Raw genomic sequence first — 72,089 nt, forward strand, 5'->3', positions numbered from 1 at the left:
AAAATTTGCAAAAAGAATCTATCAGCGCAATTATTTAGTGGAAATAAATTTAAGCAATTTCAATTATCTGTTATATATATTTTATACAATCACACGCATTAATATAATAGAAAGAATTCGGAAAAGGAAAGGACAAGATCCTTGTAATTTTCTCTCACACTTACATAATTGTTTCGTTATTGAAATGTTCTCTTTAAATAAAATACATCCTGGTTGTGCAGTCGCGAAGCGACTGTTTCCACTGTGAAGGTATTAACTTTCCGAATTATGTTGCCGCGTTTAAAGCTTTCTTTCGCCCAGCAAACGAGCCCTCACTTCACATAAATAATCGAGCCGCTGCCACCGTGGCTGCTACAGGAGCCACGTAGTTACAACTTACGAAGTTTACAACTACCGACGCCGTTTGGTACCTCGCGTACGCTTTTATCGTGTCGGATAAACAGGCTTGACGTTTTCGCTCACAGGCTCATTCGAGTTCATGAATGTGCTTTCAGGTATCCAAGTCGCGCGCATGTATACATATTCCAGGAATATATTGTACATATATGCAGCACACTATCGCATGATAAGACACTCGACGCGTTTTCTTACTACCGAGTAGACATCTCAAGGAAACGAGAAATTGGTCGGCAACGACGCGAAACTCCGCACGCCGAGAGAAGAAAGACAAAAAAACTTGAGTTCTCTCCCTCAAACCGACAACGACAATTCACCAAGTTAACAAAGCGAGCACTAGGTCAAAGCACTGGTTAATTAAACGTTCTTCTAACATTGCATTCAATCTCTGACTATCTCAAGAAACGTAAGCTCTCTGAGTTTCTCTCAGAAAGTTGCAATCATATCTTCTTAATTCAGAGAATTAATTTTCAAATGCTGAATTTAAAAATTTGAAATTTTTTAAAATCTTTAGAAGGTAAATGTTTCTTCTCCTATTTTAAACGATACGCCATGTATATATCTTCAAGAAACTAAATTATTCTGAACAGAATTTACTTGATAGATGAAACTCGAGTTTCGTAAGTTCCATATAGATTCGTTTCTGCCCCGTATTTTCATCGCTCATGCTCTTCACGGTCCTTGCGGAGGACCATTGTATGAGAGCCTCTCGGAATAACGCTAATAACGCAAAACGGAGACTGCCATGTCATGATGTTTTTTGTGAATGGAAAGGATACGCCATTGTTCGACAAGTGGAGGACGTATTCTATCTACGACTCCTTGTTCGTTTCTCGATGTCGATCGCGGTCTACTTCTCGACAATTCGGTCGTTTCTTGAAAATAGAGATAATTTTATTTCTTAACGTCATTCTTTTATGATATATAATATTAATATGTATATATTAATCGTTAAAGTCGCATAAAATATTCCATACATTTTAATTTATTATGTGCTTTTTTTACATTACTACTTCCTTTTCTTCGTGCGACTTTCATAATTTTTAAGGTATCATTTATCACCGAATTACGATCAAACAAAATTACGCGAGACGGTAAAGAAATAGCTTTGGCAAGTGTCGCTTCGTTAATGGGCGTAAAGACGCGCGGACGCCGTCACCCACAAGGGTGCACAGGAAATCAGTGTCCGGCCGCAATTAATGTCTTAATTGCCATCGAGAAGATCAAAGGAGTAATTAACACGACATGTGCAACCCTAATGATAGTAAAAATATATACTGCGAATAGGTTTTATCTAAAAGTAACTCAATATACGCTGTTTTTCAATTCTGACTCCTCTCGCGAGTATTAAATTATGCAATCGACCTTGTTACGTTTGCAATATTTAAAGTTATTTTAACATACGTTTCTCTCATCTCAGTATTTCTACAAAATTAATTTCATTAACTTTTCCAGCTGTTATTTGTCGTACATATTTTTCATGTTTTTATGATCACAGAGAATTTCAAGAGAGTTTGTTTCGTGAATATTTACGCATTGTTATAGGAATTTACAAATTTCTCTGATTGTCTTAACACGTAAACGTCGCTGAATAGTAAGTATCTTTGCTTAAAATTTACTATAAAGAATATAGAAAAAAATTCTATAGTTTTGTAATGAAAAAAGATCTATAGTTTTGAATCGGTAAATTCTCATCCGTAATAGTTTTCTATGTGAAGTAAATGTAAAGTGTATAGTTTCCAATAGGGATTCTACTTGCCGATTAACACCTAGATATCAAAATGCAAATATAATGTAAATATAAGAAATAAAAAATCAAATACTTTTTTCCTCATATTTACATCATATATTCATTATGTTTGCGATACGCCGAACATTTATACGCATGTATTTATATTATATATCTTTGAAAACATATGGAGTTTCGGTGGGATTCAAACCAAAGTGGGATGATAACTTTTTTTAAGTTTTAACAGTTTTAAAAACTATTGAAAAACTATCAGAAATTGACTTTTCGCACATAGCAAGAACAGAGCAGTCTTTCGTTTTGAATGAAAAAAACGCATCGAATGAGCCTAATTTCATTAAAATCCGAAGTGAGATAACGATTTTAAATAAATACCGATTAAAATGCGTATACATAGCGCTGCATTAAATCGATGTGATAGATTTTCTAACCTTAGTAGACGTCAACTTTAACGCTTAATATCTCGGTTCGCGGGACTAGGCACATTTTACTACCAGATTCTTTTGTTTCATGCAAAAACGCGTCAAATGAGCATAATTTCATTAAAATTGAATTGTAAAGGGCGTCTTCTAAATAATTACCTACATAATTTTATTTCCAAGAAATTAAAAAATTATTAAAAACTATAAGCATTACAATGGGATATTTCTTATTATTACCGATAGACCAGTCGATACATTCGATGCATACAATTTCACATAGAATATTGACGGCCTCTAATAAATTCACCATAAAAATTTATAAGAAAAAAATCAATTGAAATACATTGCCGATGCAATGTTAAGTTATTTCCCATAAAGAACATTTCGACTTTTATAGTTTGAAAACCATAGACACCTAGGTTGGTACTGTACATGAAATCACCATTAAAATTGATAAGATTATTAATAGGTAAAAAAAAACACTATAAAAAATTATACTCATAGAATCTTATTGATAACTGTAGAGTTTCTATAGTCGTTCTCGTGCGCTACTATAAAAACTGTTGAAAACTATAAATACCTACATATAAATTTTATATGTTCCTATAGATTTTTATAAAAAATTTTAAGTAGGGGTGATTTCGCAACAGACAGGAATTCGATTTTAAAATACTTACTTATCGGGACTCGTAAATTCACTGTTGTCTAACGTGAAATGAAACGAGGATGTTAAAAAAGATTTTTGGATTTTCTACGGAACCTTAGTTAACCACAAGAAGTTATTGTTTAGGACCTACATGAAACAGTAAAAATAGTTTTACTTTCCAAAAATGAGGAGAAAGTAGATTTTTTTCGCAAAGCGAATGGATCACTCGAGCAATGCAAATAAAATTTAAAAAATTAGAATCAGTCTTGGCAATTGTCACAAAATAGCTACTAAATCCTCTATATGTAGTACTTCATGGGCCCATTTGATGAAATGACTGTACTGGATCAATCATAAACAAATCATCATACTGCATTGTGGCAAAAAATAAACAAAAATGAGATGTAAACAGACACGTGCCTTTCATACACTTGAAAGATCGTCTGTTCCTTCGTATTCTCAGTATTTTTATTGTAATCATATATCGAGTAAAGAGGATGGATCATTCGCTTTGCTCTCACTCGCTTTGCCCAAAAAACCTATCTGGCGCGAATTTGGAAAGGTTAGAATAAGTTGAAGCACCAAGTGAAAAATTTTAACCTTGAATACACGTTTGAAGACACAGAATTCTTATAAAAAATCATTCACACTGATTAAGAAACAATTACAGATAATAATTAAGCTACGTACTTAAGGAAAAATCGCAAGAAAACTCAATTTTCTATATGTCTCTATTAAACACAAACGAACGCAATCATATGTCGTTTTGTACTTTCATAACGTCGGTCATTCCTTCAACTGCTAGAAACTCATAACGCAATCTCAGATAAATAAGCAAAAATAAAAGGTATTTGCTTTACCCAGGGCGTCCATTTTGCCCGAGCTTTTTCTATATGTATATTTTATTGTAGATTTTTTAAATGTTATTATACTATTAACAGGCTTTTTCACAAAGCTTTTTCAATGCCAAATTAAATTCTCATGCGAATTTATTATGATATGATATAAATGATCGATTGTAGGAACGGCATAACATTTCTTGAATCGTACAGGAATCAATTTCGGATTTTCTTGGTTTTCCCTATCATTGGATAATAGTTTCTAAAGTTTCTTTTTTGGATAATATGAGGATCAAACACTCAGTTGTGTTGCATTAATTTTAGTTATCATGAAAAACTTTTGCAATACATCTGTGATTCGTGATAAGTGTAAGTTCTGCCACGTTCTTAGCGTGGTATACAAAAATTCGATTTACAAAAGGAGACAAATGTAACATCAAATAAATCTATTTCCATCGCATTTTTAGGATGTAAAACTATTGTTATTATTTTATGTAGATCCAAACAATAACTTTTTATGATTAATAAAGATTTTGTAGGGGATCTAAAAATCCGATTTTTTTAATATCCTTTTATATAGTACACATATTCATTTTTCGATGTATTGAAAGTGCGCAATACATGTTGATTCCTCAGAGCTCGCAGATGAGGCTTAGAAAAGAGCATTGCTTTGATTAAAATGAAATAAAATTGTATAGCTCATAGTTCATAGACACTGAATGTGTATCGAGAATATAGTTACCGGAACTAACACCTTCAAGTTTCCTTCCGGAATTAAACCAAATATCATATTTCATGATCGCTCCAGAACATCAACTATAAAAATGATGCGTTGCTTAAATTATTTGAACTCCGATACCTGACTCAAAATATCTCCGGTCTAAAAATATATTTCTTGTTACTTCTTGTATCTTGTACGTTTCTTTGTATTTCGCACGCAACAATTTCCAAATATTTTAAAGAGATTCCAAGAGATTTGAAAGAACTTTTAAAAAATCATCTCCCATATGTATAACAAGATAAAAATCTCGTACATATAAAAATCCATTTGCTTTAGTTTTTGAAACTCACCCATTTGTTTATCATGCGCGATGTTAATACGATCGAAAAATTCCAGTATAATATGAAGGAGAAATTTTGCTTTTCTACAGCGCGGCACAGCGCGGCGTACGGAACACGGTGAATTAACGTGCGCTGTATTATTCCAAAGTTGGGACTCGTTACCGGGACGAGAACAGTGAGGCTTGTTATTTTACGCAAACGGCACAGTGGCTTAACAATAGCAGGAACGTTACGCCAACGTTTCCGCGTAACAAACATTACTCCGCGCGAGCGGCGTGCGGCGAAACGGGGCTGTGGTTGGCAGTACAGAGACGTAATCTTGAGATCCCATATGGTCTCGTGTTGAGGATGTAATTGCCGTTCTGAGGACAATCACGAGATTATCACGACAACCCGTGTCCGTAGGCTCCAGGATCGCTCTAGCGCGCCATTGCCTTGCGGTAGAAACAAAGGTATCAAGCAACATAGGCTTTATTAAGCCTGACCGGGATCCGCCGACAAAGCGCTGATAGTTTCGGCTAAATGAAATACGGGTCGGCTATAAATACCGACCTATCGATAGATAGGGCCCTGACATCGCTCGTGGCGCTACGACTTCGAACAAAGGATAACTGTATTCGCTTTAGTTGACTTGGGAAGCAATCAAAGCTGCATCGCATTGCCATGCCGCGGTTTATTCGTGCAGCAGGACTTGCGAACGAAACTGGATAATTTGAATATCTTTCACAATTAGTAAACTTCATTAGTGTCGTTCGCTCCAGACGTTTTTATTATGAATCTCTATGCGATGTTTTGAATGATAAACTTTTAGGAACGACTATATTAATCTTCAATTACAATATATATATATATATATATATATATATATATATATATATATATATATATACTCTTTTTGAATCTGGGAGTCAATCATGTAATTTCACGTAAAACTTTTTTTTTAGCGATTATATATCATAACTTAGACTTCTTCTGCGCAGACTTCTTTTTTTAAATAGAAAATGCCATTTAGTCATAGTCCGTTCATATTTCTCTCAACATAATAATCTTCCTTACGAGATAAGAATTTATTGGAGAACAACATATATGCCCTCGGACAAGCTACATATATGCCCGTTTTCCTCTTTGTATAATATAATAGTTTAATCTTGGTTCTCTTTATTTTTTTAGTTTTTAGAATTAAAACAGAATAAAGAATAAATCGAATCGAAATTAAAATTAATCTATATTGATAGAAACGGACATTATTCTAATTTCAAAATATTTTTTAACTCCTTAGATTTTCGTTTTTCCATCACCACGATTCATAGCGAAAAAATTTACGTGAATAACTTTCACTTTTTTAGGAGAATTGCACGATCTTGCAAAATCGCAAACTTTTTACTTTTCATGTTTCTGCCCTAGAGAAAAAGTTACGTGTAATCATTCCCCAAAAAATTTTAAACAATTAATACATCTCTACGATTAACTATAAAGTTGTAAATTGTATAGGTAAAAAAGATTTCCTCTATCAATCGATAGTGAAGGTTCAGTTGCATTCTATATTTCAAATAGGTTTTAAACTTAGATAACTTTAAAAATTAATGTAATTAAGAGTTCAAATGATGTAAATTTTACTCTTATTAATATCCATTTTATTTATTAATATCATTTATACACACATTATCAAATCGTTTAAATAAATTTCTTCGAAGCGGAACAAAACGTGGACGAAATTGAGAGCAAGAATCGTTCTTGAATCTAATGTAATGTTGAACAAAGTTAAATGACTTGGTACAGTCTCCTTATTCGCAAATGCGATTTGTCGTTCCTCATAATAAAGCGGCATCGACAGAGAGATGACAAAAGTGACTAGCGCTACTGAAGAGTGTTCACAACGATTTCAAAGGGCCGCAGCGTTTCTTCCATTACAAAGCATATCTTTGGACATAGTCATGAAATAACGGTCGTGCAATTTCACTTTGATATAATTTCAAAGTGCATTATGGACTTTTAAGGTTTAAAGAAGCGACACAGTATGCAGTTATTTATTGTCCAGTACATTGGCACAAGCGAATAAGAGACGCTTTTCGCAAATCTAAACTAGTTTTATATCCGCTTTAAGTTTAAATCGCGTGTAATGTGAAACTAAAATTATTTCAATTAAAATACGTATAGACATCTTAAATTATTTATATTGTCTGTTTTTTATTCGATTTTGCAATCTGCATGTTTGCAGAAACTTCAATGTATAATTTCGATCGCAATTTAATTTTTAATCTATAGTTCTCTACTATCTGCATTGTAACCATATTTAGCCACTTTAGTGTTGAAACATGTTCGTTGTATTCGACATATCAGACTTTCGGTTAAACTATAAATACCAAACTATAAGTAACCAAAGTAAAACTTTTAATAGTTCTGTAGCTATGAAGATCCTAATAACGCGATGTTGTTTAAACGATTGTATTGCATTGCGTGCTTATTTGGAAAATAAACATATGTAATTCAATTGGGTAGCAGATATCTCAATGATTTTACAGAGTAAGGCGAAGAAAATAATGAAAATATCGCAAAATGTACAATACATACATAAATTATTCTCTCAACGTTGCCGTCTTTATGCATACGCGACGTTAGTCAAAGCGAATTTCCGACGTACCGGACCCTCGCGATTCACTTTGCCAATACCCGCCTCAGTCGCCATGACGACAGTCAGCAAACTACTAACGCTTTCTCGTTGAAAGCCCCGAGAGCAAACGCGTTAGAAAGCTGTCCGGTGTAGTCGCCACGTCTAATAGCGTTCTCGTGATAATCGTCGTAAAGCGCAGAGAGGCGACGACGAGTGCTTCCGGACTCAAAGTTTCCCGGACAAGACTCCACGCGTGACTGTTGCATCCTTAAAGCAGCTCGCATATAATTTCACTCTTGTAATACATGAACCAGGGAATGACGTTCGGGAGAGCTTCCCTTTTTCGGCATCCAGGTCGACGGCTTTCGAAACGCGAAAGTCAAACAGCGACCGTCGGTCCTCGGTTCTAAGAAAAGCTCGTGGCTTTCGATCGACGTGACTCTCAAAGCATCAAGTTTCTCGCTCGAATGAGAAAAAAAGAAAGAAAAAAACGTCTCCACCATCGTTTCCTCGGCGACATTTTCGAGAAAACGGCGGCGAATAACTCGGGATCCATTTAACTTGAATAGCATTCGTCGACTCTTGCTCGCGCGCGCGCAGCTCGCAAAAGTCACAGAAACAGTCGAATAAGAAGAAATATTATATTAGGTGTACAAATAAGTTTCCGCCGTTTTTTATCAAAAATTAAGCATTTATTGTGAAAGAACGATACATAATGTTTTATTGATGTAAGTCAAAATATAAGTGCAAGTTCTTTTTGCGTTTGGCACGAATCTTCATTCAATAATGCTTCCAATTCCGCATCTTACACTTTCGGCCTTCCGCTACGTTCTTTGTCTTCGACGTCAAATTCACCGTTTTGAAACCATTCACGACAACTTCTCTCACTTAAGGCAGTCTCACCATATGCTTCTACAAGCAATCGATGAGCCTCAGCTGCAAATTTCTTCAAATTAAAGAAGTAAATCAAAAGTTCCCGCAAATGACGCTTATTCGGCTTAAAACTCGGCATTTTCGCACAAAAAAAATATATGATGCTGATACAAAATCGCTAGTATTTCAAGATTATGTTGTTGACAGATATCCAACCTTACGATATAATGTTTTACATCAGACAATTTTAACCATAGCTTGCTAATGGCGCTGTCTTTTGTCAAACGGCGGAAACTTATTTGTACACTTAATATTATATACAATATATCGCGTTTCATCTACTATGATCACGTTCTCTGTTTATTCCTGTTGTAGATGATACTGATATTTTCGTAACATGATGTGCGTTACATTATCAGAGTTTGCGTGTACTAGCACGTAAATGTGAATATTTCTATCATATTCCTATCTTTTTTTCTTTAACATAGTAGAAGTTTACGTGATGCAGCTCATGGTATACACAAAAACACAGTAAGACGTAAGCAGTAAGCGAATAGGCCAATCATAGAGACCGTAAAGTTAGTAGCAAATTCAATATTAACAATTTTCTTACTGCTTATGTTTTACTGCATTTATATGTGTCATGTAATTTAATTCACATCGGTTCTGAGCTCCAGTTCACGTTTTTAGAATCATTTTATCATGTTTTTTAAAGTTAAACAATACCATTAAATTCGTAATTTTTAATTACAATATATTCAATTTGAGTTATTCTTAATCATTTGTACATGTCGTCACTGCTCCAATATAAAGTAGGATAAGATATTATGAACTTAAGGAAACATTTCGATAGGTATGTTTAAGATGTTCATATTAGCTATAGTGCCCAATCCTATTCTCTTATTGCCGTTAATTTGATTAAAATAAAGGAAATTAACAATTTAATTAAAAAAAATGTATTAAATTTGACTCTTAGTTTAGTATGTACTAAAATAATAATATGAACGATATTTACTTTGAAAGTAATCACAGAAATGGATTGATTTACATTTCGATATACATAGAAATTATATAAAAATAACAAAATGTTATTTAACTCAATATAAACCGCAGCCAACCAATATGAATCGCAGCCCTGCATGGAAAGAACAATTTTGCTGTATTTAAAAATTTAGCTAGATACAAATCTGAAAATAATTTTATTAGAATTATTTTTCTGATCAGATTTTGATTATTTCCTTATTTGAAAATAATTTTGTTTTATCAACTCTTAAAATAATTATGTAGAATGTTTACATTAATAATAATACTGCAAAAAGGTTTTAAAACTTTGTAATAATTAGTTTATGGCGATGCTGGAGTAATCAAATTGTCGGGACTTTGCAAATCGATATAAATCTCCGAATTTACTGAACAAAACAAAAAATCCTTTAATCCCACAGGATTAAAGTAGACGCAAAATTTTTTGTTGCAATAAACTTTATATTAAAATCGAAAAAAAGTTAACAAAAACTTACATTTTTTTCAAGTCATAGAGTTGTAAAGGATACGGGCAGTAGGAGTCAAGCAAATAATATATTTATGAAGTTTGAAACTTCTTTATTCACTAAAACGCGCTTACATGTTTCGACTCACTTTTGAGCCCTCCACAGAGACAACACAAACTAACATAAATAAATTGTAAATAAAAATTATCCTGTCATAGTGAACTCAACTACCTCGAGAATTTAACCCAAAACGAATAAAAGAAAAAGAAAAAAAAAATAAACGAAAATAAGAAAATGATGGAAATATCGGAATAGAGAATATGAAAAACTAATTTATCAAAAAACTTTAAGATTATAATCAATTATTCCGAAAATAAGGACACTCATCTTGATCATAAATCATAAACTATATTGCAAACATTACTATAAATTATTCGAAAACCGATTCTTGATATTTTGGCCAGTCAGTATCAGACACAGTGAGTCACTTTTAGTTTTAGTTAGTATTATTCAAGGTTACAAATGAAAAAATTTATTAGGTGTTGGAATTAATTCGTAGCGTTTTACAAGTGATGGGAAGTACTTTCATTAATGTATTTTTTAATGCTCATGTGAAATAAATAACATTCTTTCATTAAAAAACGCTACGAATTAATTCCAACACCTAATAACATTAAAACCCTAATCAATTCCATGAAAATGAAAGTTGGAAAGTAATAAAAAATCGTGCCAGAAAGACTCATTACTGTGTACGAACGACACTGACTGACTAGATATGATAACAACTCTAGCCTTTATAGCTTGTCTATGGTCGGGAAAGTAGAGGCCTTGGGAAGCCTCTCCATATCCGTCTGCAAGTTGAGTCTGTGCGTCTGTCTCCTGATGAATATCATCTTCGAAATCAATCTCTTCCTGTAGTGAGGCTTCTCGTTCAATATTGTAACGTTGTTCCAATCATGACTCTCTTGTGACCGATGCTCCGTTATGACATTACGAGTAGAGGTGTTCCATCGGATGCGGTTTTTATGCTCCGTGATTCTTGACCTCAGCTGTCTATATGTCTGTCCCACATCACAATTCTTACATTTATTCTCTATTTACAATTTATTTATGTTAGTTTGTGTTGTCTCTAAGGAGGTTGTCTCAAAGTGAGCCGAAACATGTAAGCGCGTTTCAGTGAATAAAGAAGTTTCACACTTCGTAGATATATTATTTGCGCGACGTCTTCTGCGCTTAACTTCTACTGCCCGTATCGTTTCCAGTTCTTTGATTTATAAGGAGTCTTAGTTAGATTGATTTGTTATACGAATTCATAGAGATCATCTGACGTAGATGTTTCCTTAAATACAAAAGTTTTATAGCTCATATGGAACAATCGTGCAAACAACAGTGTAACACAAGCGTATTATGTGCATAAATAATACTGAGTTTATGGAACTAAAATTAAAAGTTTCAAAAGAAAGATTTATATCAATTTATAAATGACATGTATACGAATGCTAAATTTTTAGAAGCTTTAGTAAAATCCTTCTTTTTTATGATAATTAAAGAAACAATTACGAAGATAAAATAAAAATATATTATAAGATAACTGTATATTCAATGGATGTGTACTCAAAATACCTACTCGTTTTTTTGTAAATAATTACACTGTGAATTCAACAGATAGCACTAATAAGTTGTGCAGGCATCTAACTCGATTGCATCAATTTATTGTTCAGTTTGTTTATTCTGTTAATAAAGCAAAACGCGAAATGTCGTGGTAATGTAATATATCATAAGCAAATAATTGCTTTTTATAACTACTATGAATGATTTTTAATTTTCATAGTTTATTTTATAATCTTGTATTTGTACTTTACTGTATTTAGTTTATAATTTCGTCACAAAATATTGTTTATAACCGAAGAGAAAATACTCTTTATAAAATAGAAATAAATGTAAAAAATGAATGTGGTTATAATTTCAAAAATATATGAAAAAAAAGAGCATAAAGAACCACAGCACAAGATATAGTTAGTGATATTTAATTATTCTTGCATTACGAATTACAAAAAAACATTAAACGTTTGCCACAATCTGGCCATCTTCAGTAAAATTAATAATATTCTTAAGACGCGGAGTTACATCAAGTTGGAATCAAATTCAACCCTCGTGTGTTATAATTGTAAAGATCGTGTTTGCATCAAACCGACGCTGCTTCATATAATAATGTTAGTAGGTCAGAAGTCATGTAGTAAAAAGTGTAGAACGAGAATTTCCAGATTCTAATTTACAATAATTTATTTAATTATTAATATCTTTTAAAACGGAGTATAAAATAAAGGAAACATTACCTGTTTTACAGCAAAATAATCGATGAATTAAAAGTATATTCATTTCACAGATAGAAATTTGTCGTGACACTATGTGTTGTTATTGGTCGTATCACATATTTTTCGGCTATTTATATCCATGAGTCAAATAGTTTAGAAAGTTCTAGAATTGTTTATTAAGTGCGAGGGAGATCTTTCTTTAGAAGAGGAAGATAAACATCAGGCAAACCTTCAGTATCACTTTGTTTATTGATCCCACTTATTTGGTTTTTAATGTGTATCATTTCTGAAATTCTTCGTTTCATCAATGATTGTTCTGTATCTAAAATTTTAATGTTATCCCAATCAAAATCATGCATTTCATTCACACAGTGACGTGAAACAACTGATATCTCAGAAGTAGATTTCTTAATATCAGTCTTGTGTTCTTTAATACGAGTTTTTAATTTTCTCTTAGTTTGGCCCACATATAACGATTCGCAATTCAAACAATTAATCTTATAAACCACCCCACAATGGTCATCCTTAAGCAAGGGATCCTTTCCTGTTTTAATAATTGTATTTAATTTATTCATCGGTTTATAGGCTACTATAAACCCATGAATATATGCGAGTTTTTTTAATTTCTCAGAAACCTTACTTAAGTATGGTATCGTAAAAAATTTTTTCTTATTGGAATCATAATCATTATTATTTACTTCACGATTTTTTTCCGGATTAATTCTATTTTTCAAAGTTTTTATTCTATTGTTAATCGTCGAAAATAAGAGTCTATTAATAACTGTGATACCGAATCAGCTGAAAACAGAGTTGTGAAAGAGGGTGTAAGAGAGGTTAAACGATTCATCTCAGAGAATCCTGAGATATTAATCACGAAAGCGGACAAAGGAAACACCACAGTAATCATGAATCGTGAAAATTATCGGAAAAAAATGTTTGAAATTCTTAAAGATCAGACGACATATAATGTAATAGATAAAGATCCTACAAACAAGATAAATTTAGAAATTAGGAATTTATTAAAAAATTGGAAAAATAAGGAGTACATTGACCCAAGTATATACAAAAAATTCTGTCAAGCTGCCCAATGATTACTCCCTTTTTATGTGCTAATGGATGATTCGAAAAATAATTTAAATATCTCCCCGAATTTGTGGGTTTTTTATACATATCAAAGATGATGTTTCCTTCTTGAATCATTATTTTAACATCTAAAAAATTGATACCGTTTTCATCGCCAAAATCAACGTAAATTTCAGTCTGTCGTTGTATGAATTAAACAAATCTAGAACCTCCTCAACCTTTTCCTCATGTACAGCTAATACAATGTCATCGACATATCGCAAATAAAACAGAGAGATAATATTATTAGTAATGAAAATTTCTTTTTCTAAGTCTTGTAAGACTATATTCGCTAGTATAGGCAATAGAGGAGAGCCCATCGGCATGCCAAAAATTTGCTTAAATATTTTTTTGTCAAATCTAAAAAACGTGGAGTTAATTATGATCATCACAGCTTTAACAAACTCATGCAAAGGAATCGAAGTCTTATTTTCAATCAAGTTCCATCTACATTCAATGCTTTTTAATACTAAGTTCGTAGGTATGTTAGTGTACATGGAGACCACGTCGAATGATATGATATTAAAATTTTTTCCGATAACCTTTCCATTGCTTGTCAACCAAATCATAACTATCCTTAACATAACTAAAATTATTATTATTGCTCTTGTCAATGATTTCTTTTAAGAAGATCGCAAGTGAATAAAAGGCGCTATTAATGCAACTAACAATTAATCTCAGTGGATGACCTTTTTTATGAATTTTTGGCAGACCGTAAGATCTCGGAAGTTCGCAATCAGAAACATATAATTTTTTGAATATGCTTGGGTCAATGTACTTCTTATTTTTCCAATTTTTTAATAAATTCCTAATTTCTAAATTTATCTGTTTGTAGGATCTTTATCTATTACATTATATGTCGTCTGATCTTTAAGAATTTCATACATTTTTTTCCGATAATTTTCACGATTCATGATTACTGTGGTGTTTCCTTTATTCGCTTTCGTGATTAATATCTCAGGATTCTCTGAGATGAATCGTTTAACCTCTCTTACACCCTCTTTCACAACTCTGTTTTCAGCTGATTCGGTATCACAGTTATTAATAGACTCTTATTTTCGACGATTAACAATAGAATAAAAACTTTGAAAAATAGAATTAATCCGGAAAAAAATCGTGAAGTAAATAATAATGATTATGATTCTAACAAGAAAAAATTTTTTACGATACCATACTTAAGTAAGGTTTCTGAGAAATTAAAAAAACTCGCATATATTCATGGGTTTAATATAGCCTATAAACCGATGAATAAATTAAATACAATTATTAAAACAGGAAAGGATCCCTTGCTTAAGGATGACCATTGTGGGGTGGTTTATAAGATTAATTGTTTGAATTGCGAATCGTCATATGTGGGCCAAATTAAGAGAAAATTAAAAACTCGTATTAAAGAACACAAGACTGATATTAAGAAATCTACTTCTGAGATATCAGTTGTTTCACGTCACCGTGTGAATGAATGCATGATTTTGATTGGGATAACATTAAAATTTTAGATACAGAACAATCATTGATGAAACGAAGAATTTCAGAAATGATACACATTAAAAACCAAATAAGTGGGATCAATAAACAAAGTGATACTGAAGGTTTGCCTGATGTTTATCTTCCTCTTCTAAAGAAAGATCTCCCTCGCATTTAATAAACAATTCTAGAACTTTCTAAACTATTTGACTCATGGATATAAATAGCCGAAAAATATGTGATACGACCAATAACAACACATAGTGTCACGACAAATTTCTATCTGTGAAATGAATATACTTTTAATTCATCGATTATTTTGCTGTAAAACAGGTAATGTTTCCTTTATTTTATACTCCGTTTTAAAAGATATTAATAATTAAATAAATTATTGTAAATTAGAATCTGGAAATTCTCGTTCTACACTTTTTACTACATGACTTCTGACGTACTAACATTATTATATGAAGCAGCGTCTTTGATGCAAACACGATCTTTACAATTATAACACACGAGGGTTGAATTTGATTCCAACTTGATGTAACTCTGCGTCTTAAGAATATTATTAATTTTACTGAAGATGGCCAGATTGTAGCCGAAACGTTTAATGTTTTTATTGTAATTCGTAATGCAAGAATAATTAAATATCACTAACTATATCTGCTGTGGTTCTTTATGCTCTTTCTTTTCATATATTTTTGAAAATAGAAATAATATGATCAACTAAGGAACCGAAGATACACACATCGACTGTAACGTTTCTTTAATATTTTTGTTACTTAGGATGGATTCTAAATAATCTATTAAAAACGTATACAAAGAAGAGAAACGCTTAAAAACCACCGCATAAGTTAGTGTTAGTTATAATTTATTGTTACTTTGTGATATTTAATTATCATTACATTAATTAAAACATTAGACGTTTCGGCCACAATTTAGTCATCCTCAGTAAATTCACAATATTCTGAAGGGGGGAAACCACAGTAAAAGTTTAAAAAAATCGAAAAAATTTTTTTTCGCTTATAAGGTGCTTTAGGGTCTTAAGAATAACATACCAAAAGATGGAATATCCAAATTTTCCATTCTGAAGCATTGCATAATGTGCAGTATGTAAGTTATGTAGGCGATGAAGACTCGAAAACCTTCAAAGGTGTCACTAAACCGTACGAAAACGTGACGATAACTAAAAAGGAATGCGTAGATCACGTACAAAAACGCATGGGCACCCACCTCCGTAATTTGAAGAAACGCACAAAAGGCTTGGAAGGAAAAGGGAAATTGACAGGCAAACTGATCGACGAACTGTCAATATATTTCAGGTTAGCTATTCGTAGAAATTGCGAATCAGTCGAAAAAATGAAGACACCTATATGGGCCACATTACTTCACAAAATATCTACGGATAACCATCCCCAATACGACAATTGTCCGACTGGAGAAAATTCATGGTGCTCGTGGCAAAGGCCGAAATCTTCTAACACTTTGGCTACCTATACGCACAAATCACCAATGTCTGATATAGTTTATGAAGCAATTAAGCCAGTTTACGAACAACTCACTACGGATGATCTTCTCACTCGCTGCATCGGGGGTTTCACTCAAAACAGCAATGAGAGCTTCAACTCGACAATGTGGGCGATGGCTCCGAAAACTATGAATTCCGGCAAAATAATCATCGACATTGCTACGAACATCGCTTCGTGTGTTTTTAATGACGGATTAATATCAATTTTACATATAATCCAGGTCATGGGCATGAAAATTGGTCCAAAAAGTCACGAACTATGCATGGACTTGGATGAGAAACGCATACAGAAAGCGGAACGATCTTTGAGTGAGGGAGCAAAACAGGCCCGCATCGATCTGAAAACAATTCGAAAGGCCAAACAAGAGCAGGAGATAGATGAAGAAGGCCAATTGTATGGCGCAGGCATCGCAGATTAGAGGTATATAAAAATATTATATGATTTTACAGTACTTAAAACTTTAAACGCGTTTTTCTCGAAACCACTTTTTTTAAACTGGGCGGACACATAACTCGAATAAATCTTACCGATCGGTTTCAAATGTTGACAGTATATTCAGAATACCTTTCTCTATGGAAGTGCGTAGGGTTTTTTTTTATATTACATGGTTTTTTTTTATCAACAATTTTGTGGCGTTTTTTTTTTGTTAAATTTGCAAGTTTTCCTTAAAACGTGCACCATTTTGCGAAAAATTAATATATCGAAAAAATCCTACGTACTTCCATAGCTATTGATATATAGAACCTAAAAAACTGTCATTTTTTGTTCCAGGTCAAAAATTAAGGACTCTAGATGTCCGCCCATGGTCCCTCCTTCAAAAATAGGCGCCATCGGACAAGTGCGGCACAGCCGCCATTTTGTACCAAAAATGTATGAAAAAATTCTTATTTGTACTTCATTCATAATATTATAATGCTTATTTTATAAATTTTTGATTGATCATTTCATTGAGCCAAAAAAAATTCCTGAAAATATACTTACTTTTTCGTGCTCTAGTGTGGTTTCCCCCCTTAAAACACAAAGTTATATATAGCTGACATTAAATTTGACCGTCGTGTAATATAACTATGTATAAACGTGTTCTTTCATCATGTGAAGGTGCATCGTACAATAATGTTGCACCGCCAATTGTCATATTATGAATTATGTAGAACAAGAATTTCCAGATTCTAATTTAAAAAATTAACCTCTCATTAATATCTTCTAGTCGAAATGTATGAGAATAAAATCGTTACATGTTTTACAGCAAAAAATGATGAATCTCAAGTACATCCTTTGCACAGATGGAAATTTGTCATGACAATGTGTGTTGTTATTTGTCATATCATATATTTTACCACTATTTATATATATGAGTCAAAAGTTAAGAAAGTTCTAGAATTATTTATTAAGTGTGAGAGAGATCTTTCTTAAACAGAGGCAGATAAACATCAAGCAAACCTTCAGTGTCACTTTGCTTATTGGTACCACTTATTTGGCCTTTTATGTATATCATTTCAGAAATTCTTCTTTTCATTAATGATTGTTCTGTGTTTAAAATTCTTATGTTATCCCAATCCAATTCATGCATCTCATTCAACTGGTGACGTGAAACCACTGACGTCTCGGAAGTGGATTTTCTTATGTCAGCCTTATATTCTTTTATAGTTTAGAGTTTTTAGTTTCCTTTTTGTTTGGCCAACATAAGAAGATTCACAATTTAAACAATTAATTTTGTAGACTACTCCACGATGATTTAAATATCTCCCAGAATTAATAGGTTTTTTATAAATATCGAAGATAATTCTTCCTTCTTGTCTCATTAATTTTACGTCTAAAAAATTTATGCCGTTTTCATCGCCAAAGTCAACATTAAATCTAAGCCTTTCATGATATGAGTTAAACAATTCCAGAACTCCTTCAATCTTGTCTTTATGCACCTTTAACAATGTCATTCACATAACAAAAAAAATAAAAAGAAATAAAAAGACGAGATAATATTATTAGCAGTAATAATTTCTTGTTCTAAATCTTGTAGAACTATGTTCGCTAAAAATAGAGGACAAAGGAGAACCCATTGGCATGCCAAAAATCTGTCTAAATATATTTTTTAATAGAATAAAAACCTTGGAAAGTAGAACTAATTTAAATCAAAATCGTGAGGAAAATAATAATGAATGTGATTCTAATGCTAATGATGAATATGATTCTAATTCAAAGAAAAAGTTTTTCACGATATCATACTTAAGCAAAGTATCTGAAAAATTCAAAAAACACATATTCATGGCTTTAATATAATTTATAAACCTGAATAAAATAAATACATTTATAAAAACTGGAAAAGATCCTTTGCTTAAGGATGACCATCGTGAAGTAGTCTACAAAATTAATTGTTTAAATTGTGAATCTTCTTATGTTGGCCAAACAAAAAGGAAACTAAAAACTCTAAACTATAAAAGAACATAAGGCTGACATAAGAAAATCCACTTCCGAGATGTCAGTGGTTTCACGTCACCAGTTGAATGAGATGCATGAATTGGATTGGGATAACATAAGAATTTTAGACACAGAACAATCATTAATGAAAAGAAGAATTTCTGAAATGATATACATAAAAGGCCAAATAAGTGGTATCAATAAGCAAAGTGACACTGAAGGTTTGCCTGATGTTTATCTGTCTCTTCTTAAGAAAGATCTCTCTCACACTTAATAAATAATTCTAGAACTTTCTTAACTTTTGACTCATATATATAAATAGTGATAAAATATATGATATGACAAATAACAACACACATTGTCACGACAAATTTCCATCTGTGCAAAGGATGTACTTGAGATTCATCAATTTTTGCTGTAAAACAGGTAACGATTTTATTCTCATACATTTTTAGAAGATATTAATGAGAGGTTAATTTTTTAAATTAGAATCTGGAAATTCTTGTTCTACATAATTCATAATATGATAATTGGCGGTGCAACATTATTGTACGATGCACCTTCACATGATGAAAGAACACGTTTATATATAGTTATATTACACGACGGTTGAATTTAATGGCAGCTATATGTAACTCTGTGTTTTAACAATATTGTGAATTTACTGAGGATGGCCAAATTGTGGCCAAATTGTCGAAACGTCTAATGTTTTAATTAATGTAATGATAATTAAGTATCACAAACTATAACTTCTGCAGTAGTTTTTATGCTCTTCTTTTTATACGTTTTGAATTATAACCATGTTCGTTTTTATGATGTATTTTAATTTATTAAACATCATGGAAATAAGTGGATAAGTAGATAAATAAATAAGTAGATTAGTCTGTTGTTTGGAAAATAGCGTTTCATGCATTTTGACGTGTCACTAAATGTCAATATGTTAATGAACTTATAATTAAAAAAAAATAACATTACATTTTTATTTTCCACTTTTCTAACTTTTTTTTACGAAAAAGGGGGAAACATATACTTATTGTAAATCATATTAGATAGGTATGCGCGAAATACTTTTTTTAAATCATTACTGCCTATTACTTACCTATTTAAATATATAAAAATGTCTTATATTTTTTTATTAACATTCAGAAATGTTAATAAAACTCTTTTGAATATGACTATTAATTTTCAATTTTGGACTTGACAAAAACATTAGAAAAAATCGCAAAGCTTAGTAGGGGCATCCGATTACCTTGTATTGGAATTCTTGAGTGTTTCTAGACATTACAGGAATGGTACAAATATTATTTCGTTGTCTGTATGTACACCCTTTAAATACGACACGCGGAAATGTCGTCAGACACAACAGACGCGCCTGCTGATACCTAGTCACTGCGAGGAAACCGACTCATTTCCGGTATATTTCCAGCGTCAAAGGCAGTTCGCGCGGTGGTTTTCTCCGTCTCATGTCGCGAAAAGAGAAAATCGACTCTTAGCATTATGACAAGGTAATATGATGCGACGTACCAAAGGGCGTTCTTGAAGACGATAGATCTCATCGATCTGCTCTAGCAGTCGATCGAGAGCGCCATTACCAGAATCAGGCTCGGGAAAGGGACGAGAAGAGACTCGATGAAAAGAGCAGAAATTGCGATTTTCAGGTTGGCTATTTCCAACCTACCTTCGTCTTTTTCTCTGCATCCTCTTTCTTTATTCCCTCACACTACTCTCCTCCGGAAATCTCAGAGAGATTCAACACTCCGGCTGTATTTTATGTTTGGCAAACGCGGGAGGAAGAAGAGAGTATAAAAAGAATTGACACAATCGCTGATGATCGCGCAAACATGCTTATTGAATTCTTAGTTCCTTACTCGAGCATAATTTGATTACCGAACGTCGTCGGCATTTCACATTATTTCCAATCGTAAGCTTGTAGCGATTTCCGTGATTTGAATCAGAATGAATTGCCTGTTGTATTGTAAAATATTATAGTACCCGCATGCCACCGGATTCTCCATGTCGATCTACTTTTCATCTCGTTTATAATTCATTGCATCTCTCCTGTATCTTGTCGGGCGTAAGCAACCTGATAACGGATCTCTTCCCTTCTACTACCATTGTTTTATCGAGTATGCATCTCGCCTCGCATTTAGTTGAAAGTATGCGAAAGAAAGAACACTCCGTTTGTACAAAAGAGAGAAATGGCGAGAGAAATGGCGCAGATCTCTTGAAAAATAAAAGCAATATTGTTCCTCGGAGAGAATGCTTCTTGCGAAACAATTTTATTGTTTTATTTAACCTCTCGCATTCGCACGCGCGCGCGCGCACTTTCAGGTGCTTTCATTAAACGCGTGCTTTGGATATTTCATTCAGCAATTTTCACGAAATTCTTTTACAAGCGAAATTGATTGTTATTCACCTAAAAATTGCGACTTGTGTAGCAATCGGCCTTCGCTTTCCTTTTTCTTATTTCGCTTAATTGTAATTTGTATTATCATTTTTCACTGTTAGATATCAAAGAAGCAATGGCAATTTTTGAATTAAATAACATTTTTTTATTTTTAATTTCCATGTTTATGTCAAAATACAAATCAATCCATTTTTGTTAGTTGCAAAGTAAACTTTGTAACATTAACGTACTTTAATAAATAATACATTAAATATGAGTCAATTTTCATATATTTTCTTAAGTTTAATTATTTAATTCCATTTTTAACGATATATTAAATAGAAACAGTGGCGACTTATAGAAATGATTAAAAATAATTCAAATTGAGTATAATTTGACATTATGAATTTAATGATATTGATGTGTGATTAGTACTAATCTTGTTTTTTACTTTATTTTTGCTCTTCAATTAAAACATTTCTTTGCACTAACAGCGCAATCGATGGGACGCGAAGAAATTGACCGGATATAACGAAAAATGTATAGCCAACACACTAGCGATGAACTATCGTCGATCATCATCAGAAAAAAAGAGGGCCATCATGTTTTTACAAGAATGAAGGAGTCACAGAAACATAAAAGCGGTTTTTCATTGTAGCGGTTTGTGATGCTTCAAGTCGACACTCGTCAACGTTGTGATGTCGTCGTTTCGACATGATATCGATTCGAGGATTACTGCTGAATCTGATCTGTTTGGACAGAGAGATAACTGCAGCGTGGTACGTAAAATGATGATTACATCATTCTTAACGCAAATGACTTGTACCCTCACAAGCATTGTGACAACTAATTGCGCAGTAAATATAATTATTATAATATTTTTACAGTTTATTGCATTTTAATTAATTTATTTTCACGTTATGTTATGATAATATCGCTTGGTAATTAATTAGGTCATTAATTGTTTTAATGTTATTAATTCCGTTTACGTTCTCGATAATGATAATAATAAAAAGAATAGCACTGAGATATAATAGAATGCAATTTTACGGATAACACTATATTCTGGCTTATCATCCGTCATTCAGCTGATTTCACAAATTGTATTTAACCGCATTTAGAATATCTAATGCGTTGTTCCATCCACTGTCGAATTAGCCATATGTCGATGTCTATGCGGTTCAGTCATACGCTTCCCAAATCACTTTACGTCTTTTATCCTTTCAAACGCCGTGAGGAGTGCGGATGAACGTACGGAGAATCGGCGCATCCATAACTAGGTCATGCCGCATAATGTTGGTGGGTCAGGATCAGGTCTAACAAATATCAAAACACGTCCTTATTTAGTTAACCATTGACTATAGAAAAGTTGTTCGTACTGCTAATACGTATATACAGGAGGTTAAGAATTACTATCCGTTCCTTTTAACTCCACTTAATTTAGAAATAACTTAAAGCGTTTTTATATTTTAACGACGAAAAAATGAATAATTGCATATTAAGGGATACCGCGCCAATGACGTATGTTGTCAAAATCATGTTTCTGAATAATTTTACCTTAACAACTAGATGCGATGATGGTTTTTTATATAATAGTTTTTAATATTTAGACTTAAAATTAAAAAAATGGTGTCTCTTTTCTACTATATGAAAAAATATTTTCTGCTTTAAAATATATTTTATGACTTTTTACACAAAGAAACCCCCTCCCCCCCACCCCCTACTTCGCTTCAAGGACGCTATTTTTCAAACTTTTTTTGTTAATAACTTTTTAATGACTGCCACCTAAAACCTATTGGAGATCACTCAGAGTCATGACCTTGACAATATATCAAGGTCAAGATCAATGGCACAGTGTCCCTTAATTAGGATCTTAAGTCGTGACGTCATACGTCCAACATGGTTGCCTCAATAAGGATAACACTGACAGGTTAATCTGAACGAATTCGGACATGCGGCGTTAATAATCTTGAAAAAAAGGATTGCGTACTGCAATAGATATTTATTAGTAGAGAACTTTCAAATGTGTTTTGTGTGTATCGTTTTCAAGCTAATTGTTATTGTGGTTCTACCGTTTTGCTTAAATAACCCTTCAAAAAATAATATCAATTTGATTAGCTGGTGATTGTTGTTGACAAAAAGTTGCATATTTGAGGAAATAAAACTCTTTCATCGGAAGCTCGATCTCGCAGTTGATATTTTATATTTGTAAAATGAATGAGTTAGGAGCGAGATTTTCGCCGAAAGCAACGAAAAGTAAAACGTATTCCAGCGTATATGGTTGCAATAGCTTTGCTTTAAATGATCCAACTGTTCGCTTCCACTATTTTCCTAAACCAGGACAAACAATTACAATAGAAAATGCATTTAGCAATTTGGAAAAAAAGAGATATTCGAAAAGAATGGTAAAGGATGTTAAAAATGAAAACAGTTGCGAAGTTGGTTATTGTATGCATTTTAAAGAAAGCGATTACAGGTTTCCTGGTAAGTAGATATAATTTGAAAAAAATTGTCACTATTAAATAAAAATATGATGTTATCTAATCTGCTATTTATGATAAAGTAATAATAAATGCATTTTATTGACGTACAACTCAAAAACGAATTCTAAAATCAGAGGCTATGCTATCATATATAACCTTCTTACGGTTAAAAGCACTAATTTAAAGCAGAAATTGATAATAAATGAAGAAAGACAAAAAAGAGGATACAGAAGAGGATGAAAAAGAAAAAAACTGGAAGGTTAAAAAGAAAATAAAATAGTGGAGAACCTCATTGCAAAGAAATACCAAGATTATCATGAACAAATGGGAATTATGTAGAAAAGCAAAAAATACTTCTGTGATGTTGCTCCAAATAGATTGTCTAACAGAAACATTGTGTTATTTTATATGAACGGAGAAAAATTTGAGTACAATGTGCAGTATTGAAAGTTTTTTTATTATTAGAATTATTGTTGAAATTTTGAACAAAGCATATCCACATTTTTGCTCAACGATTATCGTACTAAAGTTATATTAACTTTTTTTAAATTGAAGATGAATTTATCTTATGCAGTTTTATCTGTCTTATTCAAAGGCATATCCACTGTACAAATACAACATATATTTTTGCATATATTAACAGTTTTAAGTAGTGTTTTTACATATGTTATGCATTTTCCTTCTAAAGAAGAAATTCAGAAAAACATTCCAATTTGCTTTGTAGATTTCCTTGATGTTAAAATAATTTTAAATTGCACTGCAAAAATTCCAATTCAGAAAAAGAAAAATATTTGTTGTCAAATAATAACATATTCAAATTATAAATCGACATATACAGTAAAATTTATGACAGAAGTAACTCCAGCTGGTCTGATTAGTTTTATTAGTCGTGCTTATGATGATAAAGCATCTGATAAAGTGATTTTTGAACAAAGTAATCTTATTAATCTTTCACAAAGAGACGATATTATAATAGACAAAGGCTTCCTTATAGATAATATAAAGAATATTGTTTACAAAATGGTATAAAACTAATCAGACCAGCATTTTTGAGGAACAAAAAACAATTTTCAAAGAAAGAGGCTCTTTTAAACGCTAAAATAGCGAAAACTCGTATACACATAGAAAGAACAAATCAAAGATTAAGATATTGAGTGATAAAATGTCTCAAAGTCTTATTTCTAAAATTGAACAAATATTTTTAATTATTTTAGCGATAGTAAATCTAAGTTCTCCAATCTTTAAAGATGACTTATTTGTATCTTAATTTGTTATTTATGTATGCGATATTAAGATAATTATTAATATATTTAATCACTAATGTTATATGTATATAGGTTTTATAATAAAAGAACTATTTTACATTCTAAGGATATTTGGTATTTAATTAAATGTTATGTCCAACAGATGCCACGATTCTTTTCTTCGGCTCCACGTCGCGACTATGGTTGGCGTTTGCGAGACTCGAGCGGAGCCTTCTGATAACGGTCTGACAGAATTGAAAAGAGCGATCGGACAGGCTCCGCGAAAACTCGTAAATGCCAATCAATCCGGAAGGAATAACAACCTTAATGCAGATCCGAAAAGAGACAAGATTGCAAAAGACATTATAAATGCACCGAAATCACGCAATAGTAAAAATCTAGGCTTTATCATCCGAGACTGACTAACAATTTTATCTTAGAAAAACAGGCGCCACGTCGCGCCTAAAAAATCATAAAACGCATGGAATAACTTCCCACGGGAGTGTTATCTAAGATCAGATTCGCGACTGATAATGGTAGCCCTGCACGCAAACCTAGTTGTGCACGGTAACCATTTGTTTACCTAGCCGTATTTTCCACGAGAATAACAGAATTCGTTATCCATCTGGAGCAATCTTGGCTCTTTAAGGAAAACCGTAAATCACTTCTTTTCTTCTCGAAACTACTCTAACGATGTACTCTAGATTAACAACGATAGGACGCTATAAAAATCGTAAATCTCGCGTGACATTGCAAGTAACTTTTGCATTCTAGACAAAGGGCATAACGCCTTTTTTTCGGGATATAAATAGAGGTCCCGTGAAAGCACAGAGCGTCAGTACGAAATTTCAAACCACTCGGTCCACGTCAGTGAAGTTCGCGATCAGTTACCATTGTCACGGGCAATGCGGAAATTATTGAATATTTCGCTAATCACACCAGTTCGCGATTCCATCCGAGTGCGAACTTGTGAGCAAATCGCAACTGGAATTACCAGCTATACGCCATTGCGACTGCCCCCCGGACGCTCTCCGCGGACGACGGACATCTTTGGCTACTCGCCTAGAACCTATTCGATATTGGGCCAGCTAATAGTAAGTCGTATTTATTTCCAGTCCACCTCTGCGTTTGTTCACATGGAAAAACTCATTGTACTTAAATACATTTTCACACGTTTCCAACGAATACGTCAATTTTAATTCTTCGGTTCATAGTGCGTACCATCAAGACGAACCCCCTACATCCGGAGGAGTAGGCGGATCCGTTCCGCAGGGCCACCCACAATGGCGCCGCCACAACAGACTGGCGAACAATTCGTCGAGATCTCCTTCACCAACATAACCATTAGATCTCATCTCTCCTCCTATTAATCCTGCTATTCAGGAAATCCTCGGTTATTTCCTCCTCCTCTCGAGGAACGATTCCCTCCCCCTTCTTTTCACTCCCTCCTCTTTTGAATCAGCTCCCGCCTCTCCCGTTTCAATCGAATCCCGAGCCGATCGACTGGAATCGGATATTCCGGTTATTTTCGTCCCCCTTCAACGAAAGGGACAGATTAGTCACAGTATACATCCACGGAAACCCTACACCTTTCATCATTCTCTACAAGCACCTCATCCTGATGTGCTCCTACAACACTTTCCTCGCCTCCCATGCCCGTTAACCCTTTCCTCTCCACACACACTCACACTCCCACAACTCAATCATTTTACCATAAACAAATCGATTGTAACTAAATTAATATGTTTTTTTATATATATATAAATATGTATGTTCTGTATAAATCTATAATATTTTCTTTAAATAAATGTAAGTTTAGATTGTAAATGAAGATTGCCAGCTTCCATTTATTTGTTAAATCATCACTCGCATTCCTTTCCCTCTAATACCTGAGATCGCACGAGGTCCAATCCCGGGTCAAAAGGATTAAGTTCCTTGACTCAAAAGTAGGACCGTTCGCACTGTCCAGCGGAACAGCCTCCTTTCGGACCCATATTGCGGGACTACAGAAGTGCGTACGACTCACAGGTGTTCGCCTCCGCGCGTATATCTGTGAGATTGAGTCTAACCGTCCTTCCATACCCTCTTCATTCTCCCTCATTGGCTTCTTGACCAAATTTCCAAGGGTTTGGACGTAACATAAATATAACATACATAAGTTTATGAATATATTAAATTTATATTTTAAAACATATTATATAATATATAATAATATATAATATATTATATAATATATAATAATTAACTTTTCTCACAAATATAACATAACATATTATTAAAATAAGTAATCTTTAGAGTTGAAAGTAACTATTTAGCATATTTTACATCCAAAACTATTGGCAGAACAATCATGCTTTGATCGTAAGAGGAATATAAAATAAAATCTGTTTGTTTCAAATTTAATATAGTCATTCCAAATTGTATTTGAATATAATAAGCATGTTTAGTTTTTAAGGATATATTATTTGATAAATCTACTGTAATATATTTTTCTTGTCGTATTATATCATAAATATTTGAGGTTTTTTTTGCATAAAGGCACTTTATCTCTAATAACTTTACAGATTTGTTCTTCGAAAACAATATCCTCAAGCGAGTAACCGATCCAAGGATTTTCGATAGAGATTATCAATCCACATTCGATTATAGTAGACTTTGTCATTTCTCTATATTTTTGTCGAGCAAATAGTTCATTTTCTAGCTCGTGTCTCACATATTTATTTGTAAATTCTTCAGAATAGAAAAACTTTAATGATTTTATTGCCAATCTGGATTTTTATTTTTTTGAATAAGTTAGCAATTGATAGCATCTTGATCCTGTGATTCTAAATTGACGTTCTTTTTTTCACAAAACAAGGGAACATTTAGTTACTATGCATAATTGAACTATATCCTTTGAAAAGTTATTTAGTCGAGCGATACAACATTCTTTCGGTGATAAAGACATGTTAGATAATTCTAACTTAGATAATTCTAATTTGTGCTGATAGTAAATTGTTCACAATAGCATTTATTTCAGGTAAGATATCCGACAAAGAAATATTTGTTTGCTTCAAGATCTTTCCTTTAGGACTGTCTTCCACACTTAATTATTAAAAAAACTAATTTAACAAATAAAAAATAAAATGCATAAAATTTATTGGTAAAATATAGTACAAAAATTTAAAAAATACACACATTTTATGAAGTTATCAACTATAAGAAATAAGATACATAAGTTTTCCTATTAAGTATATAGAATCATAAATTGAAAATACTAAAATATTGGGTATGGGAAAAAGTTCGTGGCGATTTTTTAGTAAAATTCAAATGTTTTTCTTAGAGTATTAAAGTCAATTTATTTAAATATGCTCCATTATTTTCAATAATATTTGGCCATTCTTGGGGCATAGCCATAATCCCATCGCGATAGAACTTCGGTAGTTTCTGGTCGAAAAACTGCTTCAAGTGATTTTCGTAGGCTTCTTTTGAAGCCAGCTTTGCATCATTAAGAAAGTTCTGCAGAGACCTAAACAAATGATAGTCTGAGGGTGCTATGTCAGGACTATACTGTGGATGCATTAAGACTTCTCAGCCAAGCTCTAGCAATTTTTGCCGAGTTATCAAAGATGTGCGTGGTCGAGCACATGTGATGGAAGACGACAACCCTCCTATTAATTCTGGCCGCTCCCTCTCAATTGCTTGTTGTAATCTCTCCAGTTGTTCACAGTAGAGTTCGGAATTAATTGTTTGATTAGGCGATAACAACTCATAGTCAACGATTTCCTTCCAATCCCACCACACACACAACATCACCTTCTTCGTCGTCAATTCAGATTTTGCGATTGCTTGTGCCTTCTTTCCTTTCTTTATCCACGATCTTTTGCGAGTTCGATTGTCGTACGTGATCCATTTTTCACCACCAGTTATCATTCTCTTCAGAAATGACTCAATTTTATTCCGTTTCAGTAACGTATCGCAAATGTTAAATCGATCCATCATGTTCTCACACTCAACTCGTGAGGAATGCCTAGTTCCCCACAATCTCCACAGTGCTCACATGCTTATCACGCTCGACTTTTTCCATGATTTCATTGGATTTTTCAGTGATTGGTCGACCGGAGCGAAATTCATCTTTTACATCGAAATTTCCAGTACGAAAACGAGCGTACCATTTCCATGCTGCTGATTTTGATAGAGTATCTTTACCATAAATTTTTTTCACAAGCCTATGCAGCATTCTTGCCTTTATCGTAGTAATACTGCAAAATGTAGCGAATTTTTTCCTTATTTATTTCTATTTTCAAAATAAAATAACTTTTCCACTTCACCGATTTCAATCTTTTTCGGCTCAAAACAAAGGTTGAAATGTCTTTTTAAACGTACATCTAGTGTTGTCGATGCGATTAGTAGTTACTGAGTGCTGAGCATCTAGTGGGAAAAACGCCACGAACTTTTTCCCACACCCAATATAAGAGAGACGGCGCACAGTCACATCTGAGATAATTAAAATTTAAAAATTAAGAATATATATTCATAACATCTAACTTTGACATGTCGTATATTAATAGTAATTTAGATGGTCTGATCTTATTTCTTATTTTTTAAAAAAGATTTAATTATTTATAATCAATCATTAGTTATATCCCAAAAAGATATCTTACAAATGCGTCACATATGACAATGGAATGGTGGATAATTTCGATTTAATAAATGAGCTTTTCTTACTCGCTTTCGATTTTTCAATGTTAAAACATTTATGTTCTGCCAGTGGAACTATCTTATAAATGTGCAATGCCGCCGTATGGGAAAAATTCCACACGCATTTTTTATCAGTATCAAGATATTTGATCTAATTTTTCGATGTCTCTCCTGAAGTAAAAAAATACTTTGTTTATAAACATAAATGCCAGACTATATATTTAAAAAATAAATAAATGCAAAAGAAACAACATTAAAATTTGTATACATTTGATTATTTAAGCTTAATAAATTATATACATAATATTATGTTCATAATATACATAATACTTAATATATATAATTAATATATATAATTAATTAATTAGTAATATACATATATGTATATTGCTTACCAATTGCAAAACAATAACATACCAACTATGTATTTGCACTTGGCATTTAAACCAGCTTTACGTATACGGCTGAATTTATCATTCCGTTTGCATTTATATTGATTTTTACTTGATGGGGTGGATCTCTTATGTTAGAGATTTGTAAGCAGAAACCAAGCAAATTATAGATGTCTTCGGTTTGTTCTGCTATGCTACATGCCAATAAATGACTATAGTTCAACAAATTTTCACCTTCGCATAAAGTTACGCGTCGAAAGTGAACATTCCGCGAAGTCACAAATATCTTTTATGCTTAAATGTATCTTCAAAATATTTTATACTTACAAACTACACTCCATACGAATATAAAATATCAACTATACTACGAGATCAAGCTTTTCTGATGAAAGAGTTTTATTTCTTCAGATATGCAGCATTTTGTCAACAACGATCGCCAGCCGATCAAATTGGTATCATTTTTTGAAGGCTACTTAAGCAAAACGGCAAAGCCACAATAACAATTAGCTTGAGAACGATACACACAAAACACATTTAAAAGTTCTCCGTGCGTATAATAAATATCTTTTGCAGTGTGCAATCCTTATTTTCAAGATTATCAACACCGCGTGTTGATAATTCGTACAGGTTAACCTGTCAGTGTTATCTTTATTGAGGCGACCATGTTGGACGTATGATGTCACGACTTACGATCTCAATATAAACAATTATTACACAAATTAGACATTTAGGCTGTGATCAAAGTCTCGCTACAAAAGCTTTGAAGCGTTTAATGGACCAATTAGAAGAAAGAATTTTGCAAACTGATCAATTAAAAAACGCTTCAAAGCGTTTGTAGCATCGCGTTGACCCTTAGTTTCAGAAACTGTAAGAGACCGCCACCTAATAGTTACTTAGAATCATAATCTTGACAACATATTGTATTTCATTCATCGGCGCGGTGTCTCTTAATATGCATAATTACAAAAAAATGTTATAAAATATTGTTTCGTATATTATTTGACATATTTTCTTTCTTTTTTATATAATTATTCTTTACAAATCTTTAAATAAGCAATTTCATAAAAAATCTGTAAAAGTGGTTACATTAATTAAATCTTTTATTTTTTAGAAATACCGTCATAATAAACTATTTAGACTGTGTTCCACTTGAGGCTCGTAACGCTCTTGAAATTATTTCATCTTTGTTGTTTATCAAGTATTAAACAAAGACAAATAATATTCGCGAGTGTTGTGAGCGCTAAGTGGAATGTATCTTTAATGTGCTTATTTCATTTAATATTTGATTTTTACTTTCTCTTATTAAAAAAATGTAATTACATTCATATTTATGTATAATACTTTCAAATCAAAGTCATCGGCAGGGCTAATAAATTCGAAAAAAATCAATAATATATAAATGATATTAATAATAATGGTTTAAATTGGGTTGTAAAAATGATCTATATGATTGTTTATGTAAAAAAAATCAGATAACTACTGCGAGTTAAACATTACGAACAAACGAATTATTTTCCATTCCTTTTACGAAGTTTATTCAATAGAATATGCCGTCAATTTCTTATTATTTAAATTATTAAAAAAAAATACGTACTTCTTTAATTTTGAAAAAGTGAAAAGAATTCAAATATTATATTTAAAATATAACTAATTTATTTTGTATTGCTTTTTATGATTCTAAAAATAACCAAATTCTATTTTATATTTCGTTGAAAATAATTGTACGTGAAAACTTGTGCAAAAACGTTACTTTTATTCGTTTTACTCATACTATCCAACCTTTATGCATCATTTATCTTCTATATTGCGTGCAGAAGTTACATGAATAAATGGTGAATCATCCGATATACGCCTATGCGTGTAACTGCATAAACGTACGTATACATGACATACGTATGTTTAGCCCGCGTCGTGTGTACATTCGCTCAAAGTCCGGCCAGCCGCGGCAGTCCTACTAGTCGTGTTCGACGAGACACGAGCACGGCTTACATCAAATCGGCCACTGATACACGAACGAATGCATCATGATCGAGTAACTAGCGTGATTTTTAAATGAAAAATCTCGCCTGCCGCGTGCGACGCTTTTCCCAGCACGTTCGCCGCTTTGTTCTAGCCCGTTTAAATACCCGTTGATAATCCGAGCGTTGCGATTCGATTCATCGTTCCCTAGAACGTTTGACATTCGTCAAGTTTTTTTAATTCTTTTTAAATTCTAATTAATCTGTAAATAACATGGCTTCGTAACACATGTGTATTTTATGTATTCGTTCACGAACCAACGCCTTTTTTAATGAATGAGAAAGAAAATCTTAAAAACATATTTCTAACAAACTAGTCTGGTGAAGTATTTGTAGTAAGTGACAAACTCAAAATCAACAAAATCAAAGAATACAATCCATAATTGCGTTACCTTGTCCATTCAAGTGTTACCTAAAAAATTTAAAGAAGTAAACATTTGGCGCTGCTAGATCGAATAATAAAAATTATAAAAACAATTTAAAAGTTATATTAATAGTTAAAAAAATAAATAATAAAAGATAATAAAAGATAATAATAAAAGATAATTACAATTTTAATGTAATAATGAATTTAATCTGAATGGTTTTTTTACACTGAATAAAAATAAAGTTTACTGTTTATTTCTTTTTTCTTTTTTATAACACAAGTCCTAAATCTAAATTTATTTATCTCAAATTTGAACCTAAGTTTACTTAATTAAATCTTAGTTTGCATAATTTTCGTAACTTATACGACTGTTTAATCCAATCGAAAATATACCTATACATATATATATAATATAAATTAGATACTCTCATGGAAATGTCATCACTTTTACTCTCATGGAAATGTTTCATTTTCTTATTTTTCTTATTTTACATTCATGTTTTATTACTATGTTATATCATAATCTAGCAGCGCCAAGTGTTTACTTTTTTAATTTTTTGTAGTAATACTTGAATGGACAAGGTAACGCAATTACGGATTGTATGCTTTAGGTACTTAATTGAGATTTAATTTGGCGTCAGTTCTTGATATCAAATCTTTTTCGTGAATGATAAAATTTTGAGGAATTTAACTTGGCGTCAATTTTATTGATATCAAATCTTTTATACAAATGATACATATCATTAGAGTTTTGCCCTTCTTGTATACTACCTTTTGAATAACAAAAGATAGTACCATTTGCGTTGTACTTTTTAATTCAATAGAATTTAACTCGATTAGTTAAAATTGTAGCATCTAGGTTTTAATTTTTCATTTAATACATTAGTTTTTTTCGAGCAGTAATCATTTTTGACAAAGAGTTAAAGTTGCTTAGGTTGGAATAAAAAGATCTTCAATAAGAATATCCTTGAAGAAAAAATAAAACTATTATTAATTGGATTGAATATTTAGATCTTATTCGAGAAGGACGTTTTCTTAGCACCTTTTTCCACCTTTTTTTTTATTTACCTAAAAACGTAATTTTGTATTAATATCACGCATTTTGTAATAACAAACGTCTTCCTATAAATTTACCTTATAATTAACTTCAAAAAATAGATTTTCATTTGTTGAAACAAAATTTGGAGAGGGCTGAAATTGATCCCTATTGACTCTTTTTTCTTTGTAAAAATAATGTCTATAATATAATAAGTTTTAAAGGAGAATTAAAGATATAATTATTTGAGTCGGTAAAAACGTCAAGACAACGATCATATTTTCCGAAGAATAATAATTACCGAATATCAATGTATAATTCTATTCTGTATACATATTAAATTTTATGTAACTTTGTTTCTATCGGATTTTAAATATCACTTGTTATATCCGTTATTTTATATAAAACAAGATTAAGTTTTAAACAAATGGAAATCAATGACGAATAAATCGCATTTTTATTATTATTTTTTAGCTTAATTAGCAAATACGGTGTAAAATTTCGTTTTCGCTTGTTTTTCTTTGTAATGTATTAATTTATAAACAAATAGAGATCGATGACGAATAAATCACTTTTTTATTTATTATATTTGCTAGCTTACAAGGAAAGTTCCATAACTGTCCGAAACCGATTTGATTCTCCATGAAATATGTTATAAAACACGAAAATCTAAGAGACATGTATTTTTTTTATATGTGTGCTAACTCATATTTAAGGGATGAAATACCCCTTTGAAAAAAAACAGTATTTTTCTTTCAAGGCGAATATTGTCGGAAGTATAAAAGATAGAAAAAAATTTTTTAAACAAAAAAAAGTACGTTTCAAGAGTATTTTAAAAATATAAAAAAAAATTTCTTGTTTTTCTGTTTAACAAAATATCCATCACGCATAATTTTTTAAATTTTAAATTTTATTTTTTACCAAATTAAAGATTATTTTTTTACGAATTCAACCATGTTATGTGTGTGTCGTTATGTAATAAAGTTACATTACGACATATCATTTTCGAGAATTAATTATTAACGCTTCCGTATATACGCTATGTTTATATGCGTAATTGTTGTCGGAACAATAATATATATAAATCAACGAATAAGGAAATTGACATGATTGATTTTTGTAATACTACAAATTACAAATAAAAGTTATAACAATTAAAATAAAAGTTATAATAGTTAAAAGTTATAACAATTTATATTATTTCTCCTTAAAATGAAAACTTTTTTATTCATCTCTATACATTATTTCCTTATTTTAAGATTACTCTTAAAAATATTTTCAGTTTTACACTTTAATATCTTATTTAGTTGTCGCTTACGTAATAATTTCTAAACGTACTTAATAATGAAATAATTTCTAAATATTTACACAATAAATTTATATTTTGCATCGTTTACTCATTATACTCATTACGATAATGATATTCGATGAAAAATGTTTTAAATATAACTTCTTGCACCATAAACATTTTACTACAGCTATATTATTGCAAACTTCCATTCACATGTTGTTAAAATTTTGTCAAAATTAAATTCTATTAGATTTTCAAATTCTTCTGATCTTTTGTTTGTATAACCACTTTTAAACAACGAATATTTAAACAAGCAGTGATATCGAGGGGATAATAATTGATTATGTATCAGAGATTGTAATTTTATTATATCATTTCGTTCATGTAAATTTATATTACTTTTCAATAATAAAACAATATCTGAAAACCTTTTAGTAAAATTTTTCCAAATTTTAAATCCGTAAATATCTAATGGTTGTATTTTCCCTGTAGTGTATAATGTAGTGTCCTGTAGTGCCTTTCGGTATAATCATAGTAATAATATGTTTTCCTGCAGATGTTAAATCTGAAATAATATTGAGACAATGTCCAGTCTATAAATTGAAGAATTATGCTATTTAAGAAGAATGCTATTAGAATCAATGTTTAGACAATATACTTCTCCTAATTACATTTTAAAATAATCTGTAAGAAATATAAATGTTAAATTACTATTTTATGACCATTATATATGAGATTCTTAAATAAAATATAAAATATTATATATCATACAAATGAGATTTATAATTTCATTATATTATTTCGTTTAAGCAAATTTATATTCACTTTTTAATAATAAAACATTATCGGAAAATGTATTGCAAAAGAAAATTTATTTAACTGTCTGAAGTCCTTTTACCAGATTTCGATGTTTTTATAATAACATTTATTGGTGTAAATAAGATTTCTTGTATTCTGAAGTCATTATGTTTAAAACATTTTTTCATCGAGTATCATTATTGTAATGAATAGGGGAGACCGGGGTCAGTTGAATATAATTAGAATAATCAAGTCTACATTAAAAACAAAACACGCGCGACATGCGTAAACGTGTCTGAGCACGCAGCAGCGACTGTCGTTAAATCTGCTGTCGCTAACATCTTGTTGCGAACATATCTATAATAGAAGTTATGCCACAATTTTAAAAAATCGTACATCTAAGTAAATATTTTTATTTTTAAAGTTTTTGTTTTACTATCGTATACGATTGTCTGAGATATTTGATTTTTACTTAGATAGTAAGTGTAGTTTTTACTTAATAAACTAACAGATTTTTTTTGTTTATGTGTCTCTGTTATCGTATATTATTAATTTTTTAAAAAATGAACGGATGAAGATAGTAGACTAACAGCATGGAATTGTATAATTCATTTAGTGACGACTATTATAATACTCAAAATTTTATTTCTTTAAAGAGATTTTCCTCAATGGTAAATGTTATAAGTTTAGTTCCCTCATGTCCAATCTCGAAAACTAGGCTTATTCGACATGTTTTTGCACGAAATGAACAAATTTAGCAAAAAGAAGTATTGTTTTGCCCTGCGAAGCGATTGTTTGTGTTTAAAATATATTTTTATAAAATTTTTATTAATATATATAGCTTAAAATACATTAATCTTTATTTTAATAATCTTAGTCGAATTACTCCAATCCCGGGTTAATTGAATCAGATGGAATGCATTAGAAAAATACATTTTTTTCATATTAGTTATCAGTTTCCCCTTATTATTAAAATATTATTAGGTAGTCAAATGTATGTAGTAACTAGTGTAGAATTCATTTTTTCGATAAGTCTCTTAATTTTGTCTGTAAAAATTCGAAATTGAAAAATGAGTCTATTAGCCTCGATCTCCCCTATAATGAATAAATGATACAATATATAAATTTATTGTATATAAACATTTAAAAATTATTTCATTATTAAGTACGTTTAGAAATTATTACGTAAACGACAACTAAATAAGATTTAATAAGATATTAAAGCGTAAAACTGAAAATAAATTTAAGAGAATAATCTTAAGCTATTATAAAGAAATAATGTATACAGATGAATAAAAAAGTTTTATTCACTTTAAGGAGAAATAATACAAATTATTATAATTCTTAACATTATTTATAATTTCTAATGTTACAAATATCAATCATGTCAATTTCCTTATTTCATTGATTTATGTATTTTGTTATTCCGACGACAATTACTTACGCACATAAGCATGGATAGCGTATGTACGGAAGCGTTAATAATTAATATTCTCGAAAATGATATGTTGTAATGTAACTTTATTACACATGGTTGAATTCGTAAAAAAATAATCTTTAATTTGGAAAAAATATTGAAAATTTAAGAAAATTATGGATGATTGGGGTATTTTGTTAAACAAGAAAATAAAAAGAATTTTTTCTTTATAACTTTAAAGAACTCTTGATATAGTACAACTTTTGTTTAAAAAATCTATCTTTTATATTTTCGACTATATTCGCCTCAAAAGAAAAATATCGTTTTTTTTTACAAAGGGATGTTTTACCCTTTAAACATGAATTAGTGCACGTATAAAAAAATACGTGTCTCTTAGATTTTCGTGTTTTACAACATATTTCATAAAGAAATCGGTTCTGGACAGTTATGAAACTTTCCTTATTAGTTAACAATTACCAGCGTACAGTTTCGTTTCCGATCTCCTTTTCAATATTAAGTTATAAACAAATGAAGATCCAGATCGAATAACTGGTTTTATCATTATCATCTTCTAACTTAGTTAATAAATATTAGTTTATAATTTCGTTTCCTTCCAATTTCTTTTTATCAAATATTAATTACAAACAAATAGAGATAAATAGCTTTTTCATTATTATTTCTTAGCTTAGTTAACAAATACTAGCGTATAATTTTATTTTCATCTGATTATCTTTTGTTAAATATTTAAGTTATAAAGAAATAAAAAAAAAAGGTTAATTATTTAGTAGGAAACTAACGACTTTAACTTTGACTTATGTTATCAAGGTTATGATTCCGAGTGATCTTGGACAAATTTTATCGGTCATTGTTATTAAAAAGTTATTAATAAAAAAGTTTATATAAAACCTACTAACTTTTGAACTGCGCTACGATAAAAAAATTCCTTACTCTAACAGTGTAAAATATTTTCTAATATAATTTCTTATATAATTATCTTATATATTAGGTGTTGGAATTAATTCGTAGCGTTTTACAAGTGATGGGAAGTACTTTCATTAATGTATTTTTTAATGCTCATGTGAAATAAATAACATTCTTTCATTAAAAACGCTACGAATTAATTCCAACACCTAATAATTTTGCCTCATTGATTTCGACAATAATTCATTTTCCGTCAATTTAATTTTGGTTGTTTGTTAACTAGTGATTTATGAGAAAAGCCAGATTGTTGTTAAATATTTATTAAAGTAATGAATTTTTAAATAAGAGAGTATACAAGTTTTCTATTTCAAAGATACAAATATTTTATTTCAAAAATACGAATTTCTTGCTTTACAAACAAAGTTGACATTATCTTCCATTTATAGTTTTATCAAATTATTAAATTACATGAATTACTCCTCTCTGCAAAAATTAGTCCAGTCAATTGCCGTGTGTGATGATATATTTGATTTTTTTTCTAGGAATGTCTGCTTTACAAATAAATTCTTTGCTTTAAAACCACATTTTTTTAATGAAATATTTTTGTTAACAATTTTTTAACGAACAATGAGCGAAGGCTAAAATTTCTTCAAGATCACTCGGAGGCATAACCTTGACAACATATATCAGGTCAAGGTCATTGGAGAGTAGTCCCTTATATTAAATAATTACTACAAACAGAGATCAATATTGAATAAATTGTGTGCTTTGTCATTATCATTTCCTAGCTTATTTAATAAATACCAGAGTATAATTTCGTTTTCATCCGATCTCCTTTTGTTAAGTATTAAATCATAAACAAATAGAGATCGATATCGAATGCTTTATCATTTCTCAAATTAGTTAACAAATACCAGTGCATAATTTCATTATTTGATCTCCTTTTGTTATGTATTGTATTAATTTATAAACAAATAGAGATCGATGATGAATAAATAACTTTTTCATTATCATTTCCTAATTTAGCGAACAAATGCCAGTGTATAATTTTGTTTCCCTCCAATCTCCTTTTGTTAAATATTAAGTTATAAATAAATGAAGATCGAAATCAAATAAATCGCATTTTCATTATCAGTTCCTTCCTAGTTTAGTTAACAAATACCAGGGTATAATTTCATTTCCATTCGTTCTCCTCTTGTTAAATATTAATTATGAACATAGAAATAAATCGCTTTTTCATTATCATTTCTTAGCTTAGTTAACAAATACCAGTGTATAATTTCATTTCCGTTTGATTTTCCTTTGTTTAATATTAAGGGGGGAAACCACAGTAAAAGTTCGAAAATATCGAAAAAATTTTTTTTCGCTTATAAGGTGCTTTAGGGTCTTAAGAATAACATACCAAAAGATGGAGTGCCGCAAAAATTTCGGAATATCCAAATTTTCCATTCTGAAGCATTGCATGATGTGCAGTATGTAAGTTATGTAGGCGATGGAGACTCGAAAACCTTCAAAGGTGTCACTAAACCGTACGAAAACGTGACGATAACTAAAAAGGAATGCGTAGATCACGTACAAAAACGCATGGGCACCCACCTCCGTAATTTGAAGAAACGCACAAAAGGCTTGGGAGGAAAAGGGAAATTGACAGGCAAACTGATCGACGAACTGTCAATATATTTCGGGTTAGCTATTCGTAGAAATTGCGAATCAGTCGAAAAAATGAAGACAGCTATATGGGCATTACTTCACAAAATATCTACGGATAACCATCCCCAACACGACGATTGTCCGACTGGAGAAAATTCATGGTGCTCGTGGCAAAGGACGAAATCTTCTAACACTTTGGTTACCTATACGCACAAATCACCAATGTCTGATATAGTTTATGAAGCAATTAAGCCAGTTTACGAACAACTCACTACGGATGATCTTCTCACTCGCTGCATCGGGGGTTTCACTCAAAACAGCAATGAGAGCTTCAACTCGACAGTGTGGACGATGGCTCCGAAAACTATGAATTCCGACAAAATAATCATCGACATTGCTACGAACATCGCTTCGTGTGTTTTTAATGACGGATTAATATCAATTTTACATATAATCCAGGTCATGGGCATGAAAATTGGTCCAAAAAGTCACGAACTATGCATGGACTTGGATGAGAAACGCATACAGAAAGCGGAACGATCTTTGAGTGAGGGCGCAAAACAGGCCCGCATCGATCTGAAAACAATTCGAAAGACCAAACAAGAGCAGGAGATAGATGAAGAAGGCCAATTGTACGGCGCAGGCATCGCAGATTAGAGGTATATAAAAATATTACATGATTTTACAGTACTTAAAACTTTAAACGCGTTTTTCTCGAAACCACTTTTTTTAAACTGGGCGGACACATAACTCAAATAAATCTTTACCGATCGGTTTCAAATGTTGACAGTATATTCAGAATACCTTTCTCTATGGAAGTGCGTAGGGTTTTTTTTATATTACATGGTTTTTTTTTATCAACAATTTTATGGCGTTTTTTTTGTTAAATTTGCAAGTTTTCCTTAAAACGTGCACCATTTTGCGAAAAATTAATATATCGAAAAAATCCTACGTACTTCCATAGCTATTGATATATAGAATCTAAAAAACTATCATTTTTTGTTCCAGGTCAAAAATTAAGGACTCTAGATGTCCGCCCATGGTCCCTTCTTCAAAAATAGGCGCCATCGGACAAGTGCGGCACAGCCGCCATTTTGTACCAAAAATGTATGAAAAAATTCTTATTTGTACTTCATTCATAATATTATAATGCTTATTTTATAAATTTTTGATTGATCATTTCATTGAGCCAAAAAAAATTCTCGAAAATATACTTACTTTTTCGTGCTCTACTGTGGTTTCCCCCCTTAATCGAATAAAGATAAATCGCTAAATAAGCGATATAATTTCGTTTTATCTGATCTTCTTCTGTTAAATATTAACTTATAAAGAAATGGAGAGCGATATTGAATAAATTGTTTTGTCATTATCATTTCCCAGCTTAGTCAACAAATACCAGTTCATAATTTCATTTCCGTTCTCCTTTTGTTAAATATTAATTATAAACGAATAGAGATAAATCAGTTTTTCATTTTCATTTCCTAGCTTAGTTAACAATTACCAGCGTAATTTCGTTTTTATCCGATCTCCTTTTGTTAAATATTTAGTTATAAATAAATAAAGTTCAATAACGAACAAATCGCTATATTATCATTTCCTAGTATAGTTCTCGAAAAATTTTCGATTATGTCCTAATTTTCGTAATCAAAATATTAATTTTAAAGCACTGAATATTCGCCACTGATAGTTTTGTGCGCAGGGAGTGAAAACTGTCTGGCAAGCACACCGTGATCCGCACACCGCTGCGAACCCCCAAACATCATAACTGAAATGTGCAAGCATCCGATCAGCGCCTCTAGTGCCGTCTAGTGCCAGATGGTACAACTGTACATTCTGAAAGAGACGACATATCTATATCTGAAAAGTGGCACTTCCGGATTTTGCGTCGCAATATTTCTGGTTGTAGGGCACATAGAAAAAAAATAAAAGAATATAATATAATCTATCAGAGTGTAATCTATTGATTAAGTTATATTTAAAACTCAATCGGTTCAGCCCTTATTGAGATCTAATAATTTCGAACTTCCATAACTCACCGGCTCGCGTAAAGGATAGTGTCGCTGCGCTTGGCTTAGCGCTGAAACACTGTATCTCCAGGAATGCATTCCGAGTCACGCATGAAGCGCGTAGACTGCAATGTAGACTACTGATGATATCTTCCATATTTGTTGAGATATTTACCTGGTTCGATAAAATGATTCACTCTGTATATAATATATTACTATTAATTACTATAATATATTACATTATATTACTATATTGTTATTAAATATATTATATTACTTTATAACACATTTTTAATTATTAGTTAAAAGTACTCAATATAATAACGTAACATGCCGGGAAAAAATATTTTATATATCATTATATAAAATTATATAAAAATATATATAATTTTATATAATTGTATATAAATGGATATATTTTATATATTGTTACACCCTTGCCATGTCGATACCGTGGTTCGCTCATGTAGTACCGAAGGTCGCGTTGCTTGGCAACGAGTCACTCAGCTGATTAACAAGATCGACAGACTTTGCGGTGGAGCTGTCGACGAGCTCAGACGTGTTTTCCGCTTGGTTATCTTATGTCCGTTCACTGTGTTTCCGTGTTCCTGTATTTGCTGTTGCTTGTGTAAATAAAGAGTTCCTTTCTTATTTCATATCTGTCTCTATTCATTTCCGAGCCGGAAGTGTCGACGCGCACTCGAACCACAATATCGGCATGGCAAAGGCGTAACATTGCCCCCCCCCCCTTCTCTTAAAATGTCATCCCGACAATTATGATTCTTCCAAGAACGTTGGCCTCTGAAAGGAATTCGGAGCTCCCTTCTGATCAATTTCCTGCTTCCTGTGCTGTTGCAACAGTTTTCCTGAGCTTTGGTCCCCTTGAGGTCCGATTTTTCTCTTAGGTTTATTCTTGAGGCCTTCTTCCCTTCCAGGTAGGATCCCTTTTTAGTTTCTCCCCGGAGGATAGCTACTCCTCCGTAGGACAAAATCTGCTCGAGCATCCCCTTGTCTTCATGAAGAGAACGCCAGGATCTTGCCTCTTCTCTTGAGGCCTTGCGTTCTTGGTTCTTCTCTTTTCGGAAAGGGGAGATAGACATAAAAAAATTATGACTGTACCATAATATCTCTGCCCCCAATCCCCGCCACAGCATTCGCCCTCCTTTCCCACGGAAAAACCACGGTTCAAAAACCGCCGGCGAGGCGGTCTTTTAAAAAAAAAAAAAAAATATCGCTGAACGAAGCCGCTTGAAGTGTGTTCAAATTCCAGATGATAAATCCGGAAGATAAACGTCGAAGCACCAGAACGCGAGATCTCATCATCGAAATCTTCATCCAGAACCGGCCCCCTCATGCCGTAAGAATAACTAGTAAACTCTGAAATTAAAAAGGAAAAATAACGCACAGTTTTTATCAAGAGATAAAAAAATATATTATACTCAACCTGCGTCAGGGCTCCGATTTGTTTATTTTTATTTATTGGTTCACTTTCCCCTAATCGTCTTTCTACAGGGTGGGCCATCTATTGGTACGTTTTTGAATTTCGTCGTATGGCAACACCGAACGAGCTACAGACCCGAAATTTTGACAGTTTATTAGTCATACCGTCCGCGGCACGAAACAACATGTTTTCTCTTGAAGAGCGTTTTGAAATTTTAAAAACTTATTTTCAAAGTCAGTGCTGTGTCGCCGAAACTGTACGAATTTTGAAAAGAAATATGGGTCGTGATAGAGCACCCACCGAAGGAGCTATACGCAAATTGGTGAGGAAAGTTCGTGAGAAAGGGATGTTAGTGGATGACATTATATTACGACTGTTTTGAGTGAAATTGGCGCCGAGGTAGTCCAAAATGTCATTAATAATTGGGGTGACCGAATGGCATACTGTAAGGCCAGTAGAGGGAGCCACATGAACGAAATCGTTTTTCATTCTTGACGCGGATACTTTTAGCTTCACAACAAAAAAAAATTAATAAAAAATATCAATGTATGCTCATTTGATCGCATTTTTAAAAACGTACCAATAGATGGCCCACCCTGTAAATAAGGTGCTAACCTATCTGAATGAACAACTTTATTTTTATGCTTGCTCGACTTGCAGATATAGTATACAACATCACTAAGTTTCTTAAATACAAAATATGGTCCTTCCCCTCTGCAACTTGGGAGTTCTCCCCATCTTTCTTTGGGGATTATATAATCATACTTTCTGCCCCTCTTCAAAATAGGTTTGTCTGGCTTTAAGATTGTACCAGAATTTTGTTTGTGACGATTCGATATCTATTCGTTTCCTTACTCCTTCATGAATTTCTTCCAACTTCCTTTTCACTTTTCTCAAGTAATCTTCCGGAGAACCAACCTCTTCGGTTTTTGGTAAATTACCGCGTAACAAATCAGTCGGTAGACGGGAATCTTGGGCAAAATAAACCTTCGCTGGAATCATTCCAGTGGTTCCGTGTTTGGATGATGTACGCTAGCAGATATAATGGAATCCAACAATCCCAGTCTTTTTGATTTTCGGAGATAAATTTTACCAAATAGTTCAAGATGGTTTGATGCTGACGTTCTGTCCGACTGTGGGTGCAAAGTGGTTGTCCTCGTTTTCTTCATCCCTAGTAAGCATGAAAAATTCTCGATTCGAAGTTCCTCCTCTGATCAATATGGACTTCTAGAGGTACTCCGTATCTAGAAATAATTTAAAAAGGTTTCTGCTATAGTTTTAAACCTGACATTCTTTAGCGGGAAAGCTTCTACTTAGTAAAACAACCAATAGCAACGAGCAAATACAAATTTTCAACAGAAATTATTGGTAGAGGGCCGAGAACATCCAATTGAACTCTTTCGAATGGGATTCCCACGAATGGGATTATATGTCTGTAAAGGAGATTTTCCTTTACCGGCAAGATCTTTTTTAGCTAAACAGACCTTACACGTTTTGCACCATTCTTCTACATCCTGTTTACATATCGCTCAATAAAATCGCCTCCTTATCAAGCGTTTTATTGGTGCCAAAGTACCTACCTGCAGCAGAATTATGTAGCTCTTCCAAAATTTGAGCTTTCTGGGCACAATTAATTAGAAGAATCGTTTTCTTCAGATTAGGGGCCTCCCATTTCTTATAGAGTATACTATCTTAACTTCGAGAAAATCCCAATAGTACCAATACACTTTGGTAGAAACATCACTCGCCACTTCTTGTCATGAAGGACGTCCCACGCCCGCTTCTTTTTTAATAAAAATAAGCAAATGTAGGGATCTTCCATTTGTTCCTTATGCCAATTTTTAGGTGTTTTCTACAAAAACCATTCTTCTAATATAACTTTCCTGTTTTGCGGCTTCTTTTAGTTCCACGTTAGCATAATAGCGACACTGATCACTCGCGCACGGCCGCCTCAACAATCCTTTCGCGTTTTTAAGATCTTTACGATAATCAACTTCGAAATCGTATTATTGTAGTCTTTCCATTCAACGCGCCAACTGTTCCTCTAGGTCTTTAAACGATAGCAGCCATTTAAACGAAATGTGATCCGAATTAGAAACTTACATCCATACAAATAATGATGGAAAAATTTCACTGATCGAACTACGGCTAAAAGTTCACTCCGCAATAATTTCTTTCGGCTTTACTTAATGTTTGATTATGATTAATGTATGAAATATGCAATCATTTTTTTTGTATACCGTCTTGCTTCTGTGATAGGATCGCGCCAATTCTCTCATTTGACGCGTCTGTATCTAGAATAAATTTCTCTTCTGTTTCAGGGAATGCTAATATCGGCGGAGAAGTTAAAGCTCGTTTTAAATCATTAAAAGAACTTTGGTGTTTCCTTTCCCAAATGAAATTAGTTTTTGATTTTCTGTAAGTACATAAAGCGATTTTGCCAACGAAGAGAAGCCTTTTACGAATTTGCGATAATATGAGCAAAATTCAAGGAAACTCTTTAAATGTTTTTTTATTTTGAGGAATTGACCGGTCCTTCACTTATTTTCTTTGAATCTGTAGCAATGCCCTCTGCTGATATGATGTGACCTAAAATATTTAATTTTTTAATTAAAGAAAACATATTTTTTTGGATTAATTTTCGAGTTTGTTTCCCTCAAATAATGGAAAATCTTTTCTAGGTTAAACAACATTTTTTAAAACTTTTACCAAAAATAATCACATCATCAAGATAAACTAAGCAAATTTTAAAAAGGTAACCTTTCAAAATCTGCTCTATTGTACGTTCAAATGTAACGGAGGCATTACAAAGAAGGGCATAATAATAAAAGGGCATAACTTTAAATTGTCACAATCCATTACCAATTGAAAAAGCCGTCTTTTCTTTATCTTCTGAACGAATTTTAATTTGTCAGTATCCACTTTTCAAATACAAAGTAGAAAATTGTTACCTGATAGTTAGTCGAGAATATCATCTATTCTTGATAAGGGATAAGAGTCTTTTATCGTAATTGCGTTAATTTTGTGATAATCAACACAGAATCTTATTGTACCGTCCTTCTTTTTAACTAGTATCACTGGCGAGGTCCATGATGAATTACCCCTTGTCTTTCCATTTCCACAATAATTTTATCCTCTTTTCTCATTTGCAAAGGGATACGACAAGGTATCTGCTTGATAGGAGAAGAATCTTTTACATTAATAATTACATGTTCCCCAAATTTACATTCCCCGCAGAAACATCATGAGAAAATACATCATAAAATTCGTTCAGAACACTAGCAAATTTTTTTTTTCGAGGTTCCCCAAACAGCGCGAGTTCTCCTCAAAAAGCATCACCAAATTCGACGGAGCTCCAGCAACCGCACTTTTTATGCGAGCGCATTTGAAATCAGTGTCACTATCAGAAACTGATCCGAGAAAAATGTAATCAAAAATATTTTGTAAATTAAGTAATTTAAGAAAATCGACATCCAAAATATCATTATTAAATTCAAAATATATTATCATTTATTTCGGCTATTAACATTGATATCTCAACACAGTATTTTGCAAGTCGACTTTTACTATGATTTTGTATCTGATTGGAACTTGTTCCCCCGTGGGATATATAACATTAGAGTTGTCAATTATAATTTTCGGTTTACCTGATTCAACAAAATTACTATTTAAAATTGAAATATCGGAGTATCAATTTTAAGAAGACAAGATTCATTAATTTTACTTTCATAACAAAAATTTTTCACGTTATTTTTAATTCTATTTTTGCTGAAAGAATATTAGTTAATATAACAGGTTATAAGGACAAAAATTAATACATTGGTTATTACAACATTGTTTATTTTTAGTAGAATAAGAATATTTTCTGAAAGAATGTTGATTAGCACAACAAATATATGGCTTATCTTTAGTATCATCAAAGTCAGGTGATAAATATTTTTTGGGAATTTTTTTATTTCAGTCGAGCCTTCCCGGTAAAGCTCAACTTCCTTATTTTCCGCTTTGCCAGGACACTCAGAACGGAAATGTCCCTCCTTTCCACATTCCCAACATTTTTATTATTTCTATTCCCTTTAAAATTTTTATTCTTTGGAAATCTTTTAAATTTATTTCCATTAGATTTATTTCCTTCTCTCTCTCCATTTTTTTCTTCAGTTTGACTCTTTTTCTTTTTAATAAAATCATTTCCCTGTTTTTCTTACGAAATTTAAATTATTTTTTTTTATATTGAAAATTATTTTCTTGAATCAATTTAATTGCCTTCCCTTTCTCGATTGCTATCCTTAACGACGTTATCCCCTTCATTTGGAGAGTCCTTTTTACGAATCCGTCGGAAAGAGCAGGAACAAATTGTGTGCATGCGATTTTATCACGAACCGAATCGGAACACTCTGAATATGCTAACTGTATTAACCTTTCTATGTCAGAATCCAAAGAGGTGATATTTTCTCCGAATTTTTGTTTTCTATTAGTAAATTGCGAATAATAGTTTTGTAACGAATGCGTCTCTCCGAAACGCATCTCCAATTTTGACTTAACTCTTCGAATTGTAAGTTTGCATCTAAATTTTGCATGCTTTTTCTAAAACTGCACGCGCTTTGCCTCGCAGACACGATACTAAGACAGCAGTCTTGGTTTTCTCTTCCTAACGGTTTGCGCGGGCAATGAGATTGAATTGCGCGAAAAAATCGCGTAAAGGCTCATTTCCGTAAATGTCTAGTTTTTTTATGCATGTTCCCCCGCGAAGCAACGCAGGCGGATCGAAACGATCGACACTTCACTTGCGCGGACAATTCACAATACTTGTGCAACCGATCATTTACATCGGAGTTAATTAAGTTGGCAGCGACAGGATTCGTGCGATTGACAATGCTCGCGAAGGAATCTGAAAAATTGACGCGCATGATAGAATTGGCACGCATAACGTCATTCGCAGCAATAACGGAAGGATCATCGACATGGGAGAGTAGATTATTATTGAAAACATTATTAGAGAGACTTAGTTGATTTGCAGAAATCCCTCGCAGTTTTTCCTGAAGCTGCGCAATCTCTGTATCCCGTTGTCGCAATGTCATCGCAAAAAGAAGAAACTGTGGGCCAAAATGACCTACGAATTAAATGTGACAGATAAGGAGAAATAATATTTATGTATATATATATACGAGGGGTATCCAGAAAATAAGTTCCGTTTGTATTATACGTTTAGTAAGGTCGATGTATGAGCGAGCTGGCAACACAGCATTGAAGAGGGGAAGCTACCGAATAGAATGAGCGGTGTTCGGCGTCAGTAGCTCGTGAAACACGGTCAGGAGAGGTTATCAAAATGGAGTCCTCCACTTCGCGTCCCGCCACCTCCATTCCGATTCCTTCTCGAGTTGTTTTGCGCGGCATCATTCAGTTTCTTTTTGCTCAAGATTTTAAATCGGTTGATATTCATAAACAGCTTGTTTCTGTATATGGAGAGAGTGTGATGAGTGAATCTATGGTGCGGAGATGGGTCCGAGAATTTAAGGCAGGAAGACATTCGCTTGAAGACGAAAGTGGGAGAGGCAGACCCTCCCTTATCACGGATGAGTTGACGACAAAAATTGAAAATGCGATTCGCAATGCGATCGTCGTTTAACTTTAGATGAACTCCACAACCTTTTTCCAGAGATATCCCGAAGTCTTATCCATGAGATCGTTTCAGAAAAACTCGAATTTCGCAAGGTTTGCGCCCGTTGGGTTCCCAGAGAACTGACTCCTCTACACAAGGCCATCGGACTACCATCTTTTTACGAAACTGAAGGAGTCCTTGGCCGGAAAACGCTTCCAAAGCGACGAGGAAGTTCAGACAGCTGTAACTAACTGGACTAAAGAACTGGCGGGAAGTTTCTATGCAGAAGGGATTTCGAAGCTTGTTTCCAGATATACAAAATGTATTGAGATTGACGGGAATTATGTAGAAAAAGACTAGAAGTTGTCAAGTATTATCCATGTAAATTTCAGATTTTTTCAATAAAAACTTTATTTGTAAAAAAAAAACGGAACTTATTTTCTGGATACCCCTCGTATATATTAGGTGTTGGAATTAATTCGTAGCATTTTTTAATGAAAGAATGTTATTTATTTCACATGAGCATTAAAAAATACATTAATGAAAGTACTTCCCATCACTTGTAAAACGCTACGAATTAATTCCAACACCTAATATATATATATATATATATATATATATATTGTACATATTACGTCCAGAGGACTCCATTCTTTTCTTTCGGAAAATTTACGATGAACTGTTCTTTTGCGTAATTAGGAAATAAATAATTCTTTATTTAATATAGCAAACCAAATACTAATAAAATAATTAAAATTCAATTTTTCTAGCGACAAATTTAATAGATTGGATTCAGAGTTAGCCAAGTCAGAAGGTCAATCGTTGCATAATAAATCTTTTACATTAAAGTTTTGTTTACCTATATTTGGCGTTGCTCGCGCGCTTCCGGAGTTGATAAGACCAATTACAAACATTCCAATCCGATTTCTCTAAGTGTCCAATTCCTAGAAGACGTTAGGTCAATAACCTACTGCCAAAAACAAAGAAGAACATCCTCGTGAATATAAATACGAGGCCTCTTTGAGGAAGGACGCAGTCAGTTAGTTAGTAATACACCATCAATTTCATTGTAATTCTAAAACCATAGTGCGTGAAATTCTCCCGATTGGTTATAATAAACATCTTCCTTAAGCCGATCTCCTTCAACATTCAAAACCAACTTCATCAAAGCCCAGCACTACCAGCCGTCTTCACTTGAGGGATTCTTTACTGTTGCCCTTCCGTTCAACAACAGTAGTGAGTAATACATCGGAAACATTTTTATTTAGTACGAAACGAATCATCACAGAAATTTCTGTTTTTCTACTCCTATCCATTTCCTGTCTCTCATATTTGTTCGAAATGATTAATTATATTATTGGAACGTTTTGAGCAGAATATACTCATTTCTTCTGATAAAGCGGTAAAACGCTTCTCGTGAATACTAGAAGCGGTAAAGCGCTTCGAGTGATTATATTTTCTTATCTTTTCTATTATTGAAGCGGTAAAATGCTTCGAGTGATTCATACTCATTCTTTTCAATCCCATGAACTGATAAAACACTTTTCTTAATTTCTCGCTTTTTCCTTCCTCTCTCGTAATTACTTGAAGCGATAAACCGTTTCGAGTGGTTACCTCTCTTTACTGTTTCATTTATTTGAAGCGGCAGAACGCTTCATATTCCTTTTTTACGATTACATGAAGCGATAAAACGCTTTTGTAAATTCTTTCTTTCTTTCGAATTACTTAAAGCAGTAAAACGCTTTGAGTAATTCACTCATTTCTCAGTTTCTATTATCATTCAAAGCGATAAGGCGTATCAAGTGATTTAAACTTCCTCATTTATTTATTTGTTTTTTTCTTCTCTTCCCTTTTCCTCACTTATCTTCCAATGCAAATACTCTTCCTCAATTTCGATATCATAACTTCTCAAATTAAAAAGGGAAATTTCTAACATAGATGATAAAGCGCAATCGCCATCGAAGGAAGCGAGCTAATATCAAAGCACTTAAAAAAAGGGGGGATTCCGATAATTGTGAAAATTCAATCGAGAACTTTCATCTCCAAAGAGGCCCATGAGCTGCAGAAGGTCCACAAAAAGACAATTCGGGAGAAGCTCTCACCCTCAGCGATCCCTGTGGTGGACTTGACCGAGGACGATCCTTCATCTTTTCCATCCTTAGATTTTGAATTTGCTTCCTCTTCTTATTCTCCTATCCTGACAGATTCTCCGCATCCTGCAATTCCTTCTCCCTCCTTCTGCCCTGACCCTTCTGAGGACAACAAATTCTTCGATGAGATCTTTCAATCACTCGAAACCCCCGAATCTGCAAGGTTCTCCCTCCCTTTGACCACACCACCTCATCCCACATAAACACTCACACATACACACATTGTCAGAAAACTTAGATATTAGCTTAGTTTTAGTATTATTGTTGTAGCATATACACATACGTATTCATACATATACATATATATATATATATATATATATATATATATATATATAAATGTCTATAAATAAATGTAACTAATTATCTTTTGTAAAAACAATAGGACAGTGATTAACATTTATTTCGACGTTCTGATTCGTTTCATCTTCCCAAAGATCGTACTAGCCTTATTCCTGATCAAAAGAATTAAGTTTCTTGACTTAAAAAGAAGGTCGACGGATGCACTGTCACAGATTGGGTAATAGCGTCGCGTCAACGTTGACCCATATCTGGGATTAAAGTGCTTACGACTTGTGGCACGCGCCTTCGGAGCGATAACCACAAAAGAATAGAGTCTGTTGAGTTCTTCTCTAGCCCCCATTCCTAATTTCTTATTTTTCGTTCAAGATAAAGAATCCTGGAGCTTGGACGTAACATATATGTGTATATAAATAAGATATAAATAATTTAAAAAATAAAATAAATAATAAGCATAGCATAAGCAAGTATATAAAAACATAACTGACTTATTTAAAAACATTTTATAGAAGAATTTGTAAGATGGAAGTATTTTTGGGATAGATATTTTCGGGAAAATAAGAAATTAATAACGAGAAGTTGACAAGCAGCTGTAAAAATTTCAATCTGGTCTTTATGGGAGAGCATGGTATTTCTAAAAAGTGTCGTAACCTATCATGACCGTAAGCTATCATTTGTTATTTAATTCTCTTTTTGCATGTATGTATATATATCTTTAATAATAAAATCATTTGAAAATTAGTAATTAATTCTTTATCTTTACTATATCTAACATGTAATTTGTAATTCAATTTGTCTTCTCTTTTTATTAGAATAACGAATATTACTTATGAAACATAAAAAAATATACAGTCAATCATATCGATACAACGAGTCATAATGAATTATTTGTATACAAACGATCAAAATTCATATCAACGTAAAACTTTTATGTTATAACAACATAACAATCAAAACAATTAAAGTAATTTAAATTAAATCTCTCACAACTGAAGAATTATTAAAATCAAACGTTGAAAATTTATCTTCTTATTCTTCTTGTTCAAATTCTCTTCAAAATTATATTACATCATGACAAAGTCCACTTAACAAGGTCCTTTTATTTCTTGATGTTTCAAATAATAATAATAATAGTGGAAGTTATTTTTTCCAATCTTCTTCAAATTCTTTTGAAAAGAAAACTGTTACACTACAACAAAGTCCAGTCAAAAACCGCCTTTTATATTTCCAATGAAAATTTCTATGTCTACTTCATCTACTAAAAAATCTAAAGGTTATTTATATAAAAATATTTATATAAATATTTGTATAAATAAAAGTGGTTATTTTACAAATTATATATTGCAACCGCACTCACGAGCGTGGCGCAACTTCGTCGGGCATTCACTGCTAAAATTCCTGCTGGCGATCGGATGCCGGGGGGCGTTAAACGAAACGCGACAAAATGCGTCTTCCCGTGACTACTCTTAGGGACGGCACATAATTACAAAGCGATAGTTGGGCGCCAGGCACGAGTGAGCGTGCCACTCTCTCCAGAACTTATGCGATATTTCTTTAGGCTTTACTATATTATAATAAGCTGCGAATGTCGACGGGCCCTCAACCGGCAGCTCAGCCTCGGAAGTGGCAGAGGGGGTGGTTCGTGGTCGAGGATAACAGATCTCTTGGAGTGGCGAATAGGAGCGAGAATACACACGAATTTAACAGTAACAAGAGTAACCGATATATTAAATGAGTCTTCGACTCACATTTACAGTTAGCGATACAGCCGAAACAATAACTTCTAGGTGAGCGCAACCACTGATTTACATAAGCCGAAGGTTTTACATTAGGCGTATCAATTGCGTTACATTCCCGCGACACGAGCTCACGCCACACGGAAATACTCTCACGAATTATATTTCATCATCGCGCAAATGCTAAGGAATTCGACAGCCTGTAGCGTGGACACGACGTGATCTCGTGCGCGGCCGCGGAATCTCGCGCCGCTCGGACGCGACGCCGGGAAAGGCTCGAATACGTGCAAGCTCGGCAATGTACAATCTTGATACGACCAAAAATACGTGCACTCATTAATTTCGATCATTCATCGACCTTAAGGCTCTGACATAGAAAACCGAATGGACAAGTAAATCTTACGCTACAGACGATAAAGACGGTACGCGACAATACTACGGCACGGGACTTCGACGTAACATGCGATCCGCGATAAAGAGACTGATAATAATTGACGAGGCTGTGGCCTTGGCGGACGCCCTGGAATTATCCCGACGACAAGGGCCGTTCCGGGAGGCGACACGCGAACTCTACTCCCGCGAACTCTAATACACGATCAAACCACGTGCACTCACTCTTATATCCGGTAAAAAACCTGATAGTTACGCCTCCCGGACGCGGAACCCGGCGGCTGTACAGAGGTGACGTTCGTCTCACCCATTCCCTCGCAGGTGCTCCTAGCTGACCTCGGGAAGCTCTCAATCGGTTGGCGTCCTGCGTCCTCTCTTCGAGCGGGCCACAGCTTAAGTGCTGGCCAGTGATGCGAATTCCGGGCCGCTTGCAGCACGCGATCAGCGCCACCGTTCGGCGGCCTGGCGCAACCGGTAGCAACACAAGCATGAGCCCGTGTCCGTGTGACTTCGTTAGTTAGAAGCGTGCCGACTATTATCGCTCTGTCCTTTTTGCACTACGTTCTTATTGCCTGCCTTGTCGGCACACTGAGAACGAGAGAGAACATTGTTTCACTCAAGCGAGCGTCGAGCAACCGAAATATGCTTTCTCGGCCTCTCGGCTCTCGACGTCAGGCGTGTATCAGGAGACATGGAGGCATGGGAACATTCTAAATAACATAAGTTTTAATAAATTGTAATAAATTGTAATATACCTCCCAGAATATTATAAATCGTGTCAAAACGCGATAATTGACAGGAGATTAATTATTTATGATTTTCCATTCGTATTATGTACTACGGTCATAAATTCGATCCGCAAGAAATTGGCGTGGTCGAGCGCGTAAGGTGTGAGATCGGAAATAAGTACTATAATTAGTAGTAAACATATGTATTAGATCAAGTATATTTTCATATAATTTTTGAAATTATTGCTCGTATGTGTAATTTTGAAGCAATAGTTGTAGGAAAAACCCGATTCGCTTTTCAATAGGCAAATAAAAAATTATTTTAAAATTACACAACATATGAAGGCTTTCAATTGTACACTACAAAATTATATTGGTGAGGTAGAGTGGATACTTTCACATTCACAAATTTGAATGTTGCGTAATTCGTAGAAGTATGCACTATAATAATATCTAATACATCTCACTTTATTCCGATTAATGTTTAAAATATATAGGAAAGTAGAGAAGGAGAGTGATTATTTTGATAATAATATCGCATGTTACATCGAAAACTCGAGATTCTTAAGAATACGAAAACACGAGAGTGTTCATCGTGTGGATTCTATATTGCACTAGTAAACGTCCAACTCATTTAATCGATGTGACTGAGTAAATAAAATGCGCGGACAGTACGCTGGTAGTCTCACGCGAAAATCCCTTTTTTCCTTTTTTTCTCTTAATATATTTTCGTGATACAAGTAGTTTAATTAATCATCTGTATAAGGTCAATATATTTTCTTGTTATATTTATATATAATAAGTGCAATTATTCGTGTATCTTAAAATCAAAAATTGTAGGAAAAATAATGATTCGACATGTATGGTGTTCGATTTAATCGATGAAAGATTCATATAAAAAATACATCTCTCTTACGTGGACCAAACTAAAAGGAAAGTTAAAGCTGGAATAACTAAACATAAAACTAACATTAAAAAATTAAATAGCGCTCACAATGTGGTCTCACAACATCAATTTGAATATTGTCATAAATTTAATTGGGATGATATTCAGATATTAGATATAGAATCATTCTTTCAAAAGAGACTAACGTCAGAAATAATCTTCATAAATAAACAAAATTGTATATAAACCGTCTTTCATGATAAGAGTTAGATATTTTGTTTTCGACTCTTGAGCAGTTCAATATAGTTTTCCAAATCTTGGATTCCATAACTGAACTTATTGTTAACACAGGTATTATAATTTATATATATATATATCAATATATATATATATATATATCACAGTTATATTAATTTTTTCAATTGAAGCGCTATTAATATTATCAATAAATTTCACATTTAATAGAATCTGGAAATTATGTGTTTCAATAAGTTCGACTAACTGTTGTGACAAAAAAACGACAATTGACATCTGGAGTATTTGACATGATTTTATGGACTAAAAAAATTTATAACCTGAGCGTCAAGCTCTTCGAAAATATAATTGTAATTGAGCGTGAAAAATATTTTATCTCATTATTATAACGTGAATAAAATTTATTCGAAATTAGGTGTTTTCAACATGTATGAAAGTTATAACACACATTAATTTTGTAATACTGAAGATAGCCTGATATATGAGGTCTATTTTATTGTATTGTTTTTATTCTATGGTAATCTATTAAAATATAAATATTTCGTTACTAACATCTTGCGCTCGTGGTGTATGTCTTTTCAATCACATTGTTGTAAATTTAACCACGTTTTGACTTCTATTGTTAAAAAAAACATGTTTAATGATGTTGCGTTTATGACAAATACGCTTTGTGTCGATCAATATTTTGTATAAAATGTTTCTTTCTAACCATCACATCCGCATTTAAAATTCTGTTAATGAACAAAATTTTGAAAACGAGATTATTAATAATATAAATAAAGGTGATACCAATATAATTTTGTAGTGTACAATTGAAAGCCTTCATATGTTGTGTAATTTTAAAATAATTTTTTATTTGCCTATTGAAAAGCGAATCGGGTTTTTCCTACAACTATTGCTTCAAAATTACACATACGAGCAATAATTTCAAAAATTATATGAAAATATACTTGATCTAATACATATGTTTACTACTAATTATAGTACTTATTTCCGATCTCACACCTTACGCGCTCGACCACGCCAATTTCTTGCGGATCGAATTTATGACCGTAGTACATAATACGAATGGAAAATCATAAACAATTAATCTCCTGTCAATTATCGCGTTTTGATACGATTTATAATATTCTGGGAGGGGTATATTACAATTTATTACAATTTATTAAAACTTATGTTATTTAGAATGTTCCCATGCCTCCATGTCTCCTGATACACGCCTGACGTCGAGAGCCGAGAGGACGAGAAAGCATATTTCGGTTGCTCGACGCTCGCTTGAGTGAAACAATGTTCTCTCTCGTTCTCAGTGTGCCGACAAGGCAGGCAATAAGAACGTAGTGCAAAAAGGACAGAGCGATAATAGTCGGCACGCTTCTAACTAACGAAGTCACACGGACACGGGCTCATGCTTGTGTTGCTACCGGTTGCGCCAGGCCGCCGAACGGTGGCGCTGATCGCGTGCTGCAAGCGGCCCGGAATTCGCATCACTGGTGCTGGCCGCTAATCCTCCCGGGCGCACGCAGGGCTCGTTCTCCCCACGAGGGGGCCTTATCGCCTGCTTGGCGCGTGGCCCCGCGGCTTTCCGCTACTCGCGGAAACCGCGTCATGTCTATCGCATGTGTCCTGACGCGCGAAATTCGAGAGATCACTGTAGTCTTTCTCAGGCCGCCTCGTGGCCTCGAGGCGCCTCTTCGGGGCTCTTGCCGTCCTTGTAACGCAGAGTGACCTTCCCCGTCAGGTCGTGCTAACTCTCTATCCGTTTTGCGCCTGGAAAAGGGTGCGATAAAAGGTGCTTTGAGACAATACAAAAAAACGTAACGAATGCGGGAAAGATATCACCTGCGTGCGACCCAGGTATCGTGCCTCCCGGCGGTCTGTCCTCAGCGGTCGCCTCTGGACTCTCAATCTTTGTCGTGCTTCTTTCTCTTCTCTCCGAGATTGCGTCACTCCGCCAAGGTCGCGGGAATCGCCTCTGTAAGCCTCGGTATACGGGAATACACCGAAACGGAAATAAAAAAACGGCAGCGCGGAGCGCGCAAGATACGCGAACGACGATGCGGGAGAAGCGCAAGTGCGTCCGCCTCCCCCCAAAAGGTGAGAGGACCCAAGACGCTATACTGCACTATTCGATCAGGCCATGCGGCCCTTGTGACGGACGGAAGACGTCACGTCACAATATATACATTATATATATATATATATATATATATATATATATATATATATATATAAATTGAAATTCAATATTACAATATTTTTTATATTATTATAATTTTGAATTTCAAATTTTATAACTAATTATGAATGTGATCCGGTGGAAGAAGTTATACTAGATTATGTAAAAAATAAACCGACTTCAAAATCTTCATTAAATCGTGAATATTCCGCTGAAGAACATTTTTATTTATAATATTAATTGCTCAAGATGTCAAAGATTTTTAATTTATCATCAAGAAACTTTCACGGGTGCTTTCTGTATAAAGATTATGCGGGTTTCCTTCGTGTTCCAGATCCATTTTTGTAATGCCAACGTTTTGTGAACCTTGCAGTCCACTTTAGGACGAGGAGCAGTCTGATACTGAGCTGTTCCTCCAAAAACTTTAACTTCATACAAAAGATCCAAAAAATCCGACTACGTTCCACAATCCTGCTTGTAAGTTTCGATGTAGAATCTCTTTTCACACAAGTCCTAATAAAAGACATATTAAACATAATAAAGGTCTCCCTTTCGATCTCATTCCGTAAATAGAGCACTGTTTAACAACCATTTACTTCTCCTGTAACAACCAATTTTGAACAAACTTCAGGAGCGGCAATGGTCTCTCCTATTTCTCTTGTAATCATCAACATCTTCATGGAGCATTTTAAGAAAGAGACTCTCAGCAAAACACTCAAAAAACCAGAAGTTTGGTTCCGTTATGTAGACGACACATTCGTGATATGGAGACACGGCAGAATCGAATTCCGTAAATTCCTTATTTTCCTCAACAATCAACATCCAAATATCCACTTCACTATAAACATAGAGAAAAACAGAAAACTCCCCTTCCTAGATGTTCTTGTCTCTAAGAAAATTGACGGTACCTTAGGCTACCAAGCGAGTATAGAAAATCAACACACAGATAGATACCTACCGAGTCGTATCACCACCCAACACAAAAACAGTCTGCAATAAACTCACTTGTACATAGAGCTTTCACCATCTCTGACAAAGAACATACAGACAGAATTTAATCACCTAAAACTAGCCTTACAGAAAAACGAACACGACAAAAAAGACGTAATCAAAACAATCAATAAGTATGCAAACAAGACAACGGACATACAATCAGACGAAAGGAACCTATTCATTTTTCCATATATCAAAGGAACAGCAGAGCGGATTGACAGGATATTGAACAAATACAATATCCGAACTATCTTCAAACCACCCAAAAAGATAGGACAAATCCTAAGAAATCCTAAAGATCAAAAGACCTCCACAGCTTCACAGGAGTATACAAAATATCTTGTTCCTGTGGGCAAGTATACACTGGAGAAACTGGGAGAATGGTCAACCTAAAGGAATACCAATGTGATGTCAGGCTAAAACACATCGCGCAATCAGCATTATCAGAACACAACATCGAAACAGGACATCAAATACTTGACAAAACGACCACATTATATCATATTCTCCAAGAAAGTATAGAGATACAAAAACATCCTAACAATCTAAATAGAGATAATGGCTACAACATAAATAAAATATGAAAAACCATTCTCTCGGTTATTGAAGACTGATCGATTCTCCCCCACTTTCGCCCCCTACCACAATTCTCTTCTTTTCCTCTTACCACTCCAACAAGTAGCATAATATAAAAAGAAACGACCCGGAGGAACAGCTCAGTATTAAACTGTTCCTCACCCTGATGAAGTGGACTGCAAGGTTCACGAAACGTTGGCATTCCAAGAATGGATTTGAACACGAAGGAAACCCGCGAAACGCATAATCTTTATCATCAAGAATATATGTAAGACAAAAGTTCTAAGCGCATTAGAAGAAGTTTTACACCATGAAAATATTAATTAATATTTGTTAACAATACAAAGTTTTAAAATTTAGTAATTAAAAATTATTAAAAATTTTTTGATTTTAAATTAATATGTATTAATAAAGTTTTAATATTTATTTATTATTAGGTGTAAAAATAAGTTTCCGCCGTTTTTAATAAAAAATTAAGCATTTATTGTGAAAGAACGATACATAATATTTTATTGAAAGTATTGTCCATCGCTAGCAACTACTTTTTTTCCACCTTTTTGGTAGCATACGGATACCGCGTTGGAAGAACGCTTCATCTTTTGAGGCTATCCAATTATCGATCCAATTTTTGATATCTTCATATGATGTGAAGTGCTGCTCAGACAGGCCATGCGCTATCGATCGAAATAGATAGTAATCGGAAGTGGCCATGTCTGGTGAATACGGCGGGTGGGGTAGAACTTCCCAATTGAGTGTTTCCATGTAGGTTTTGACCGGCGTCGCAACATGTGGTCGAGCATTATCATGCAGGAGAATAATTTTGTCATGCCTGGAGTAGTAGTGGGCGCGTTTTTCCTTGAGTGCTCGGCTCAATCTCATCAATTGTGTTCGGTAGAGAGCCTCAGTAACGGTTTCGTTCGGTTTGAGCAACTCATAATACACGACACCAAGCTGATCCCACCAAATACACAACATGAGTTTTTTTCAGCTTGGCTGTCGATGTTGAAGCATGGCCAGGTGATCCCCATGATTTCCTCTTCTTTGGAATATCGTAGTGGATCCATTTTTCATCACCAGTGACTATACGATGTAAAAAACCCTTTCGTTTATGCCTGACAAGCAGCATTTCACATATGAAAAATCGGCGTTCAACGTTTCTCGGCTTCAGTTCATATGGAACCCAATTCCCTTGCTTTTGAATCATTCCCAATGATTTCAAACGATGTGAAATTGCTTGTTGAGTCGCTCCTAATATAAGTACAAGTTCTTATTGCGTTTGGCACAAATCTTCATTTAATGCTTCCAATTCCGCGTCTTCGTACACTTTCGGCCTTCCGCTATGTTCTTTGTCTTCGACGTCAAATTCACCGTTCTTAAATTTTTGAAACCATTCACGACAACTTCTCTCACTTAAGGTAGCCTCACATATGCTTCTATAAGCAATCGATGAGCCTCAGCTGCAGATTTCTTCAAATTAAAGAAGTAAAAGGTAGTATAAAAGAAGGACAAAGAGCCAATAATGTATAAAAGAATTATAATTTAGATAAGCAAAACTAATACAAAACAATTAAAATAAAATAAAATAAAACGAACGTTTCAACTCCAATCGAGTCATTTTCAATGCAATCTTACAATAATATAAATATCATTCTAAATTAAAAATTCGTACATAATCTTACAATATTCTTACAATTCCTTAACAAAAAATTTTTCTTCTTTCTGTGTAATACGCTGTGAGTCATTTTTATCAAGAATTAACAAAGTCATAAAAAAATTCTGGAAAAGTAACCGTAAACAAAAAGAATTAATATTAATCACATAAAAATTAATAATATGATAATATACTTTAATAAATCTGTTAAGAGTCCAATAATACACAATGAGAAAAAAATGTAAAATGTGGTTCATTTCGTGGTACAATAAAATAGTTTTTTTAATTTAATAGGTTATTATAAGCAGCAAATTCGCAAAGGTAACGAGCATCTGACTTAAACGATGTCAAAAAACGAAATGTCAAGCAGAAAAACATTATCGAGAACGGAAAACGGAAAAATAGAGGGAAAAGGAAAGAAGATGTTAGAAAGGAGAAAGAGAATGTATAATGTCAGAATACAAATCCAGCAAAGACTCCGTGTCATTTTGTCTATTAATCCCATGTTTCTGTTTTTTAATATGGACCATTTCAGATATCAACCTTTTATTGTATGAAGGCTCTATATCTAATATTTCCACTTTATCCCATTTAAAATTATGATTCTCTTCAATACGATGGTTGGAAATCATTGATGGAGATTTTGAACTTATATTGATATCAGAAACATGTTCATGCAATCTGGTCTTTAATTGTCTTTTAGTTTGGCCAACGTAACTGGCATCACAATCCTCACAAGATATTCTGTAAACCACATTTTGATTCTGAACGTGTTCCAAATCATTCTTTCCTCTCCTTATAAAACTTCTCAATGTATTAGGAATAGTAAAAGCCAATTTACAATTAAACATATTAGCAATAGGTATAAATCTTTCGGATATCGTATTAACATATGGAATTGTAAAAAACCTGTTCTCAGTGTCATCCTTATTCTTATTCAAATTATTAAACTTATTAATGTGATATTTTATTCTATTATGAATAGAATCGAATAGTCGAAAAAATAAAACGTAACGGATACCCATTCTGTAAAAAAATGCGTCAATTTCATAAGTATTTTAATTTCTCTTTTGCTTATATCCGATATGAATATGGCTTTGAGGCTTGTCAATTTTTGAAAGAGTTTTGTAACTTAATTAAATGTAGCGTTAATATTAGAACTCGCATCAGATTCTTGAAATCTTGTATTAATCACAATTTAGTTCCGTCACATCTTAAAAGATATACTAATATTAGAAATTTAAATTTGTTTAATAGTCTTTCTTACAGAAGATTTCAGAGAATTCAGTTTAACAATGTGAAAGCAATTTTGCAATTGAAGGATTCTTACTGGCATTTGCATTTTATTAGAATGAGCATCGTTGATTTTTCCTTTAAAATCCACTATGTTTTATCGGTCTCCATGGTTTGTGAGTTTTTCAAACTTAGATAATATTAATAATTTTTACTTTTTTCAACATACAAGAAAAATTGACAAGAAGATTTTATGGTTGAAAGAAAAAGATTGTAAAGATAAAAAAGCAAAAATTAAGCCAATTTCTTACTGTTGTGCGAATAATGAATTGCTTAATAAAATTACATCTAACAAAGTCATTAATGACATTACTGTACAAAATATAGAAAGGATTCGCATTTCGGTTGAACTGTTTGGAGATGCGGCTCCTCTAGACGTTTTAAATAATAAATTTCCTTAATTTGAGCAATGTTGACATGCCTTTAGAGGTCCAATGTCTGCTTCAGTTGGGGGAAGGCTTTGGTCTTCCTATTAACAAATAGAATTTTGATAGAACATTGATAGAATTTATTAAGAATATTGAGAATAATATTATTGGCCGTCGGAATAACATAATTAATTTTGTTAGAAACAATAGTGTTTCAATTATGGATAAGTTTCGGAATGATTTTCCTAGGACCAGCTCGAATGACAAGTTATTATTCGATTGGTTTAAGACAACGAAATTATTTGTAAAAGATCATCCTGAAATATTAATTTCCAATGCTGATAAGGGTAATATCACCGTTGCTCAAAATAAATTAGAGTACATATCCAAGATGGAATTGATACTTTCGGATAAAAATACATATGAATTAATAACTAAAGATCCTACAAAAAAACTTATGAGTGATTTACGTAACTTGCTTAGTAGGTGGAAAGGAAAAGGGTTAGTAGATGACTTGACGTATCGGAGGTTGCGTACGACTGATGGGGTCATTCCTAGAGCTTAGGTTTGACGAAGATACACAAACAAAACTATCCTCTGAGAATTATTGTCTCATCGTTAAATAGCCCATTATATAATTTGTCATTATTTTTGCATAACATTATTGCAGATTCTATACCAGAGACGCCTAGTTTCATAAAAAACAGCTTTGATTTGGTTAATAAACTGAAGAATGTAAAACTGGAATCAGATTCTGTTTTGGTTTCCTTGGATGTGGTATCCCTATTTACTAATATACCTATAGATTTGGCATCTGATAGTGTGGTTGTAAGATGGGATGCTATATCCAAGAAGACTAAAATTCTTTTGGACGAGTTTTTGATAGCCTTTCGTATGGTTCTGAATTCGACGGTTTTCATTTTTAATAAAAAAATATACAAGCAGATTTTTGGGACACCCATGAGTTCACCTTTGTCACCTGTTGTTGTAAATATTGTTATGCAGGAAAAGATGGCTATTGAAATGCTGCCTTGTCGTCTGCTATTTTACTACCGATACGTCGATGATATTATCTTAGCCGCTCCTTCTGAGAGTGTTTATGATATTTTGGATATTTTTAATTCGTTACATACTAGATTGCAGTTCACTATGGAGATTGGCCTAGATGGAAAAATAAGTTTTTTAGATACGATATTGATTATCGACGAACGGAATCTCATTTTTGATATATACCGTAAAGCAACCTTTTCTGGCAGATTTCTTAATTTTCATTCACACCATCCACTTTGTCATAAAAGAGGTGCGATTTATGGAGTCGTGGATAAGATTTTTTGTTTGTGTCATCCAAAATTCCAACAAAATAATTTGATTGACGCTATTAAGATTTTTTTAAAGAATGGGTATCCGTTACGTTTCATTTTTTCGACTATTCATAATAGAATAAAATATCACATTAATAAGTTTAATAATTTGAATAAGAATAAGGATGACACTGAGAAGAGGTTTTTTACGATTCCATATGTTAATACGATATCCGAAAGATTTATACCTATTGTTAATATGTTTAATTGTAAATTGGCTTTTACTATTCCTAACACATTGAGAAGTTTTATAAGGAGAGGAAAGAATGATTTGGAACACGTTCAGAATCAAAATGTGGTTTACTGAATATCTTGTGAGGATTGTGATGCCAGTTACGTTGGCTAAACTAAAAGACAATTAAAGACCAGATTGCATGAACATGTTTCTGATATCAATATAAGTTCAAAATCTTCATCAGTGATTTCCAACCATCGTATTGAAGAGAATCATAATTTTAAATGGGATAAAGTGGAAATATTAGATATAGAGCCTTCATACAATAAAAGGTTGATATCTGAAATGGTCCATATTAAAAAACAGAAACATGGGATTAATAGACAAAATGACACGGAGTCTTTGCTGGATTTGTATTCTGACATTATACATTCTCTTTCTCCTTTCTAACATCTTCTTTCCTTTTCCCCCTATTTTTCCGTTTTCCGTTCTCGATAATGTTTTTCTGCTTGACATTTCGTTTTTTGACATCGTTTAAGTCAGATGCTCGTTACCTTTGCGAATTTGCTGCTTATAATAACCTATTAAATTAAAAAGACTATTTTATTGTACCACGAAATGGACCACATTTTATATTTTTTTCTCATTGTGTATTATTGGACTCTTAACAGATTTACTAAGGTATATTATCATATTATTAATTTTTATGTGATTAATATTAATTCTTTTTGTTTACGGTTACTTTTCCAGAATTTTTTTATGACTTTGTTAATTCTTAATAAAAATGACTCACAGCGTATTACACAGAAAGAAGAAAAATTTTTTGTTAAGGAATTGTAAGAATATTGTAAGATTATGTACGAATTTTTAATTTAGAACGATATTTATATTATTGTAAGATTGCATTGAAAATGACTCGATTGGAGTTGAAACGTTTGTTTTATTTTATTTTATTTTAATTGTTTTGTATTAGTTTTGCTTATCTAAATTATAATTCTTTTATACGTTATTGGCTCTTTGCCCGTCTTTTATACTACCTTTTGTTTATTAATACAGAGCCTTTTTTATTACTTTTAATTAAAGAAGTAAATCAAAAGTTCCCGCAAATGACGCTTATTCGGCTCAAAACTCGGCATTTTCGCACAAAAAGAAATATATACAAGGTGCGTCCCAAAATTTTCCCAACTTTTGAAATAAAACAACAACGGTTTACTTTTTTTTTCAAATTCAAATTGTTTATTCAAAGTAGTCCCCGTCGGACTCAATACAACGTTTGGCACAATCTAAAAGCATTTCAAATGAGTGTTTTATGTCGTTCAAAGGCACGTCCTTCAGAATAGTGGTACAAGCCCTTTGGATGTCTTCTACGTCCACATACCGCTTTCCTTTCATGGACAAATGCATTTTGCCGAATAGGTAGAAGTCACAAGGTGCCATATCAGGCGAATACGGGGAATGGTTGATTGTTAAAATGTGATTTTTAGTCAAAAAATCAGTGACAAGTGTCGAACGGTGAGATGGCGCATTATCGTGTAACAAGCGCCAACTTCCTCCTTCGCGATATTCTGGCCGAATACGACGAATGCGGTGCACCAAACGCTTCAAAACGCTTACATAGAATACAGCATTAACTGTTTGGCCTGCTGGAACGAATTCTTTGTGCACAATACCCTTGGAATCATAAAAATTTCGATGGAATTTTCGTTAATTGTCGATTTTGGGCGACCTGTATGTGCGTCGTCATTTATGTCCTCACGACCGTTCTTGAATCGCGTATACCACTCATAAACACTGGCACGGGCTACACAATTATCACCATAAACTTGTTTCATCAAATTATGGGTTTCGGTAAATGTTTTACCAAGTTTAAAACAAAACTTAATATTGGCTCTTTGTTCGAAGTTCATTCTCGTACCGATGTATACAACATACTGACACTTGAGACGCCATAACTTCGTTTCCACTGAACCAAATGTCATGAAATTTTTACTGGAAGTCAGCTAGGGATGTACCTTTCAAACGCGCAATCGAACACACGGATGGCGCCACCCGACCTATCCCTATTGAAAAAGTTTGGAAAATTTTGGGACGCACCTTGTAATGCTAATACAAAATCGCTAGTATTTCAAGGTTATGTTGTTGATAGATGTCTAATCTTACGATATAATATTTTATATCAGACAATTTTAACCATAGCTTGCTAGTGGCGCCGTCTTTTGTCAAACGGCGGAAACTTATTTGTACACCTAATAGTATCTGGAATACTATAGCGTGCAATACTCTTTCGCATACACTGGATAATATGAGTTGAAGATGAATTTATATATTTCTGGCCATTTGCTATAAGCACCTACAATTATCGACCACATATTTAAGAAAAGAGCCTGCTAAATCTATGTGCAAACATTGCCATAATTTTTCAGGAAATGACCAAGAGCGAAGCGGTGCTGTGGCAGGATTGCTATGGCTGATTTCACATGACACACACGATTTTACAAGTGAATCAATATTTCTTATCTATTCCTGGCCACTACACATGACTTCTAGCTAAAGACTTCATCCCAACAATTCCAGAATGTGTCTCATGTAATTGTTCTAAGACTTGTTGACGTAACGATTCAGGAACAATAACTCGTATACCCCACATAACAATTCCTTATTCTACTGTTAATTCATCTCGAACGAAGTAAGATTTCAGTTTATCTGATAGTTGAGATTGCTTATTGGGCCAACTTCTTCTAATGAACCGGATAACACTTGACAATGTTGGATCACGACTAATTTTCAGTTTTACTGAGCTTGAAGATATTGGATGTTCCCTTACAATTTATTCCTTCTTCTTCCACTATTGCGTCTACTGGTCGATTTTCATCAAGTGGTAGACGTGATAATGCATTCGTATTACTGTGATGATGAGTATCGCGATACTCAATATCATATAAAAAACTAGATAAGAACATGGTCCAACGGTGTAATTTAGTCGCGGCTAAAGACTGTAGTTCACGGTTTAGACTAAATATTGCGAGTGGGTTACGATCTGTGATTAGTATGAAGCGATGTTCATATACCAGGTGTAGAAGTATGAAACCGGAATTTTTTTATAAAAATTACACGTCTGTTGTTTGAAAATGATAAAAAATTTTTCAAAATAATCTTCATTGCAATTTATACATTTTTCTCACCTCTCCGGCAATGTATGAATGCCACGCCAAAAAAACAGTTCTTCTTTTGAAGCGAACCAATTATCGAGCCATTTTCGTACATTTTCATACGAATTGAAGTGTTGTTCAGCGAGAGTATGTCCCAGTGATGCGAATAGATGATAATCGGATGGAGCCAAGTCTAGAGAATAAGCCGCATGCGCTAATATCTCCCAACTGAACGCCTCGATCATTTCCCTGATCCGTTTTGCTGTGTGTGATGAAGCATTATCATGAAGCAAAATGACTTTGTGTTGCCTTTTTCCATATTCCGGTCATTTTTCACGTAATGCTCTATTTAAATCATTTGCTGTCGGTAACGATTAGTGTTAACGGTTTCACCAGGTTTTAGCAGCTCATAATAGATTACACCCTTCTGATCCCACCAAACACAGAGCATTGTCTTCTTTCCAAAGCGATTTGGTCTTGCAATGGATGTCGATGGTTCGCCTGGATTCACCCATGATTTACGACGCTTAGGATTCTCAAAATATATCCATTTTTCATCACCTGTGACGATTCGATGGAGAAATGACTTTCTTTTGTATCTGTCGAGCAGCATTTCACAAGTGGTTTTTCGATTTTCTTGCTGTCTTTCATTCAGTTCATGCGGAACCCATTTTCCCACTTTCTGAATCTTGCCCATAGCTTTCAAACGAATGGAGATGGCTTTCTGCGTTACATTCAATTGATCCGCGAGTTCTTGTTGAGTTTGAATATCATCTTCATCCAATAAGGCTTGCAATTCGTTGTCTGTTTTTCGGTGGTTTCCCACGCTCTTCGTTTCTCACGTCAAAATCACCACTTTTGAATTTTTTGAACCACTGTGTTTTACCAAGAGCATGTTCACCGTAAGCTTCGACAAGCATTCGATGCGATTCTGCAGCAGTTTTCTTCAAATGATAACAGAAAACCAATGCTGTCCGCAAATCGTAGTTCGTAGGTACAAAACTCGACATGTTTAAGGTTAGAAAAAAATATACCGATGTATGGAACTTGGGTTGTTGTATGTTGGAAATCTTCGTCAGCTGTTAGAGAGAAATGATGGCGCTGCAGATGCGGTCTTGTGGTCCTTAAACTGATAGCTAGTGCCATATATAGGGAAATTCCGGTTTCATACTTCTACACCCTCTAAATATTGAATAAAGCGTTTTACTCCGAATACAATACTTCTTTCTCCACTTGGGAATAATTGCGTTCGGTAGATGATAATGTTTTAGAAGCAAAGGAAAACGGTTGTTCACTTCCATCTTCGTGATGATGAAATAAGACTATCCCAATGCTGACAGATGATGCATCACATGCTATACAGGAACATTCTGCTGATAATATAGGAGCAAACGGATTTTTTTATCCTCTTAAAATTTTCTTGATATTGATTATTCCAATTCCAAACAACGCCATCACATGTTAATTTGTTCAGTGGTTCACAGAGATGTGATAAATTATTAATAAATTTGCTACAAAAGTTTTTAAAAGGACTTTACTAAGACTAAAAGGATTTTACTTCCTTTACATCTCTGGACTCTCTCATGGACATAATTGACTCTACTTTTTCTGGATTACAGTACAGTACAGATACCTTCTGTACTGTATAGAAAATTTGTCCTCCACACAAAATTTGTCCAAGAAACTTGATTGACTGTTGCATAAATACGTATTTTTTTCTTGATAGATAAAAGTTCCATTCTCTCATACGTTGGAATCATTTTGAGATTTTGCAAATGAATGATTGTCTTTCCCGGTAGAAATTGTGTCGTCACAAATGATCCAATCATCGGAATTCCCTTGAGCATCCGATCCATTAACTCTTGAAAAACTGCCGATGAAGATGCAATACCCTGAAATACGTTATACCTATAGAGACCTCGATGAGATATTTATAACTAAATACTTCTTACATGATTCTTCTACTTCCACTTGATGAAATGTATCTGGACCATCCAATCTAGTAAAAACTTGAAATTTTCTCGAATATTTCATCAATTCTTGCGAGAGGATACTGTCGAACATGTAGCTATATTTATGGTACGCTTGAAATCTCCTGGGAATCGCTCTGTTGGGTTTCGGTACTACCACCAATGGCGAAACCCATTCCGATGTTTCAACACTAATGATACCGGATTTTTCCATTTTTTCCAAGTTCTTTATCCACTTTGTCTTGCAATGCAAATGGAACAAGACATGGTTTAAAGAAACGAGGAAAGGCATCTTCCTTAAGCACTAACTTGGCTTTGAAACCCTTGATAGTTCCGGTTGATCAAAAACATCATTCCGTATTCTTAACAATGTATTCAGTGACAATTCATTGCTGATGCGATATATACCTGAGAACATTGTTTTTTAATTTCTGTCCAATCCATTTGAATCTTCCTTAACAAATCACGACCAAAAAGATCTTTCAGAAACATGAATCTGATGACTAACTGTCTGCTGATTCAACGGTGCAAAGAAAGGAGGTTCCTCTTGACTCAAACTTTTGCCCAGGTATGTTTTTTTTAAATTTTTTGTTATTCGGATGGAGTTTGGGATAGAGTTTTTTCCAATTTTTTCCATGCATTGAACGTGATAAAACTAGTACCTGATGCAATATTTAATTCCAAATCCGTTGAAATTCCATTTAAACAAACGTTAATCATGATAGAATTATCATGCGATACTTACTTGACATTATTAATTTGATTTATTTTATGCTTTCCTTCTCCTCTTTCACTTTTAGTCTGCGATAAACATCGACGTGTAAAATGATCGGATTTATTACAACGATGGCAAATAACGTTTTTGTGTGGGCAATCTTTCTTCATATATTTCCTTCTGCAACCAGAACATGTTGATTTTCCTTGTTTTATTTTGACAGTTTTTATTCGCATACTGAAGCTGTTTAGATGATGACGATTTAACCTTATTAGTCTTATTTGTAAGACTAATTTATAAGACTAATAGTCTCACGGCAGTGAAACTATTGTGCCGTATTAACTGAGTACTACTATCAGCTGCTTCCTGACTAGTGGCAATCTTGACAGCATTATCTAAGGTTAGATTGTCATTCTAAAGAAACAAATATTTTGTGTCGTCTCAGGAACGAATATCTACAAGTTGATCTCTTAATGACGTATTTAAATCTGTGAACTTGTTACGCTTATTTTACGCAGCTCGGAAAAATATATATTTATTGATTCTCCTGGTTGTTGGACCAGTTTATAGAACTTATATCTTTCCATAATTGCTTTTGATGCAAGCTTATAATGATCCGTGAGTACTTTAATAAGCTCTGCGAATGTCTTTTCCTCTGGTTTGGCTGACGAAACTAAACTTTGAAGAAGTCCATACGTTGACACGCCGATTGATGCTAATAAGATTGCTATTGCCTTTTTCTTCAAATGCGTAGCTGCATCTCCTTTGATTTCATCATTTGCTAATAAATGATTTGTGAGGAGACCTGCCCAAGATTCGAAATCATCGGTGTCTGGATTGAATTCCATTATCTTTCCGATTAGTATTGTAGCGTTTTTAATCTAACACATGTTGTTATGCCTTTGGTTGTGAGTTCACACGATCGAAAATACTCGTCGCCAAATGTTGTGTTTCGCGTCAAATAAACCACACTTTACTGATATAATATATTTAATATCAACTTGTACAATACAGTGTTTTATCCATACATGCTAAATCATTGACTCTTGCTGTTACCATCTTCTCGTACATCGTCGCGCCCTCGATACTCATTCCTAAAGCCTTGTTCACAACAGCGATACTACTATGTAACAAATAGTTAAAGTTTCTTCATGATCATCCATCTATTATAGACACAGAAATTAATCTTAGAAAATAAATATTATTATACATCTTTTCAATAGTATTTTTTATGATAAGTGATAAATTATATTTTTTAAGTGATAAATATTTATTTTAACTCGCGCCCGATTAAAAAAGCATAAAATATTTTAAAAAGATTATGTTTGATATTTTTTGAAATAATAGATAAACAGAGAAAGGGGGTGAGAGGGGAGGGAGAAAGGGAAGGAGAGAGGGAAGAAATGGGGGAGGGGAGATAGGGAGGGGATTAATAGCTTAGATTATTTTTTTTTTAAATATTTAATGTTTGTTATATGTCTTTAATAAAAATATTTTCCTTATTGCCTTTTACATGTATGCATATATTTAAACAAAATTAGAAACTGTCAAACGTGCATGGAAACACGATCGTGCGTAAATGCGCGCGTTTGTCGCGCGCTATAAAGGCGTAATCACACTACGGGTTGTGGGCTCCGTTGCGGTTGAGATTACAGTTGAACGTTGGAAACTAACCAATCAGAGCAGAGCAGTTCACCGGTTAGGTTGCAGGTTACAATTTAGATTCGAGTCTATTTTTCAATCTTCTTATTATAACCGTAGCCAACAGCATTGCAAGAATTTGTTGTGCCGCTTTCTACATGTCGCTGCATCTCGTCGATATGACGGGATTTCCTAACCTTTATAGTCATCAATATTTAATTTACTTAATATCTTTGTTCGCGAGGCCGTCCTAACATTTTTTTCTTACAGATTTTTTCGTTTTGTGCAAAAACGCGTCAAATAAGTCTAATTTCATCAAAATCGGAGGTGACGACCGTATTACCGAATTAATTATTTATAATAATTATTCTAAATAATTACCGAATTATATATTTTGACAGATTTATCAATTATTTATTGTGATTAATTAAACGATTCCTACTTATTTTAATGTCTTCCAAAATGGACATATGGTCTAGTGATACCGCAATTACTAATAGATTTAATGAAAGAAAGAGCAATTTTATGGAATATTACACGTAGGAATTATCGTAAAAATAATCTGAAAGAAATACAATGGGAAGAGATTAGCGAAAAAATGGGTTTACTATATTCTGTTGCTAGTCTGTCAACTTTATGTGATAAAAGATTTAGATATGAGTTGATAATAAAAATTGATAATAAAAATGACGTAAAAAAATTATTTCTCCTTATTATTATAGCTTTTTTATTTCTTTCTTTTGTTTTAATAAATTGAATAAATTTTTTTTTCTTATTATTATGTTTGTTAAATTATTATGTTTGTTTTATATTACATGTGCAATGCGTTATTGCCAAGTACTGCCCACTCTTGCCACGGCACAGCTCCAGGTCCATTAAAATATGTTGTCCAATTGTTTCGAAGTAAGCGAGCATCAGTTGCATA

General features: G+C 33.2%; 1 protein-coding gene and 4 pseudogenes across 2 annotated transcripts; 4 read left to right on the plus strand and 1 right to left on the minus strand.

Moving 5' to 3' along the window:
* Window positions 1-16,177: 16,177 nt before the first annotated feature.
* On the plus strand, window positions 16,178-17,794 carry LOC105149328 (uncharacterized; annotated as a pseudogene). The gene is made up of 2 exons (XR_015548256.1): window positions 16,178-16,930; window positions 17,282-17,794. The product of XR_015548256.1 is annotated as an uncharacterized LOC105149328 (transcript).
* Window positions 17,795-23,524: 5,730 nt separating this feature from the next.
* LOC147906681 (uncharacterized) lies at window positions 23,525-25,061 on the plus strand (annotated as a pseudogene).
* Window positions 25,062-38,441: 13,380 nt separating this feature from the next.
* Window positions 38,442-40,402, plus strand: LOC147906682 (uncharacterized; annotated as a pseudogene).
* A 2,715-nt stretch (window positions 40,403-43,117) lies between these two features.
* Window positions 43,118-48,814, minus strand: LOC147906683 (uncharacterized; annotated as a pseudogene).
* Window positions 48,815-57,911: 9,097 nt separating this feature from the next.
* On the plus strand, window positions 57,912-58,658 carry LOC147906684 (uncharacterized). The gene is made up of 2 exons (XM_087416225.1): window positions 57,912-58,197; window positions 58,288-58,658. The coding sequence occupies exons 1-2, from the start codon at window positions 57,912-57,914 to the stop codon at window positions 58,656-58,658; spliced, it is 657 nt and encodes a 218-aa protein (XP_087272351.1).
* Window positions 58,659-72,089: the final 13,431 nt, after the last annotated feature.

The sequence above is a fragment of the Acromyrmex echinatior genome, chromosome 19, assembly GCF_024713525.1.
Source record: "Acromyrmex echinatior isolate Ae372 chromosome 19, ASM2471352v2, whole genome shotgun sequence".
Taxonomy (NCBI): Eukaryota; Metazoa; Arthropoda; class Insecta; order Hymenoptera; family Formicidae; genus Acromyrmex; species Acromyrmex echinatior.

Bases quoted from the DNA above. Each gene is read 5' to 3' on its own strand.
- LOC147906684 (XM_087416225.1), top strand. From the start codon at position 57,912: ATGGTCTCTCCTATTTCTCTTGTAATCATCAACATCTTCATGGAGCAT. The intron at 58,198-58,287 runs GTATAGAAAATC...ACTTGTACATAG, and splicing joins TACCTTAGGCTACCAAGCGA to AGCTTTCACCATCTCTGACA.